This window comes from Peromyscus leucopus, chromosome X (genome assembly GCF_004664715.2).
Source record: "Peromyscus leucopus breed LL Stock chromosome X, UCI_PerLeu_2.1, whole genome shotgun sequence".
NCBI classification, from domain to species: domain Eukaryota; kingdom Metazoa; phylum Chordata; class Mammalia; order Rodentia; family Cricetidae; genus Peromyscus; species Peromyscus leucopus.
The window spans coordinates 22,928,433-23,000,521 of record NC_051083.1 but is presented as its reverse complement, the minus strand read 5'-3'; the positions used below and the strand labels follow the sequence as shown (position 1 = coordinate 23,000,521).

The 72,089-nt window shown below is 39.2% G+C and overlaps 4 protein-coding genes across 4 annotated transcripts; 1 reads left to right on the top strand and 3 right to left on the bottom strand.

Moving 5' to 3' along the window:
* Window positions 1-7,489: 7,489 nt before the first annotated feature.
* On the bottom strand, window positions 7,490-11,289 carry LOC114688288 (RE1-silencing transcription factor-like; the record flags this gene model as incomplete). Its single annotated transcript, XM_028862905.1, is given in 2 exon segments — window positions 7,490-9,081; window positions 11,070-11,289. Coding segments are annotated over 2 exon segments (1,812 nt in total), but the record flags the coding sequence as incomplete, so codon positions are not given.
* Window positions 11,290-18,523: 7,234 nt separating this feature from the next.
* LOC114688290 lies at window positions 18,524-19,266 on the bottom strand. The gene is given in 2 exon segments (XM_028862907.1): window positions 18,524-18,822; window positions 18,825-19,266. Coding segments are annotated over 2 exon segments (741 nt in total).
* Window positions 19,267-35,512: 16,246 nt separating this feature from the next.
* On the top strand, window positions 35,513-38,317 carry LOC114688289. The gene is made up of 3 exons (XM_028862906.2): window positions 35,513-35,646; window positions 35,954-36,063; window positions 37,534-38,317. Exons 2-3 carry the CDS (start codon window positions 36,035-36,037, stop codon window positions 38,204-38,206), a joined length of 702 nt encoding a protein of 233 aa, XP_028718739.2. The 5' UTR covers window positions 35,513-35,646; window positions 35,954-36,034; the 3' UTR covers window positions 38,207-38,317.
* A 14,335-nt stretch (window positions 38,318-52,652) lies between these two features.
* LOC114688287 lies at window positions 52,653-55,461 on the bottom strand. Its single transcript, XM_028862903.2, has 3 exons — window positions 55,328-55,461; window positions 54,911-55,020; window positions 52,653-53,436 (listed from the first exon to the last, which is right to left on the bottom strand). The coding sequence occupies exons 2-3, from the start codon at window positions 54,937-54,939 to the stop codon at window positions 52,764-52,766; spliced, it is 702 nt and encodes a 233-aa protein (XP_028718736.2). The 5' UTR covers window positions 54,940-55,020; window positions 55,328-55,461; the 3' UTR covers window positions 52,653-52,763.
* Window positions 55,462-72,089: the final 16,628 nt, after the last annotated feature.

The window sequence follows — 72,089 nt, the reverse complement described above, 5'->3', positions numbered from 1 at the left end:
ATTTGTGGCTATTGTAAAGGGTGATATTTCTCTGATTTCTTTCTCAGCCCATTTGACATTTGTATATAGGAAAGGTACTGATTTTTTTTTGAGTTAATCTTGTATCCTGCTATTTTGCTGAAGGTGTTTATAAGCTCTATGAGCTCCTTGGTTAAATTTTTGTGGTCACTTATGTACATTATCATGTCATCTGCAAATTTGGAAAGCTTTACTTCTTACTTTCCAATTTCTATCCCCTTGATCTCCTTATGTCGTCTTATTGCTCTGGCTAGAACTTCAAGTACTCCATTGAATACGTAAGTGGAGAGAGCACTGCCTTGTCTTTTTCCTGATTTTAGTGGAATCGCTTTGAGTTTCTCTCTATTTAATTTGATGTTGGCTGTTGGCTTGCTGTAAATTGCCTTTATTATGTTTAGGTATGTTCCCTGTATTCCTGATTGCTCCAAGACCTTTATCATGAAGGGGTATTGGATTTTTTCAAAGGCCTTTACAGCATTTAGTGAGATGATCATGTTGTTTTGTTTCTTTCAGTTTGTTTATATCATAGATTACATTTACAGCTTTTCGTATGTTGAACCATCCTTGCATCACTGGGATGAAGCCTACGTGATCATAGTGGATAATTGTTTTGATGTGTTCTTGGAGTCTGTTTGCCAATATTTTATTGAGTATTTTTGCATCAATGTTCATGAGGGAGATCGGTCTGTAGTTCTATTTCTTTGTTGCATCTTTGTTTGGCTTGGGAATCAGGGTAATTGTAGCCTCATAGAAAGAATTTGGAAATGTTCCTTCTGTTTCTATTGTGTGGAACAATTTAAAGAGTATTGGCATTATCTCTTCTTTGAAGATCTTGTAGAATTCTGCATTGAAACCATGTAGTCCTGGGTTTTTTTCGTTGGGAGACTTTTAATGACTGATTCTATTTCCTTAGTTGTTATTGGTCTATTTAAATAGTTTGTCTGGTCTTGATTTAACCTAGGTATGTAGTACCTATCCAGAAAATTATCCATTTCTTTTAGATTTTCCAGTTTAGTGGAGTAGAGGTTTTTGAAGTATGACCTAATGATTCTCTGGATTTCCTCGATGTTAGTTGTTATGTCTCCCTTTTCATTTTTGATTTTGCTAATTTGCATGCTCTTTCTCTGTGTTGGTTAGTTTGGATAAGGGCTTGTCTATCTTGTTGATTTTCCTCAAAGAACCAACTTTTGTTTCATTGGTTCTTTGTATTATGCTCTTTGTTTCTAGTTTATTGATTTTAGCTCTCAATTGGATTATTTCCTGGCATCAGTTCCTCCTAGGTGACTTTGCTTCTTCTAATTCTAGGTGTTTCAGGTGTGCTGGTAAGTCACTAGTGTTAGATTTCTCCAACTTCTTTATGTGGCATTTAGTGCTATGACTTTTCCTCTTAGCACCGCTTTCATTGTGTCCCTAACTTTGGGTATGTGGTGTATTCATTTTCATTGATCTCTAGGAAATCTTTAATTTCTTTCTTTTTTTTTTCTTCCTTGACCCATTGGTGATTCTGTTGAGCATAATTCAGTTTTCATGAGATTGGAGGCTTTCTGTAATTTTTGTTGTTGTTGAAATCTAACTTTAAATCATTTTGGTCTGATAGAAAACAGGAGGTTATTCCAATTTTTTTGTATCTGTTGAGATTTGCTTTGTGACTGAGTATGTGGTCGATTTTAGGCTCCATGGGGTGCTGAGAAGACAGTATATTCTTCTTTGTTAGGATGGAATGTTCTGCAGATATCCATTAAGTCCACTTGAGTCATAACATCAGTTAAGTCCCTTATTTCTTTGTTAACTTTCAATTTTTCAGATCAGTCCAGTGGTGAGAGTAAGGTGTCGAAGTCTCCCACTATTAATGCATAGGGTTTTATGTGTGATTTAAGCTTTAGTAACTTTTTTTTTACATATGTGGATACCCTTGTGTTTGGGGCATAAATGTTCAGATTTGAAACTTCATCTTGGTGGACCTTTCCTGTGATGAGTATATTATGTTCTTTTTTATCTCTTTTCATTGATTTTAGTTTGAAGTATATTTTTGCTGGATATTAGGAAGGCTACACCATCTTGCTTCTTAAGACCATTTGATTGGTTATTTGCTAGACTGGTCACTAGAGTAGACAGGTCCAGGAACCCTTTGGACCACTGCCAGCAGACCAAGATGGGGTCAACCTTGTGGATTCCTGAGAGCCTCCCCAGCACCCTGCCTCTTCCTATTCCCATGATGTCCTCATCTATCATGGTATCTTCCTCCCTGCTCTCCCACTCTGTCCCTGTTCCAGCTTGACCCTCCCATTGCCTTATGTTCTCACCCCCACACCTCGCCCTTTGCTACTTCCCCACACCCAGAACGCTCATGTAGATCACATCCAATTCTCCTTCACAGGGTCATCCATGTGTCCCTTGTGAGGTCTTTTCCTGTTAGCTAGCCTCTCTGAAGTTGTGGGTTGCAATCTGGCCAGCCCTTTCCTCACATTTAGTATCCACATATGAGTGAGTACATACTGTGCTTATCTTTCTGAGTCTGGGTTACCTCACTCAATGATATTTTCTAGTTCCATCTATTTGCCTGCAAATTTCATGATACATTGTTTTTTTTACTGCTGAGTAGTACTCCATTGTATATATGTGCCATAATATCTTTATCCATTCTTCAGTTGATGGGCATCTAGGTTGTTTCCAGGTTCTTGCTATTATGAATAATGCTGATATGAACATAGTTGAGCATGTGTCCTTGTGGTATGATTGAGCATTCCTTGGGTACATGCCCAAGAGTGGTATAATTGGGTCTTTAGGAAGACTTATTCCCAGTTTTCTGAGAAACCATCATACTGATTTCCAGTGGTTGCATAACCTACGTGTCATCCTAGAGCCTTTGTCTAGTGACTGATGGAGGCAGATTCAGATATCCACGGCCAGGCACCAGGCTGAGCCCAGGGAATCCAGCTCATGAGGGAGAGGAAAGATATTGCAGGCAAGGGACCTGGACATCATGATGGGAGGACATGCAGAGATGACTGGCCACACCAGTGGAAACCCATGAAGTGTGGACTGGTGGCTGTGGAGGCCCCGTGGGACTTGACTAGACCCTCTGGATATGGAAGATGGTTGTTTGGCTTGAACTGTTTGGGGGGACCCAGGCAGGGAGATTGGGACTTGTCCCTGGTCTATGGGCAGGCTTCTGGAACCCGGTGCCTGTGGTGAGACACTTTGCACAGCCTTGGTGCAGTGGGAAGGGCCTGGACCTGCCTAGGCTCAGTGTGCTGGGCTCTGCTGACTCCCCATAGGAGACCTCGATTTAGGGGATATGAGGATGCGAGGTGCCTTGGGAAAGAGGACTGGGGGATGTGGATAGCTTGTGGGGTGAGTAGAAAATATCTTAATAAAAAATGAAAGAAAAAACGACCATTTGATTGGAAAGACTTTTCCCACCCTTTTATTCTGAGGTAGTGTCTAAATTTGAAATTGAGGTGTGTTTATGGTATGCAGCAGAAAGATGAGTCCTGCTTTCATATCCATTCTGTCAGCCTGTGTCTTTTTATGGGTGAATTAAGTCCATTGATATTAAGGGATATTAATGACCAATGATTGTTAGTTCCTGTTATCTTTTGGTGGTAGTGTGTGTGTGTGCACTTCTCTTCTTTGGGGTTTACTGCTATGGTGTTATCTATTGGCTGTTTTTTCATGGATTTATCTGACTTCCTTCAGTTGGAATTTTCCTTCTAGTGATTTTTGTAGGGCTGCATTTGTCGATAGTAATTGTTTAAATCTGGTTTTGTCTTGGAATGTCTTGTTCACTCTGTCTATGATAATTGCAAGTTTTGCTGGGTACATCAGTCTAGGCTGGCATCCATGGTCTCTTAGTGTCTGTATTACATCTGTCCAGGTCCATCTTGCTTTCTGAATCGTTTGCTTTTATTAGTCACTTGGCCTTTTTCCTTTGCTGCTCTTATTATTCTTTCTTTATTCTGTAGGTTTAGTAGTTTAATTACTATGTGGCGAGGGGACTTTTTGGGGGGTCTGTTCTGTTTGTTGTTCTATAGGCTTATTGTATATTCATAGGTATTTCCTTCTTTAATTTGGGAAAGTTTTCTTCTGTGATCTTGTGGAATATATTTTCTGTGCCTTTGAGTTGGTATTCTTCTCCTTCCTCTATCCTTATTATTCTTAGCTTTGGTGTTTTCATGGTATCACAGATTTCTTGGACTTTTTGTGTTATGACTTTTTTGGCTTTGGTATTTTCTTTGACTGATGAATCCATTTCCTCTATTATATCCTCTAAACCAGAGATCCTCTCTTCCATCTCTTGTATTCTGTTGGTTATGCTTGCATCTGTGTTTCCTGTTCATTTACTCAAATTTTCTATTTCCAGCTTTCCCTCTGTTTGTGTCTTCTTCATTGTTTCTATTTCCCTTTTCAGGTCTTGAACTGTTTCGCTCACCTGTGTAAATGCTTTTTCATGGCTTTCTTTAAGGGATTTATTGATTTCTTCCAATTTTTATTTGTCTTTTCCTCTATTTCTTCATAGATTTCTTCCAATTTTTTGTTTGTCTTTTTCTCAATTTCTTTACTGATTTCTTCTTCTTTTTTTTTGTTTGTCTTTTCCTCAATTTCATTTTTCATTTTTTTCTTGAAAGGCCTTTATCATCTTCATGATGCTATTTTTTTTTAGCCCCAGCCATCTTCATTTATACATAAAAAACAAGCATGCTTTTCCATAATAACAAACATGTTTTTTCCATCCTCCATTAACCCCCAGCAAAAACAAATATGTCAAATGTGTTTTTCCCAACTTTAACATCAAAACATCTTTAAACCCAAAACAACAGTTATCATTTTGCTGGCTTGGCCAAATATCGAGTTGGGTACATCCTGTCTTTACAAAACTAAAAGGTAATTGACATAGGCACACATTTTCGAGAACAACAATATCATTCAAAACATATTTACAGAAATAGGGGTGATCTGCCTCCGATCCTGTCAGCTCTGAATCAGAACAGCTCCCAGGCTCTTTCAGACAGCTGGCTTCCCCAGACAAGAAACCTGAGAAGCATCAGCTCCCAAAGAATTTTAGGGGAAAATATTGGAGAAAAATTGGGTTTCCAGGAATGATCACATCTATTCCATGCAAGACTGACAAAATGACACTAAATCCACCAAGAGAATCATCAATATCATGAGAGAGAAGAGAGAATGCAGGCCGCATGGTCCCAGCAGTATCCTGCAGTATCCTGAAGTCCACTGGTCCTTGCCGAGTAAGACTGTCCCTGTGGGCTTTTACCTGATCTGGACCTGTTGGACAAGCACTCATATACTGGTCCAAAACTAGACCGCAGGGCTCCCAACAGAGAATCATTGGTCTGAGGGCATATAATCAACCCAATATGGCAGGAATTTAACAAAGTTGGTCATATTGCTACCACAGTCAAGAAGCAAGGGTAGATGAATGCTAACACCCATCTGCTTTCTCCTTTTTTCCTTTTTATTTATCCTTGGACCTTAGGCCATAGGATGGTGCCACCCAATTTCAGAGCTGGTCTCAGTTCAACTTCTCTGGAAATGTCCTTACAGATATGCCCCAAACAGTATCTCATAGGTTATTCCAAACTTGGTTAACTTGACAATGAAAATGAACCCTCACAGCCCCTATTATCCAACATGACAGATTTCTACTCAACTGCCACTTGCATGTTCAAGAGATACTTTTGAGTCATATTACATTTGCCCTCATCATTACTCCTTCCACATTAAAAGCCTTTCTTCTGAGTTCAGTGCCACCCTTTTTTTCTCCTACTGTCTTCTGGCCACAGCTGGGTTTCTTTCTTTTTCTTTTTCTTTTTTCTTTTGAAAAAGAAAATATAACTTAAGATATTTGAAAAAACAAGGTGAATACAGGTTCAAAAATAATTAAGATACATTTTCCTAAGGCTACCTAGAATTAGGCTTTAAAGAATTCTACCATTTCAAGTTTACCACTAGTTACTAGATACCAATTTACAAACAAGATATTCACTTTTTTTGTTCCTTTATCAAGAGAAAAATCTACCTTCAGACTATGAGGGTGGTGATGGGGAGGGACTAAAAAACAAGATTCAAACAATCCCATGCAAATATCACATTTTTCAAATGGAAGAACTCCAAACTGCACTGGAAGTTCCAATCACTAAGACACTTTCCATTGAAATGATTTAAGTACAACTACATGGCACCAAGGTTTAGGCCTAATATAGGCCTGACAAACGAGTCCTTGTTTTCTGGAAGAAAGGCCTCAAAAGTCCCACTCAGTTCCACATAACAATACTTCAAAGATCAATAAGGTTTTCATTTCCTTAATATTTTTGTTTTTGACTTCTAATCTTAAAGACTAGATTAAAACTTAGCTCATTTCCCAGAAGGCATTGCTTCCCTTTGCTCTATGAAAGAGTCCACCAAGACCTCTTCCTCAAAACCATCTAGCCCCCAGCCTCCAGCCTGTGCTTGTGATGCATCTTTCTCAACATCCTGAAAAGGTAATATAGGTAAAATATGCTCATAAACATTAAAAACTAGTTGTTAGAAAGACGTAACTAGCTTTAAAATTTAAGTTTTAAAACATAAATACTTGCAGCTTGATCTGCACTGACAATGATTGTCGGAGCCTAGAATTCAACATTTACAAATTCTCATTCACACATCACAAAACACACTATTATCACACAACTTGTGTCTTGCGAGAATCTTCTGCTTTTTAAATCTTTGGCCTCCCAGTCAATCCCAAGTTCAACCACCTTTAACTAAAACTTCACTCAGAGTTTCACCAAGCTTTTCACCCACACATTAATGCTTGTCGTATCTTTCATGAACTGTCAAAATCTGAAGCCTGTAAACCATGTGCAACATCTTAAGCCAGTAAAGCACCAAAATAAAAAAAAAATTTAAAAATCCCACCAAAAATCACTTTTCATAATGATTAACATAGAAGCACAAATATATCGACCATAAGTCAGGAAGCAATTACCTGGACAGATACAATGTCCACTGTTGAAAGAATTTTTCTTCAATTTAAATGTCTTTCTCATCTCTAAAGAAACCTTAAAGTGCTAACTTTACTTATATAAAGCAAGCAAATTCTTCAAGTAATTTGCTACGCCAATTTTTATCAGCCTAAACAAGGAACTAAAAATAGCAAGTGAAGTGAAAAGGGCAGAACACCCGACCGGTTCCACACAGGTAGACACCCGGGAGAATGTCACCTACCATCCCGCCTTTCTTCACTGCACTGCACAAGCTAACAGATTAAGTATCTGTTTTCTTACATTAACTCCCTAGAATTTGCTAAGGTTTTTGCAAGTCACTAGGTAACACATACAGTCCTACGGAAATAATGTCACTTAAAAATCAGCACACTAATTAAAGCGAGCTTGTGTGTGTCTACTGCCTTAAACTAAAAGTGAGGCATCACTTACAAACTGTGACCAGCCGCCCTCTACCGACCGGCTCACTACTCCTGCCCCTCGGCTGCTTTTTCAAGGAAGTATACATTAACCAGATGGCGATTGAGGTGCTTGCTGTAATCCTTTTCCTTTCTGAAAGACCGATCACGGAAAATACAAACAAACTCTCCCTCGGTTATTTTAACTGCCAACCCCTCCTTCCCACTTTTTGAACTTGCTTCTTGTGGCACTGGCTGAGCCCCATGCAGCCCAGAATCATCACTTCCCTCAGACATATTATCACTCAGGTCACTTCCATCATGGCTGTGGATGCCTTCGTCTTCATCAATGTCTGGTGACTCGTTTTCAGCCAAAGTGATAGGAGACGAGGCCATTACGGTTGGTGATGGGACCGGAGGCAATGGTGACGCAGGTTCGGGTGCTGAGGCTTTCACAGGGACACTGTCTGGGTTCTGCTCAGTGTCCACTTCCATTTCACAAAGCCCAGCTGAACCAGTCTGACACTTAGCATGTAACGTTTCACCACCTGACCCATTTGAGTTTTGTTCCGAGGATAAGACACTGGTAGATTCCTTGGGAGCAGCAAGCATAGCTAGACTCTTGCCAGCTTCCTCTGTTCCCACTTTCTTGATAGGGGCCATTTTATTTCCTTCCCCATCAGAGCCAATTTCTTGGTCCTTGGGTGTCTCGTCTCTTCTTGAGTTTCCCTTTGGAAGATCCTGTGTGCGCCTGCTTCCCTTCAGAAGCTGGCTATCTCTAACAGGTACTAAGCCAACTTCAATAAGGACTTGCTCCTGCCGCACCACGTCACTCCACATGCCCGACTTCTCCTTGGTACTCTCTTTTCGGGGAGAAGACCTTTTGGTGACTGGTTTCACTTGAAGAGGTGGCTCCATGACAGCAGGAGGCTCCTTCTGAACAGATCCCATGTGAGGAGGCCCTGTCTGAGCAACCTCCACCTGAGCATGGTCCAAAGGACAAAGCAGCCTCTTCTGACAATGTCCCCGCTGAGACTCCATGGGAGGAGGCGGCCCCATCTAATCAGGCTCCATGGGAGGAGGCGGCTCCCTCTGAGCAGGCTCCATGGGAGGAGGCGGCTCCCTCTGAGCAGGCTCCATGGGAGGAGGAGGCTCCATCTGATCAGGCTCCATGGGAGGAGGCTGTTCCATCTGAGTAAGCTCCATGGGAAGAGGCTGCTCCATCTTTGGAGGCTCCCTGGGATGAGGCAGGTCCCTCTGAGGAAGCTCCAGGGGAGAAAGCAGCTCCCTCTGAGCAGGCTCCAGGGGAGAAGGCAACTCCATCTGAGCAGGCCCAGTCTGAGCAATATCCATGGGAGAAGGAAGCCCGGGCTGAGTAGAGCCTGTAGGGGTGACCACCACCTGAGTGGGCGCAGGACTGGAAGAGACCTCCTCCTGAGCCAGCTCCATGGAAGGAGGCTCTGCCGGAGCTGTCTCCTTCTGCATCTTCTGAGCAGGTATGCTGCCTTTCTTACTTGATTTACCTTTTTGAGGTTTCTTCTTTGCACCTTTTTTAATGGAATTATTTTGCTTTTTATTGTCCCCCTTAGTCTCCTCCGTCTTGCTGTCATCCTTTGGCACCTCGGTACTATTTTTGGATTTGCGTTCCATCTTTTTTTTTTATTGTTGAAATTTTTTTTATTATTTTACAACACCATTCAGTTCAACATAATAGCCACAGATTTCCCTGTTCTCCCCCTCTCGCCCCCCCTCTCCCCAGCCCACCCCCCATTCCCACCTCCTCCAGATCAAGGTCTCCCCGGAGGACCGGGGTCGACCTGGTAGACTCAGTCCAGGCAGGTCCATTCCCCCCCCTCCCAGACCGAGCCAAGTGTCCCTGCATAAGTCCCAGGATTCAAACAGCCAACTCATGCAACGAGCCCAGGATCCTGCACCAATGCACAGCTGCCTCCCAAACAGATCAAGCCAAATGACTGTCTCACGCATTCAGGGGGCCTGATCCAGTTGGGGGCCCCTCAGCCTTTGGTTCATAGATCCTGTGCTTCCATTCATTTGGTTATTTGTCCCGGTGCTTTATCCAACCTTGGCTTCAACAATTCTCGCTCATATAAACCCTCTTCTTTCTCACTAATTAGACTCCCAGTGCTCCACCAGGGGCCCAGCCGTGGATGTCTGCATTCAGATTCCTCAGTCCTTGGATGGGGTTTATGGCACAACTATCAGGATGTCTGGCCATCCCATCACCAGAGTAGGTCAGATCCTGCCACCTGGCGACCATTGCCAGCAGTCTTTTGCAGGGATATCTTTGTGGATCTCCGTGGGCCTCCCTAGTTGTCTGCTTCCTCCCCTTCTCACCTTCTCATGTGGTCTTCATTTACCAAGGTCTCCTATTCCTTCTTCTCCCTCTCTTTTCTTGATCCAGCTAGGATCTCCCACTCTCTTTCCCTCTACCGTCGCCCTTCATTGTTCCCACTCATGACCAGGCTGTTCATGTAGATCTCATCCATTTCTCCGTGTGTTTTTTTGGGGTCCCATTTTCCAGGTAGCCTCACTGGTGATGTGAGTTGCAGTCCAGTCATCCTTGTTCCACATCTAGCATCTTCCTATGAGTGAGTACATACCATATTTGTCTTTCTGAGTCTGGGTTACCTCACTCAGGATGATTTTTTCTAGATCCATCCATTTGCCTGCAAACCGTATGATGTCATTGTTTTTCTCTGCTGAGTAATATTCCATTGTGTATATGTGCCACAATTTATTTATCCATTCTTCAGTTGAAGGGCATCTAGGTTGTTTCCAGGTTTTGGCTATTACAAACAATGCTGGTATGAACATAGCTGAGCAAGTAAGTGCTCTTGTGGTATGATTGAGCATTTCTTGGGTATATGCCCAGGAGTGGTATAGCTGAATCTTGGGGGAGATTGATTCCCAATTTTCTAAGAAAGCTCCATATTGATTTCCAAAGTGGTTGTACAAGCTTGCATTCCCACCAGCAGTGGAGGAGAGTTCCCCTAGTTCCACATCCTCTCCAGGATAAAGAAATTAAAGACTTCCTAGAGATCAATGAAAATGAAGACACTACATACCCAAACTTATGGGACACTATGAAAGCAGTGTTAAGAGGGAAATTCATAGCACTAAATGCCCACATAAAGAAGTTGGAGAAATCCCACACTAGTGAATTAACAGCACATCTGAAAGCTCTAGAACAAGAAGAAGCAAAGTCTCCCAGGAAGAATAGACGCCAGGAAATTATCAAAGTGAGAGGTGAAAATAATAAATTAGAAACTAAGAGAATAATACAAAAAATTAATGAAACAAAGAGTTGGTTCTTTGAGAAAATCAACAAGATAGACAAGCCCCTGTCCAAACTAACCAAAAGACGGAGAGAGAGAATCCAAATCAACAAAATCAGAAATGAAAAGGGGGACATAACAACAGACATTGAGGAAATCCAGAGAATTATAAGGTCATATTTCAAAAACCTCTACTCCACAAAACTGGAAAACCTAAAAGAAATGGACATTTTTCTGGATAGATACCACATAACTAAGTTAAATCAAGACCAGATAAACTATTTAAATAGTCCAATAACCCCTAAGGAAATAGAAACAGTCATTAAAGTTTTCCATCATTTTTTTTTTCTTTTTTGTCACTGGTTCCTCGTTCACAGGCTCATCTGACGGATGGGCTTCAGCATTTACCTTTCTTTTGTTCTTCTTGGCTTTACTGACTTTTTCTTTATTATTTCCTGTATGTACATCTATGTGTTTCGTCTCTGCTGCCTTAGTCTCCGTCACAGATTTCTGAGTTCTGGTAGTTACCTGGACCACTGAGGCATTGCCACAAGACTTCTTCTCTTTTGAAACATCCTTTTTCTCTAGATATTAGGATAGCTACACCAGCTTGTTTCTTAGGTCCATTTGCTTGGAAAGCCTTTTCCTGTAGTGTCTGTCTTTGAAGTTAAATTGTGTTTCTTGTATGCAACAGATGGATGGATCCTGTTTTCTTATCCATTCTGTTAGCCTGTGTCTTTTTATAGGTGAGTTGAGACCATTGATATTGATGAATATTAATGACCAGTGATTGTTAATTCCTGTTATTTTCTGTGGTTGTGTTGTGTTGTCCTTCTTTGGTGTATATTGGTGTGGGATTATCTATTGCCTGAGTTTTCATGGATGTGTTTAGCTTCTTTGGGTTGAATTTTCCCTTCTAGTGCTTTCTGTAGGGCTGGGTTTGTGGACAGTATTGATTAAATCTGGTTTTATCCTGGAATATTTTGTTTACTCCGCCTATGGTGATTGAGAGTTTTGCTGGGTATAATAGTCTGGGTTGGCATTCGTGGTCTCTTAGTGTCTGCATGAGATTTGTCCATGATCTTCTAGCTTTCATAGTCTCTATTGAGTAGTCTGGTGTTATTCTGATGGGTTTACCTTTATATGTTACTTGGTCTTTTTCCTTTGCGGCTCTTAATATTTTTTCTTTGTTCTGTGTGTTTAGTGTTTTGTTTATTATGTGGCGAGAGGACTTTTTTTTTTTTTTTTGGATCCAGCCTATTCGGTGTTCTGTAAGCTTCTTGTATCTTCATAGGTATTTCTTTCTTTAGGTTAAGCAAGTTTTCTTCTATGATTTTGTTGAATATATTTTCTGTGCCTTGGAGTTGGTATTCTTCTCCTTCTTCTATCCCTATTATTCTTAGGTTTGGTCTTTTCATGGTGTCCCAAATTTCCTGGACGTTTTGTGTTACGTCTTTTTTGTCTTTAGTGTTTTCTTTGACTGAAAAATCTATTTTCTCTATGGTGTCTTCAGTGTCAGAGATTCTCTGTTCCATCTCTTGCAATTGGTTGGTTATGCTTGTTTCTGCAGTTCCTGTTCATTTAGTCAGGATTTCTATTTCCAGCATTCCCTCAGCATGTGTTTTCTTTATTGTCTCAAATTCATTTTTCAGATCTTGGAATGTTTCTTTCATCTGTTTAATTGCTTTTTCTTGGCTTGATTTGTTTTCTTCCCATTTTTGTTCGTTTTTTCTTCCATTTCTTTAAGGAAGTTTTTTATTTCCTCTTTAATGGAGTTTTTCATTTCCTCTTTAGTGGAGTTTTTCATTTCCTCTTTAAGGGAAGTTTTTATTTCCTTTGTAAGGGAGTTTTTCATTTCCTCTTTAAGGAAAGTTTTTATTTCCTCTTTAAGTTAGTTTTTCATTTCCTCTTTAAGGAAAGTTTTTATTTCCTCTTTAAGTTAGTTTTTCATTTCCTCTTTAAGGGAAGTTTTTATTTCCTCTTTGAGGGAGTTTTTTATTTCCTCTTTAAGGAAAGTTTTTATTTCCTCTTTAAGGTAGTTTTTCAATTCCTCTTTAAGGAAAGTTTTTATTTCCTCATTGAGGGAATGTTTTATTTCTTCTTTAAGGGCCTCTATCATCTTCTTACAGTCATTTTTAGGGTTGATTTCTTCTGTTTCTTCTGTCATGGTATGTTTAGTTCTTGCAGGTGTAGAATCACTAGGTTCTGATGTTGCCATATAGGTCTTTATGTTGTTACCTGTATTTTTGCACTGGTGTCTACTCATCTCTTCCTCTGTGCAGTGCAGGTGGTGTCTGTGTCTGAGAGTGCCTCTCTTGTTCTACTTTTTAGTCTTGGTTTAGTAGGGGTTCTTGGTTAAATTGGTGCTATCAGGCTGTTTCTTCAGGGACAGCTGATTTCAGTCGGTGAATTATATACTTATGATTCTGGTGATCTGGTTTGGTGGCTGGGTAGCACCTTCTTCTGTGTTCCCAGGTCACATTTTGTTCATTTATCAACTACTCAGCTGATTTTGTTTCTTCAGACTTCAAACTGTAGGCATCTGAATCCTCTCCCAGATGGGTTTCAGCTGAGCAGGGTAGTCTCACCAACACCTCCAAGTTGTTGGTTTTCACAGGATCAGCAGTTGGGCCCCGGGTTGTTCCTAGACGGAGTGTCCAGACTCGCCCTGGTTCCAACGCACAGAGATAGCCTCTTCCCCAGGTGTTGGGACTAGGAGCATCCCCGTTCCAAGCTTCGTCTGCCCCTCTCCATCCCCGGGCCTGTCCACCCCTGTGGCCCGCTCCCACAGGCCCACCTGCGTCTGCTTGTCTCTGCTGCTGAGCCTGTATGTCCCTGTCAGCTGCCGCTGGTTCTATCTGCCTCTGCGGGTGGCCAACGGGCCTGTATGTCTCTGCCGGCTGCCACCGCGGGCCTACCTACCTCTGCTTGTCACTGCTGCTGGGCCCATCCACCTCTGTGAACTGCCACCAGGCCTGTATGTTTCTGCCGGTTGCCGGTTGCCGCTTGGCCTGTATGTCCCCATTGGTCGCCGCCACTGGGCCCTTCCCTATCCGCGGGTCGCTGCCGCAGACCCACCTGCGTCTGCCTGTCTTCGTCGTGTGGCCTTTCTATTTCTGTGGGCCGCTGCTGGGCCTGAAAGTCTCTGTCGGCCGCCACCGCCGGGCCTGTACACCTCAGTCTGCTTATCTCCGCCGCAGGGCCTGTCCACCTCTGTGGGCCGCTGCTGGGCCTGAATTGCATATTCTTGTAATAAACATTAAACATTGTTTTTTCTCAATACCATTGGCTCCAGAGGACAGAGAGTGTTTCACATTGACTACCTAGGAGCCCAATGTTCAAAAACCTGCTTCTGTTATCACTGGAAGATGTTACTGCAGGGTATGAAAAACAGTCCAATCATCTGTCAGTTGTATCTTCAACAGGTCTTAGCTAGGGTCCCCAGTGAGGTATTAATAATCCACTATATGGATGATATCCTGTTGGCCCGCCAAAGTAGACAGAGACTTCAGGAGTTATTGTCCTAGCTCCTTGAGGACATAGAAGCTCTTCACCTCAAGATGGCCCCAGTAAAGATACAATGACTACCACCATTTGCCTTCTTATGTTACCAAATTAGCCAATCCATCCAACCCCTCAATGCCTCTATTATAATGCAAGAGTCCTTACTCTCTCACATACCTCCAGAAACTCTATGGCACCATTACTTGGCTCAAACATTTTCTCCCAATTCTCGATGAAGACATGAGACAACTGTTCTCTTTCCTTGAGGGGCATTCCTTCCTCTCTGCAAAAATACAGTTGATGGAGGGAACCAGGAATCTCTTAAAGAGGGCTAGTGAACTTGTCTATAATGCCTCCCTGTGGAGACATGACCCAAATGTTCCCCCTGATAGCCCTGGTATTTTGGACTAAAGGCTGTGTACTGGGAGCACTGTGGCAATCAGATCCTTTAATCTGGATACATCTATCACTTTCTGAGCTATCCTGTATCACCTTGAAGTTTGATATTGCCTTTGAGATAGGCACTAAAACAAGCACAACTGCTAAGAGAATCATAGGCTGTGAACCAGACAAGATTGTCCTCATCTTCTCCGTCCAAAATACTCAGCCCTTATGGGCAGACTCTCTTCCCTTCCAGAAAATTATGATGGGTTTTCCAGAGACCTTGGATAACCATTTTCCCCAAGATCAATGTTTGTCAGCCTTGCCACTCCTCGACTTACCATTAAGCTCATATGCTAATTCCTTGAATGTCCCTCTTCCTAAAATGGCTATAGCCTTCACAGATGCCAATAGAATGACCTTTGTCCTAATAATCATAATGCCTGATAGCAAAGAAATTACTCATACCTAACTCAACCCAGGCTCTGTTCAAATAGGAAAACTTCTGGCCGTCCTTAAAGTACTGGAGTTGAGCCAATCAGTGACCATAAACATTTTTTCAGACAGCCAGTACATGGCACAGACATGCAAGCTGTTGTCCTTTGCTAAAATATAAAACCTTAGAAATCCCATCTCCACGACTATGAAAGCAATACAAGACATGCTAGAGAATAGGAGGCATCTCCAGTATATAACCTATATCCTATCTCATTTGGGGCTACCAGAAATGCTTGCTTCAGGTGATAGGATTGACAAGGTCTTCATGACAGTAAACTTGCCCCTGTTGGAACAAGCTAGACTGCTCCATCAACAATTTCACCTGTCTCCTCATAACCTGTACAGGCTGTTGCCTGATTTTTCAGTAGCACAATGCAAACCCAATGCCTGGACTTGCACAATCTGTGTCCCACTAACACCCCTGGGACCACTAAATAGAGCAGAAGTTAACCCCAGGGACCTAATAGTAAGACAAATTGCTAAACGATCTTATTAACAATAACAACAACAACAAAACCCAGAGCCAGATATTGGAGTGAAAACTGAAAGATCAAAGCAATAGGATGAGCCACGGCCAACCTTACCTTACCGACTCCTCAGCCTCAAAAGAGACCTATTTATTGTATAGTCATGCCTATATGCCTTTCTGTCCTTGCCATCTCACCTCCTCTCTCAGCCCAGCTACAACACTTCCTCATTCTGCCCTGCTCCACCACTTCCTGTCTGTCTATACAGACCTCCAGATGTTTAGATTTAACTAGTGTTAGAATTAAAGGTGTGTGCCACCATGCCAGGCTCTGTTCCCAGTGTGGCCTTTAACTCACAGTGATCCAGATGGACCTTTGCCTCCTGAATTCTAGGACAAAAGGTGTGTGCTACCATTGCCTGACTTCTATGTTTTTGTAATGTCCTCCACAAGATAAATTATTCTACAAATTTAAGTTCAGCCATATTCAGGTTTTTATGACACAGGTACTATGCAGCCAGCTCTTTGCAAGCATAGAATATGAATGATCCCGGGCCTCTTTCACCTTACATTCTTTGATCCTCTTTGAATACTCATAAGCAGCTCCCAACTCTCCACATCCTTCTAGAATTGCACACTCCCCATGGAATGGCCAATTAAAATCTTTTTTTTAGAACATTTGAGTGCATTTCTAAGGCATAGGTCCAAATATTTCCACATTACCCAAGTACTGATTCCAAATGTTTAAAAAGTTCATGGTTAGGTTAATAACATTAACTTGAACAATTCTATTCCAAGGACTACTTTTCTACTTTACTTTCCAGTCTCATGGTTGTGACAAATATCTGACAAGATAAAAGAAAGGAAAGAGTAGATATTTAAACATTATTTTCTCACAGTTTGAGGGTACTGTAACAGCAGAGAGTGTATGGTGTAAGAAGTATGAGGCTTCCATTCACTCCTTGCCTGTCACCAGGGAGCAGACTGCTATGAATGATTCTGATCTTCTTCTTCTTTTTTAATGCAGTCTGAGTCCACTGCTCATGGAATGATGCCACCCATATTTATCATAAATCATCCACCTCACTTATTCTAGCCTAAATATTCTCACATACATGTTTAGAAGTCTTTTTTTCTATGATTTTATATCCTGTCATCTGCCACACATTGCTCATAATCAAAACATTTCCTGACATCTGATCTTGCTTCTGTGCTCAGTTGAATCTGGGTATATTTAGTTTATAATAGTTACTTTCTGTCAGGAACAAGCATATCTCTGTTACTTTCAATCCCAGTGGCTTCCAGTTTAAAATTCCTTGCCACATATCTATAGATGTAACTCGATCACCTTCACCTGTCACTCTACTCTCTGTCCTGTGTGGGTTTAATTTCCAGCACATACATAATTTGTCTACTCGAATTAATGAAATTCATATACTCCTAGAAGGGTACTGCTTACCAAGTCCCCTTATAACATCACCACAAGCCATGGCACAAATGTTCTTGTACAACCACACACCCACAAAAAATTTAATGTAATAAAAATGACATATTTGGACCATAAATTGTCAAGAAGAGGATTAGGAATGGTTAATATTGAATGTTGAGTGAACAGGAACTAAAATCAAGAAATACAGAAGCCTATGGTAATGTCTCAAAGAGGTTAAGATGAATGATTAATTGGGCTGGGAAGAACCATCTGAAATAGAGTAGCATCATTCCTTGGACTGAGGTTCCTGGTTGTATAACCAGGAGACAACTATGGGAGCATCTACAGTGCTCTAACTACTCTCCCTGCTCCCTAACTACTAATGCAATGTAGCAAGCAACTTGGGACTCTTGCCCCCATGATCTCTCAGTCATGATGTGTATTTCCTCAAGTTAAGAGCCAATATAAACTTTCCTTCCTTTACTTGCTCATGTTATGTATTTTGTCAGAGAAATGAATCAGGTATGTGATATGGTGGGCGGTAGTGCTGGAGATGGAAGATCTAGGTCAGTTGTTCTAAAACTTCCTAAATATGTGACTCTCTAATACTCTTCTCCATGTTGCAGTGACCCCAACCATAAAATTATTTTCATTACTACTTCATAACTGCAATTTTCTATTTTTATTAATCATAATGTAAATATCTGTGTTTTCCAATGATCTTAGGCAATCCCTGTGAAAGGGTCATTCAAGCCTGAAATGGGGATGCAAACCACAGGTTGAGAACCACTGATGTAGATCCACTGAGACAAAGTATTCACACAGTATAACACACACTCAGAAAGCTGACCTGATAAAGAATAGGGACTAATGTTGGCAGGAAGAAAACCAGGATTTTTTTAAGGTCCCAAGGGATGGCTGATAGATTAGAATGGTCCTATGCTACCACCACAAGGACCATCAGTGCACACTGAAAATGCCTGGGAATGTGTGGCATTTATTCACAATGGGGGAAATAGGAGATGGCTACTGCCTTCTAATAGAGACAACAGATGGCACTGGCATACTCAGTGAACAGCATTGCCTTCTTTCTCCAAGAGAGCATCCCACACTACCAGCAGTGCCAAGGTTAAAACATCCTGCTCTGCCTTTCAGAGATATGAATACTTAAGTGTCTCCACACAAGAATGTGGTTTCTTTTTTTGTGTTGAGGTGTGTGTTTACTTGCAAACCGTATTCCTCATGGGATTCACTAGGTTTACAGAGGACACATGCCTTTATACTATACTCTTTCTTGCTATTGCTTGTTGTCACAGTCAAATGGGTTCAGGACCTGCAGTTTAGAATGTGAAAACATTTAAAGAATGGAATGTGTTTAACAGCAACGAAGGAATAAAACTTAGACACACTCCCAGAAATCAAGTTGATATTTTATATAGAATGAATTGGTGGTTACACAGTACTGTATACAAAAGGGCAATTTCTTCAAGGATTCTCCTGGCAGATGTAAAAATGCCAGAGCCCTCACTTCAGACCTTTTGCTCAGCCAGGTTGGAAGCACACCAGTCCTTCACCTGACTCTGTACTGTCAAAGAGATCATCTCACAGAGAAACAAAATCATGCCAAAGAGTGACATCGTGGCAGTCAGGACACCCATTGGGAACACCTTTGTGCAGTGTTTCTTTATAATGTCCTCCTTTTTAACGGGAAAGTCGGCTGGAAAGTCAAGAGTGGTTTGCCCATACATGTCTAACAGGTGGTTCAAGGTCACAGTAACAAGCATTAAAAGGCTGCTCACAGCCAAAATTATGGCAGACATCTTGTAGTAAACAGCTGGATCTCAAGGATTGGGTCTTCCATACAGCTGAGGTTAATGGCCACTGAAGTAAAAATCAGGACTAGGATTTTCATCAAAATGGCCCACACTATCAGGACTTGTAAATACTGAAATTCAGATGACTTGTTCCAGGTTGAATTGATAGGGGTGTGAACCAACATCCTGGTTACAGACCCAGAGATGTTAAAGTCCTGAGTGTAATAAGCTTCCCAGAGTCCAATTGACACAAATTGCACAAGTTTGTTGTTAAACTCCCATAGGCGCCAGCATTGGCTGCTTGCAAGGATGATTTCAAATACCAAATCTGTTGTACTGCAAATCAAGCCACTGAACTGGAAGATGTACTCCTTCATGTTGGCAAATCTGAAGAAGGCATCAAAGAAGAATAGAGTCAGTGAGAATACAAGGGAAGGCAGGAAAATAGAAGGCGTCATGGCTTAGAGAGCACTGAGCTCTCATACCTTGTCCCTGTTGTCACCTAGACATGTTTCAGTGGTCTATGTACAGGCTATTGTTCTTCAATAATAATAAAAGTAATATTTGTTGACTAGGAATTTCAATGCTTAGAACTGATAATTAGAAGAGAGTTTGCAATGTCATATGTAATGTCATGCTTATTTTACCTGTATTTGCAATTTGTCAATATTTAACACCATAAAGAGAGGAAAAAGCAGAGGAATGCTCAAATTTATTGTCATTTCTAAAATATAGTACTATAACATTTCATGACTAGCACAAACTAAAATCATCTATGAAAGAACCAAAGAAAATGAAAATAATTTATATAGTAAACTCATTTATGTAAAAATAATAACACACTTGACATAAATTTTTGTGTACATATATGTTTATAAAAAGAGGTCTAGCGGGGCAGGGGTGGCACACTCCTTTAATCCCAGCACTCAGGAGGCAGAGCCAGGCAGATCTCTGTGAGTTTGAGGCCAGCCTGAGCTACCAACTGAGTTCCAGAAAAGGCACAAAGCTACATAGAGAAACCCTGTCTCAAAAAACCAAAAAAAGAGGTCTATACATAAATGATACACCTCAGAAATGATAGTGTACAATGCTATTCCTCTTTGTGCATTTTGGGGAAATATACACTTCTATAAAAAAAGCTATACATATTTTATAATTGAAACCAGAAAGACTATGCCCATCAACAGATAGGGCTCAGTGGTAAAGTGATTATCTAACAGGCACAAAACCCTGAATTCTTCTTTAGTATCTGTAACCAAAATCTATGTGTAAAATTGTCCAGAGAGTGAGTCAGAGGAATAGGGGAAATCGATAATTAACACATAAAATCATATAAATCCATAAAAGTGGATATTTCCAAATATAGCCCATCTCTTACTTAAAATTTCATCTTTAGATAATTACCTTCATTTCAGTGAAACAAAAAGAAACCTGATATATTTTCTGTGAGCAAATATCTTCTTTCACAGAAAATTTACACTCTGTATTGTAACTTTGAACTACTTTGCACCTTTTCTCAATTCCAATCATAGGATGAAAAGGAGAAAAATTACACACTGAGAGGTAGTACTAGATCATTTAGCATAAAGGAAGGAGGTGAGTCATTTACTCACTAGGCATGTAGATAACGTCACTGCTAACTGTGCATGCAGAAGGTTAAAGGCGCCTACTCAGTGGATCTCCTTGCCAGGAAACCTTCTCTAAACAGCTACCCCCTGCTCTAAAGTCTCTGTAGAATGTGCTTCCTGACTGAGTGAAGGCAGTAGCTGTTCTAATAGGGAAGTTTCATCAGCAAGATGAGTTCACAATTCATGGTGGCTTGGGTAACACCCTGCCCACATCATCTTCCTTTCCAAGGCAGGCTGGAGGCAATGGACTCCAAGAACAGTGTGCTTTGAAGCAGTGCTGAAAACGCAATGAAGATTGCTGGTGTTCCAAGAAAAAAAAATGAGCTAGCTTGACAGTATCTGTGGTGTTTGAAACACTTGGAGTAGATGCATGTGATTCATAAAGACCATATTTGAAAGCCCCCATATATAACATAAAGTTTTTATACCTTTGTGTATTATGGACAAGAAGATTCATTTAGAAGGTGGCAGAATCACAGTAAATGCCCATATATGCAGTCAGAGAAAGAGTGGAAAAACCTTCAGAAAAAAGAAATTCTATTAGGAAGACATTTGAGCTCAGAGCAATGTCTCTCCAACCTGTTGATCCCACAATCCTTTCCATTCACTCCTGTCCTTGGCTTAAAAAGAACCTCATATAAATACTTAAGGAGTATTCGTACATCTCACTCTCTAAGGATACCCATGTAATCCTTTCCCCCATTTTGTAGGTAAGGAAACAACAGAGAGAGGTTAATTCATATACTCAACATCAGTGAGTTACACAATTAAAACCTGCAGAGCTTTAGTAATATTTCTTTTACATATGTGTGTTCCCTTGTGTTTGGGGCATAAATGTTCAGAATTGAAACTTCATCTTGGTGGACCTTTCCTGTGATGAGTATGTAATGTCCTTTTTTTTAATCTCTTTTCACTGATTTTAGTTTGAAGTGTACTTTGCTGGATATTAGGATTGATTGCTACACCAGTTTGCTTCTTAAGACTATTTGATTGGAATGATTTTTCCCAGCCTTTTATTCTTTGGTAGTTTCTATCTTTGAAATTGAGGTGTGTTTCTTGTACGCTTGGGGTTTACTGCTGTGGTGTTATCTATTGCCTGTGTTTTCGTGGGTGTATCTGATTTCCTTAGGTTGTAATTTTCCTTCTAGTACTTTCTGTAGGACTGGATTTGTGGATAGGAATTTTTTAAATCTGATTTTGTCTTGGAATGTCTTCCTCACTCCGTCAATGGTGATTGTAAATTTTACTGGATATATCATTCTAGGCTGGCATCCATGGTCTCTTAGTGTCTGCATACATCTGTCCAGGTCCTTCTGGCTTTCAAGGACTCCATTAAGGAACTGGGAGTTATTCTGATGGGTTTGCCTTTATAAGTCACTTGGCCTTTTTCCTTTGCTGCTCTTAATATTCTTTCTTTATTCTGTAGGTTTAGTTGTTTAATTATTATGTGGTGAGGGGAATTTTGGGAAGGTCTAGTCTGGTGTTTTATAGGCTTCTTGTATCATCATAGGTATTTTCTCGTTAATTTGGGAAAGTTTTCTTCTTTGATCTTGTTGAATATATTTTCTGTGCCATTGAGTTGATATTCTTCTCCTTTAAGTGAGCAGTCTTTGCAATCAAATGTCTATCTGCAGTTAAAAATCCTGAAGACAAAACAATCCAGATTCTTTGTGTGATATCCATCTTTATGTGGCTTATTTTTATATTACTTTTACTTTTTCTTTATAAAACTATCCATTTCTTTATATAACTCTTTATATTACTTTTTTCTCTATTCCAGTCCTTCATATATTTTTATATACATTGTAAACCATTTAGAGGTTTATCCCATCTGAGTCTCTCTTATTGTGGATCTATTGCTTTAAACTATAGCATTCTTGGCCCACCTCAGCTCTCCAACATGGTGGAACTATGTTTACCACCAGATTTGGGGGAACCATTCATACCACCAGCCTCTTGGAGGCAGTAAGTCTGTGCGTCTATTAAAGCAGCATGTAGTCCAGAAATCTTTTATTTTGTACTAGGAAAATCTATATCCTCCATGCAGCATATGCATGGCTTGAAATCTGTGATGCTACAGGTGAAGGCTACTTGCCACAAACCCACCATAGAGTAGCTCAAGCATGCAGGCTGCTGCTAACTTGAGAGAGACAACTAGGAATCTATTTTTAAGCTTTCTCAGGTTTTAGGTGGAAACTCTTGCCCCACATTCTGGCGCCATATGTAGCTGAATTTTTCCTGTGTGCACTCAGCTCCTGCAGCTGCTCAGACCCAAGTAAACACACAGAGACTTATATTACTTATAAACTGTATGGCCATGGCAGGCTTCTTGCGATCTAGTTCTTATATCTTAAATTAACCCATTTCTATTAATCTATAAGTTGCCACGTGGCTTGTGGCTTACACGTACTTTTACATCTTGCTTCCTCTGTGCTGGCTGGTGACTCCTGACTCAGCTTTCCTCTTCGCAGAATTCTCTTATCTGCTTATCTCACCAATACTATACTTCCTGTCTGGCTACTGGCCAATCAATGTTCAATTTATCAATCAAATCAGAGCAACACATTCACAGCATACAGAGTGATATCCACAGCAGTCTAAATTTCTGGGGATCTCATTATGCAAATTCTTTCATGAACTGTGTTTTCTGGATTAGGAGTGTGAGTGTGGAGATATCAGGCAATAGCTTATTCTGGAGGAACATCCAAAAAGCCAATGCAGGTGCTTGAAAACAAGAGCTGGGAGTATGGAGATGGCACTAAGTGTATGATGTTCTGAGGACTACACCAGAGAGAGAGGATATAAATTCTGCAAATAGCTATCTAGCCCTGGAACTGGGGAGACATCAGGTACATCATTGCTTACACTGTATACATCTGGAAAAGCCAGTGCAGACCCTATGTGAGATGAGATATGCTGGATAGGTATAGAAATGGTGCTGGTGGCTAAAGTTTGGTAAATACCATCCAGACAACCAGTGATTGATCTTTGCTCCCAGAGATAGGCTTTGGAGTGTGGAGGTGTGGCAGGACTACTTGAATGTGAAGGAAGTCAGCAGGGAAAGCTGGAGCAGGAGTTTTCACATTTGACATAGGCCTAGGGCTATGGAAAGGACTCTGTCAGAATATCTGGCAGAAGAAGGGTAGGTTTGGGAGCAACAAACCATGAATGACACTGGAGGTGCACTGGCAAGCCAACATCTGAGAAGCATCATCATGCAAATCTAATCAATAATTACACATCTAAAGCTATTCTTAGGAGTGTCAAGATGGCACAGCTGAAGAGGCTTCTAGGGGAACTCAAAATTTAGGAAGTGATATCAACAGTCAATGAAGTATTTTACAAACACTTTGAAATATATCTAAAAGCCTTATTTTCACTTAGCCAACATGTATCATTTTAAAAAATGAGAACGATACTAAACATTAAAATGGCAAATTGTTACAAATAAACAGAAATATTTAAAAATTAATAAATACTAAACTAAAATGTAAGACTTTTCACAGGACTGTAAAGGATGCTATGCTAACTTCTTATAACAATAAATGGTTCCAAATAGTGCTGCTATGAACATAATTGAGTATGTGTCCTTGTGGTATGATTAAGCATTCCTTGGGTATATGCCCAAGAGTGGTATAGCTGGGTCTCGAGAGAGATTGTTTGCCAATTTTCTGATAAATGTGCCATACTGATTTCCAAAGTGGCTGTACAAGTTTGCATTCCTACCAACAGTGCAGGGGTGTTCCTCTTTCTCCATATCCTTTCCAAAATAAGCCCTATTCAGTGTTTTTGATATTAACCATTGTGACAGGTATAAGATGGTATCTCAGAGTCGTTTTGATTTGCATCTCTTGATGACTAAGGATGCTGAGCAATTCCTTAAATGTCTATCAGTCCTTTGAAATTCTTCCTTTGAGAATTCTCTGTTTAGCTTTATAGCCCATTATTAATTGTACTGTTAGGTATTCTGATGTCAAATTTCTTGTATATATTCTGAATATCAGACCTGTGTCAGATATGGGGGTTGGTGAACATCTTTTCTGTTTCTGTAGGCTGTTGTTTTGTCTTATTAACTGTATCTTTTGACCTACAAAAGCTTCACAGGTTCAAGAGGTCCCATTTATTAATTGTTTCTCTGTGTCTTTGCTACTGGCATTATATTTAGGAAGTGATCTCTGGTGCCAATGTGTTCAAGACTACTTCCTACTTTCTCTTCTATCAGGATCAGAGTAACTGGATTTATGCTGAGGTCTTTGATCCACTTGGAGTTAAGTTTTGTGCATGGTGACAGATATGGATCTGTTTGCAATCATTCTCAGAACATTGGGAATCAATCTACCTAAAGACCAGTGATACCACTTTTGAGCATTTACCCAAATGATGCTCAGTCTTTCAATGAGAATACCTGCTCATGTATGTTCACAGCAATATTATTTGTAAGAGCCAGAACCTGGAAACAATGATTTCAATTTTTCAACTGAAAAATGGATAAAGAAAATGTGGTTCATATACACAATGGAGTACTACTCAGGAGAGAAACAACAATGGCATCATGAGGTTGGCCGGCAAATGGATAGAACTAGAAAATATCATCCTGAGTGAGGTAACCCAGAGTCGGAATGGCAGACAAGGTATGTACTCACTCATAAATGGATACTAGATATAAAGCAAAGGATAACCAGACTTCAACCCATAGCTCCATGGAGGCTAGCTAGTAAGAAGGATGCTAGGAAGGAAGTATGGGTCACCCAGTGATGAAGAAATGGATGAGATCTACATATGCAAACTGGGGGTAAGGGGGGTAATGGAGGACAAGGGATGGAATGGGATATGAGAACTTAGGGGAGAGGGAGGTTCCAACGCTAATGGGAAGAGAGTGGGAGAGCAAGGAAAGAGATACCATGATAAATGAAGACCCCCATGGGAATAGGGAGAGGCACAGTCCTAGGGAGAGTCCCAGGAATCCTCAAGGATGATCCCTCCATAGACTACTGGCAATATTCAAGAGGGTGCCTGAGCTGGCCTACTCCTGTTGACTGGATGGCTGAATAACTTAACCATCATTATGGAGCCCTCATCCAGTGACTGATGGAAGCAGATGCAGAGATCTATGGCCGGCTGGCAGGTGGAGATCCAGGAGTCCAATCCATGAAATAGAGAGGGGATGTTATGAGCAAGAGATATAGAGACAATATTTAGAAAAAGTACAGAGACAACTAGCAAAACTAGTGGAAACATATGAACTGTTCACCAATACCTGAGGAGCCCCCATGGTACTGGACTAGACCCTGTGGATAAGCAAAACAGTGGTTTAGCTTGAACTGTTTATGGGATCCCCCAGGCAGTGGGATTGGGACTGGTCCCTAGTACATGAGTTGGCTTTTTGGAGCCTAGAGTCTATGGTGAGATACTTTGTGCAGCCTTGGTGCAGAGACTTAGACCTGCCTCAACTGATTGTACCAGGCTCTGCTGACTACCCGTGTGAGACCTTGCCTTGGGGAGGTGGGATTCAGGGGTGGGCTGTGGGGGAAGCCTAGTTGGTGGGAAGAGGGAAGAGAGGGAAATCTGTGGTTGGTATGTAAAATGAATAGAAAAATCTCATAATAAAAAACAACAGAGGAATAAGCATAATTCAAAAAGTAGAGAAAGGAAAACAAAATGCAAAAAAAAAAAAACAAAATCCAAAACAATTAATGTTTCCATTGCTTTTGAAAAAAGTTAATAATAGCAGTGAAAAATAGCTGTGCTAGGCAGGTATTAATTTCCAAAGTTGTAGAAAGCTTTGAAAAATTATTAATCCATTTTTGAGAAACTGTTACACCCTTGAGGCATCATAATCCATGCTTTTAATCTCTCCATGCAAAAGACATGCAGATATCTGTGAGTTTGTGGCCAGTCTCACATACATAGAGAAGTTCAGTCCAATGTATACTGTGAGACTATGATTAAGATATCTTGATGTCTGAGAGTAACAGAGTTTGAAGTAAAACACAGAATGATAAAAGGAGGATATTTTTCAATTCAAAACAAAATACCCTGTAGTTTCACATACATACAATCTGTTATTACTGACAATGCATAATTTGTGTCTATATCTAAGATGATTTCAGAGGGTAAGATGGCCCAAAAAATCTCTATTGAAGACATTTTGCTCAAATTAAAATATCTGTTCTTCTACCACACAAATATATTTTTCCCTTTTTCAAATAACTGTGTATGCTATGCACATCAGGCATTGTAGTACTTATTTATAAATGATTTCAAAAGTAAACTTTTCTTTTAAAGATTATTCACATACAAAGTGAAGTTAAACACACTGGTCCTTTATGGCTAAGTATGGCTAGGAAGTTGTCTTCCTTGCTCATAATCCACCATTCAGCCTTAGTAGCCATGGAAACCTAAGAATTTTTAAAGAGAGTTAATTCTCTGTCAACTGGCAGTCACTAACATTTGGTCTTCCTAGAAGCGAAAAAGAGGCAAGTATTTTACATTCCAAGGTGGTTTTATTATTCACATTTTATTTCACAGGACACAAAATGCCAGAAAGGGCATTTACATGAGAGTAAGTGTGTGTAAATGCTCAGGAATATCATAAGTGTCAAGAAGCCCCATGTGGGACTGCAGGTAATCATTGAGCTGCCCTGCAGGTTTTATTTGTGTAGCTCTCTGATGTTGAGTATGTGAGTTAGCCCCTCTCTGTTGTTCCCTTACCTACAAAATGGGGAAAATGATTGAATGGGAATCCTTAGAGAGTCAGTAATATCAGATGTATGAACACTCCTGAAGTGTTTAAATGAGGTTATAATTAAGCCAAGGACAGGAGGTGAATGGAATTTTCCTTCTCTTGCATTCTGTAGGGCTGGGTTAGTGAGTAGGTAGTGTTTAAATCTGGTTTTGTCTTGGAATGCCTTGTTCACTCCATCTATGGTGATTGAAAGTACTAGTCTGGGCTGGCATCCATGGTCTCTTAGTGTGTGTGTTACATCTGACCAGGTCCTTCTGCCTTTCACAGTGTCCATTGACAATTGGGTGTTATTCCGAAGGGTTTGCCTGATGTTTTTGAGTTAATCTTGTATCCTGCCACCTTACTGAAGGAGTTTATCAGCTGTAGGAGTTCCCTGGTAGAATTTTTGGGTCAATTATGTATACTATCATATCATCTGCAAATAATGAAAGTTTGACTTCTTCCTTTCCAATTTGTATCCACTTGATCTCCATTTGTTGTCTTATTGCTCTAGCTAGAACATCAAGTTTTCTATTGAATAAGTATGGGGAGAGTGGACAGCCTTGTCTTGTTCCTGATTTTACTGGAATCGCTTTGAGTTTCTCTCCATTTTATTTGATGTTGGCTGTCGGCTTGCTGTAAATTGCCTTTATTATGTCTAGGTATGTTCCTTGTATTCCTGATCTCTCTAGATCCTTTATCATGAAGGGGTGTTGGATTTTATCAAAGGCTTTTTCAGCATCCAATGAGATGATCATGTGGTTTTTTCCTTTCAGTTTGTTTATATGGTGTACTACATTGACTGATTTTCCTATGTTGGACCATCCTTGCATCCCTAGGATGAAGCCTACTTGTTTATGGTAAATAATTTTTTTGATGTGTTCCTGGATTCACTTAGCCAGTATTTTATTGAGTATTTTTGCATCAATGTTCATGAGGGAGATTGGTCTGTAACTCTCTTTTTTTGTTGCATCTTTGTGTGGTTTGGGTATCACGTAACGATAGCCTCATAAAAAGAATTTGGTAATACCCCTTCTGTTTCTATGTTGTAGAAAAATTTGAAGAGTATTGGTATTAGCTCTTCTTTGAAAATCTGGTAGAATTCTGCGCTGAAACCATTTGGTTCTGAGCTTTTTTGGTTAGGAGAATTTTAATGACCATTTCTATTTCCTTGGGGAATATTGGTCTATTTAAACAGTTTTATCTGGTCTTGATTTAACTTAGGTATGGGGTACCTATCCAGAAATTCATCCACTTCTTTCAGATTTTCCAATTTTGTGGAGTAGATGTTTTTTGGAGTATAACCTGCTGATTCTATGGATTTCCTCATTGTCAGTTGTTATGTCCCCCTTTTCATTTCTGATTTTGTTAATTTGGATGCTCTCTCTCTCTGCCATTTGGTTAATTTGGATAAGGGCTTATCTATCTTGTTGACTTTCTCAAAGAAACCACTCTTTTCTTATTGATTCTTTGTATTGTTCTTTGTTTCTATTTTATTGATTTCAGCTCTCAATTTAATTATTTCCTGGCGTCTGTTTCTCCTGGGTGAATTTGCTTCTCCTTGTTCTAGAGCTTTCAGTTGTGCTGTTAATTCACTAGTGTGAGATTTCTCCAACTTCTTAATGTGGACATTTAGAGCCATGAATCTTCCTCTTAGCACTGTTTTCATGGTGTTCCATGAGTTTGGATATGTTGTTCATTATTTTCATCGAATTCTAGGAAATCTTTAATTTCTTTCTTTATTTCTTCTTTGACCCATTGTTGATTCATTTGGGCATTATTCAGTTTGCATGAGATTGTAGGCTTTCTGTAATTTTTGTTGTTATTCAGGTATAACTTTAAGCCATGGTGGCATGATAAGACACAGGAGGTTATTTCAATTTTTTTTGTATCGGTTGAGATTTGCTTTGTGACCAAGCATATGGTCGATTTTGGAGAAGGTTCAATGGGGTGCTGAAAAGAAGGTATATTCTTTTTTCTCAGGGTGGAATATCCTGTAGATAATTATTAAGTCTAATTGAGTCATAATGTCTGTTTTTTTCCCTTATTTCTCTGTTAAGTTTCTGTCTGGCAGACCTGTCCATTGGTGAGAATGGGGCGTTGAAGTTTCCTACTACTATTGTATGGGGTTTGATGTGGGATTTAATCTTTAGTAATGCTTCTCTTAGGAATGTCAGTTCCCTTTTATTTGGGGTATTAAATATTCAGAATTGAGACTTCATCTTTTCGGCTCTTCCCTGTGATAAATATATATAGTGTCCTTCCTCATCTCTTTTAGTTGATTTTAATTGGGAGTCTATTTTATTAGCTATTAGGATAGTTGCACCAGCTTGCTTCTTAAATCCATTTGATTGGAATGTCTTTTCCCAGCCTTTTATTCTGATGTGTGTCTATCTTTGAAGTTGAGGTGTGTTTCTTGTATGCAGCAAATGGATGGATCTTGTTTTCATATCCATTCTTGTTAGCCTGTGTCTTTTTAATAGGTGGATTGAGACCATTGATATTGATGGATATTAATGACCAGTTATTGTTAATTCCCATTATTTTTTGGTGGTAGTGTTGTATGTTTCCCTTCTTTGGTATTTTTTGGTATGGGTCTATCTATTGCCTGTGTTTTCATGGTTGTATCTAACTTCCTTAGGTTGGATTTTTCCTTCCAGTGCTTTCTGTAGGGCTGGATTTGAGGAGACATATTGTTTAAATCTGGTGTATCATGGAATATTTTGTTTACTCTGTCTATGTTGATTGAGAGTTTTGCTGGGTATAATAGTCTGGGTTGGCATCCATGGTCTCTTAGTATCTGCATAACATTTGACCAGGACCTTATGGCTTTTATAGTCTCCATTGAGAAGTCAGGTGTTATTCTGATGGGTCTGCCTTTATATGTTACTTGGCCTTTTTCGTTGTAGCTCTTAATATTTTTTGTTTATTCTGTATGTTTAGTGGTTAGATTATTAAGTGGCCAGGGACTTTTTTTTTATGGACCCAGTCTGTTTTGTGTTCGGTAACCTCTTGTATTTTTATAGGCATTTCCTTCTTTAGTTTGGGAAAGTTTTCTTGTATGATTTTGTTGAATATATTTTCTGTGCCTTTGAGTTGGTGTTCTCCTTCTTCTGTTCCTATTATTCTTAGGTTTGGTATTTTCATGGTGTCATAAATTTCCTGGACATTTTGGGTCATGACTTCATTTGATTTAGTGTTTTCTTTGACAAGTGAATGTATTTCTTCTAATGTATCTTCAATGCCAGAGATCTGCTCTTCCATCTCTTGTATTCTGTTGGTTATACTTGCATCATCAGTTCCTGTTCATTTACTCAGATTTTCCACTTCCAGCATTACCTAAGTTTGTGTATTCTTTATTGACTCCATTTCAGTTTTGAAATCTTGAACTGTTTCCCTCACTTGTTTAAGTGCTATCTCTTGGCTTTCAAGGTATTTACTGATTTCTTCCCATTTTTTTGTTTGATTTTCCTAGATTTCATTAAGGGAATTTTTCATTTCCTCTTTTAAGATCTCTAATATCTTCTTGAAGTCATTTTCATGGTAGATATTTTCTGTTTTTTCTGTGTTGGGATGTTTAGGTCTTGCCGATGTAAGTTCTCATGGAGCCATATTTGTTTTTATGTTGTTGAATGTATTTTTGCCCTGGTGTCTACCCATCTCTTTCTCCACTTGGTAAAATTGGTGTCTGTGTCTGGGGGAGTCCCTCTTGGTCTGATTGATACTCTTGATCCAGTAGGAGCTCTTGGTCTAGTCAATCCTGATGGACTTCTTGTCTTAGACTGCAGCTCTTAGTCCAACTGGCCCTAGTGGGCTCTGTCTCAGGGAGTAGCTGCAGTCTTACCATGTGGTAGATGGTGGTAGTCTGACCTGTCTGAGGATGTGTGCCTGCCAACTGGACTCTTAGTCCAGTTGGGTGCTGGCAGGCTCTGTCTCAGGGAACAGTTGCAATCTCAGAAGGTGAGTGGATTTGTGGAAAGTGGGGCTTGGGTTACAGGGTCTGATGGGGCATTGTGGTGGTCTGTCCTGTGTGCAGGAGGTCTGCCTGCCAACTGGCCTGAAACTGGAACTGCAATGGGTTGGAGTGTAGGGGCGCAGGGTTGTGCCCTTGGGCCCAAAGCCTAGGGGGTGGTGTGTTCGGGTATGAGGATAAAGACTCACCTCTTAGTCCAGTCAGGTGCTGTCAGGCTCTGTCTCAGGGAACAGTTGCAGTCCTTCCTCCATTTCTCTAAGTGAAATTTTCATTTTTTCTTGAAAAGCCTCTAGCATCTTCATGAAGCTCTTTTTATAGATGCTGTCTTCTGCTTCTTCTACATTGCGATGTTCAGGTCTTGGTGTTGGAGAATGGCTAGATTCTGGTGATGCTGTAATGCTCTTTATGTTGTTGTATGTATTTTTATATTGACATCTGCCTATCTCTTCCTCTAATAGGTATAAGAAGTCCCTGTTTCATAGCAAGTTGCTATTGGTCCACTCTGTGCTTATTGTGTCTGTGTCGAGGGGGCTCCTCTAGGTCCAAACTTAGCTATTGGTCTAATTGGAGCTGGGAGATCCTGTATCTCAGGGAACTTCTCTTGGCTCAACCTAAGCTAGTTGATTCTGCGACTCACGGAACTGCTTTTGGTCTTATCAGGGCTCTTGGTCCAGTCAGAGCTGACAGATTCTTTGTCTCAGGAAGCCTCTCTTGGTACAGTGAGAGGTGGCAGATTCTATGTCTCAGAAAACCACTCTTGGTCTAATGAGGGCTGGCTGATTCCCTGTCTCAGGAATTATTCTTGGTCCAATGAGAGCTGGCAGTTTGGTTTCTTTGACTCAGGAAGTTACTGGGGTCTCAGGCAGATGGGTTTTGGGGCAGGGCATGTAGACTGCGAGAACTGATTGGAGGTTTTTGTGGTGAGGCCTTCCCAGAGGAGTTTGAAAAATGATCAATTCCATTCTTTGAGAAACTGTTACAATCTTGTGGCATTGTAATATATGCTTTTAATCTCTGCACTTAAAAGGCATGCAGATATCTGTAAGTTTGAAGCCAGTTTCATATACATGGTGAATTCAGTCCAAAGTTATACTGTGAGAGTACGATTCAAACCAACCAAGCAACTAACCAAGCAACCAAACAACTAACTAAACCAACCGACCAAACAACCAACCAACCAACCAACCAATTCATTATATACATAACAATTACTACAGCCCTGTGTTTACTATAAAATAGTAACAAAACAATTTATTCTATGGTTTATGAGGAAGAAAAACAGATTAATTTCCCTTAGTAGCAATAATGCTAATTTGAGATAGATTACACTTGTTTCCTACATTCTGAAAACATTTAAATATAATGTCTTTTGGCTTAATTTCCTTTAAGGCTGCCAAGGATTGTAAGCTGTAGGTAATGGTCAATATGGACACTTTAGCTGAAGTTCATGGCTTACATTCCATTTCTATAATTCACTTCATATGAAAGGGTGCTATTTTTTATGGACAATCTGAAATTCATGATGACATATTTTGGGTAATTTAAAAAATATTCCTTTTTTATAAGAAGGAGCAGATAAGATGGTTTTCCATACTTTACTCATCTTTCCTCCTGAAAAAGAATAGTCTTGGGTGGCAATAAAATCCAAGCATTTGGGAAAAAAATGCCTAAATAACAGCATTACAGATATCCATGTAAACTTTCAACATTGTGAGGGTAAGGTATGCCTTCAGAGCTATAATCCAAGTGGGTGCAGTTTTAATGTAACATTGAGTCTAAAACATGACTGGGAATGAGGAGAAAACTAAGGACAGTAGGAACATATGCTTACTAACTGGTTCAGACTCTGGACTAGTTTCCTTCAGTTGTCTCTAAAATTTTTCTAAAACATTTCATATTTAAAATAAAAGTCCTAGTTAAAATAAATTCCTCCAATTTTCAATTCATGGATTCTTTCTGTTAGTTTTGTCCTTAATGATAACACAGTAAATATAAGCCACCACATTATTACCTTTACCTTCAGCTGTGACTTACCTATCAGCAGGTGTGTTCTAAGTAGTATTTTTTTACACCCCCTTATATTGAGAGCCACTGGTAGCAAAAGTCCATGGGTGTATGAAGCAGTGACAATTAGAGTTCAGAAGGTTAACCTATCAGAACTAAGGGTTCTGTTAGAAGAAACAATCATGCAAGGCTGGTCTATATCACGGCAATCATTAATCCTGTCTGTTGGAGGTAAACCCTCATTTGAGGTTTCATCTTTCAAAGAAACTCTACTGTGTTTCAAGTTGATCAAGAGTAGAGAGCACAATCATCATTGGGGTTTATAGCAGAGGTCTCAAACAAAAGCATGTTGTGCATGTCATCAAAATTCTTCTTTTGTTTATTTTCATGAGACCTGGTTTCAGAGTACCTCTGGCTTTCTGGGAGCTCACTATGTAGACAAGTCACACCTAGAACTCACAGAGATTGGGCTGCCTCTCTTTCCCGTTGCCGAGATTAAAGTTATGGTTCACCACACCCAGATGATCAGCTGACATTTGGGCCAAGCTCCTGAGAATCTGGATGATGCTTTTCAGGTCACATTTACTTCCAGCGGAATCTGTGGTATATCATTTGCTGGCAAATGCTGTTTGAATTCTTCTATCTAAGATGGCAGGCTGTGGAATCTTCCCTGTTGGTCACATACATAAAAACAACAACATGCACATTTATACAGTAGGACTATGCCATGCTTTTTATGAAACATTCTTGTCTTCCCATTTCCTGTAACAGGATGTTTATGCACTTCCCATTGAGCTCCACAGCTCACTCTAAGAAATTCACCCTGATTTTGGTATCAGTGTGTTCTGGAAGCTGCCATGTAGCAAAAAATGTAGGTTTTTTTCATTGGTTATTATACCACAAATACATTATGGAGTACAAAGAGATCAGGTTTAAAAAGAAAGCCAAACTTTCCTTCTCGTTTTAACACTCCTTTGCACACTTGGGCTAATTTTACTATATGCTTACAAGATGGTATGTTCTCAAGATGTGACCATAGAAAGAAATACCACTGTGTAAATTTACATAGCTTTATATCAGTTTGTAAGAATTTAAGAGTTACCTGGAAAGAAGAAGCTCAATTAAGGGATTCTCTCCATCAAATTGCCTATAGTCAAGTCTATAGGACATTTTCTTGGTTAGTGATTTTCTTGATTAGTATCTTATTTAGGATGTCCTGGCAGAAGGCAGGCAGTACAAAACCTGGGCCTCTGGTAATGGATGACATAAAAATGCAAATTGAGCAAGCTATGGGGTCAACTCAGTAAGAAGTGTTTTTCCATGGCTCCTGCTTGATTCATTTTCTGTCTTTGGTTTCTGGCTTGAGTGCTTGCCCTAATCCGTTGAGATGATGCACTGTGATGTGGCAATGTGAGCCACATGAACCATTTCCTCTCCACTTGAATTTACTCACGGTGCTTTTAGCATAGCAGTAGAAACCCTAACAAGTATCATCAAAGTAAGTTTGAAGTAAAACACAGAAAGATAAAAGGAGGATATTTTTCTATTCAAAACAAAATACCTCATGGTTTTATATACATATAATCTGTTATTACTGACAATATTTACTTTGTGCCTCTATCTAAGATGTTTCTACAAGGTAAGGTGGTCTCAAAGTCTCTAATGAAGACAGTTTGCCTAAAGTGAAACTTATCTTCCACCTCACAGACACTGGAGGGCAAGGAATGGGGGATGAGGATGTAGATAGAGTTTTCCTGTCTGGCCCACAGTCAGGACAAATCTTTGTCACCTGCCAGTCCCACAGCCGCTCAGACCCAACCAAGTAAACACAGAGACTTATATTGCTTACCCACTGTAAGGCTGTGGCAGGCTTCTTGCTAACTGTTCTTATAGCTTAAATTAACCCATTTCCATAAATCTATACCTTGCCACGTGGCTGTGGCTTACCAGTGTCTTCACATTCTGCTTGTCCTGGCTGCGGCTGGCAGTGACTCCTTCTGCCTTCCTGTTCTTTCTTTTCTCCTCTCTGTTAGTCCCACCTATACTTCCTGCCTAGGCACTGGTCAATCAGTATTTTAATTATTGACCAATCAGAGCAACATATTTGCCATACAGACCATCCCATAGCATGAGGCCTTAGTTTTTTTTTCAAATAACTATCTCTACTATGTCCACCAGGCATTGTAGTATTTATTTGATGCATGATTTCAAAAAGGAAAATCCTCTTTTAAAGACTATTCACATACAAAGGGAAGTTAAGCACACTGGTCCTTTATGGCCAAATATGGCTAGGAAGTTGTGTTCTTTGCTCATAATCCACCATTCAGCCTTAGTAGCCATGGAAACAAGAATTTTTAAAGGGAGTAAATTCTCTGTCAACTGGCAGTCACTCACATTTAGTCTTACTAGAAGAGAAAAAGAGGCAAGTATTTGATATTCCCAGGTGGTTTTAATAATCACATTCAATTTCACGGAACAGAGAATGCCAGAAAGGGCCATTGACATGTCGGTAAGTGTCTAGAAGCCCCCTGTGGGACTGCAGGTAATCATTGAGCTGCCCTGTGGGTTTTAGTTGTGTAGGTCCCTGATGTTGAGTTTATGAATTGACCTCTCTCTGTTGTTTCCTTACTTACAAAATGGGGGAAATGATTAGATGGGTGTCCTTAGTAAGATGTATGCATATTCCTGAAGTGTTTAAATGAGATTCTTCTTAAGCCAAGGACAGGAGTGAATGGAAAGGATTGTGGGATCAACAGGTTAGAGAGACATTGCTCTGAGCTGAAATGTCTGCCTAATAGAATTTCTTTTTTCTGAAGGTTTTTCCACTCTTTCTCTGACTGCTTATATGGGCATTTACTGTTACTGGGAAGAACGACTGTGATCCTGCCACCTTCTAAATGAATCTTCTTGTCCATAATACACAAAGGTATAAAAACTTTATGTTATATATGGGAGCTTTCAAATATGGTCTTTATGAATCACGCGCATCTACTCCACGTGTTTCAAACACCCGAAGAAACAGATACTGCCAAGCTAGCTCATTTTTTTTTTCTGGAACACCAGCAATCTTCATTGTGTTCTCAGTACTGCTTCAAAGCACACTGTTCTTGGAGTCCATTGCCTCCAGCCTGCCTTGGAAAGGAAGATGATGTAGGCAGGGTGTTACCCAAGCCACCATGAATTGTGAACTCATCTTGCTGATGAAACTTCCCTATTAGAACAGCTACTGCCTTCACTCAGTCAGGAAGCACATTCTACAGAGACTTTAGAGCAGGGGGTAGCTGTTAGGGAAAGTTTCCTGGCAAGGAGATCCAGTGTGTAGGCCCCTTCAACCTTCTGCATGCACAGTTAGCAGTGATGTTATCCACATGCCTAGTGAGTAAATGACTCACCTCCTTCCTTCATCCTAAGATTGGAATTGAGAAAAGTTGCAAAGAAGTTTGTTTAAAGTTACAATATAGAGTGTAAATTTTCTGTGAAAGAAGATATTTGCTAACAAAAATATGTCAGGATTCTTTTTGTTTCACTGAAATGAAGCTAATTATCTAAAGATGAAATTTTAAGTAAGAGATGTGCTAAAATTAGAAAAATCCACTTTTATGGATTTCTAAGATTTTATGTGTTAATTATCCATTTCCCCTATTCCTGTGACTCACTCTCTGGACAATTTTACACATAGATTTTGGTTTACAGATACTAAAGAAGAATTCAGGGTTTGTGTGTATTAGATAATCACTTTACCACTGAACTCTATCCCCAGCTATATTACAGATAGATGTTGATGGGCATACGCTTTCTGGTTTCAATTATAAAATTTGTATAGCTTTCTTTAGAGAAGTGTACATTTCTGTAAAATTCACAAAGAGGAATGGCATTGTACACTATCATTTATGAGGTCTATCATGTATAGATCTCTTTTTATACACATATATGTATACACAAATTTATGTCAAGTGTGTTATTTTTACATAAATGATTTTACTATGTGAATTATTTTCATTTTCTTTCACAGATGATTTCAGTTTGTAACAATCATGAAATGTTATAGTACTATATTTTCGAAATTTTTTAATTTGAGCATTCCTCTGCTTTTTCCTTTCTTCATGGTATTAAAATATTTACAAATTGCAATTACAGGTAAAATAAGCATGACATTACACATGATATTGCAAACTCTCTTCTCATTGTCAGTTCTAAGCATTGAAATTCCTAGTCAACAAATATTATTATCTACTCTGTGAAGAATAATAATCTGTACAAAGACCACTGAAACATCTCTATGTGACAATAGGGACAAGGTATGAGAGCTCAGTGCTCTCTAAGCCATGACTCCTTCTGTTTTCCTGCCTTCCCTTGTATTCTCACTGACTCTATTCTTCTTTGATGCCTTCTTCAGATTTGCCAACATGAAGGAGTACATCTTCAAGTTCAGTGGCCTGATTTGCAGTACATCAGCTTTGGTATTGGATATCATCCTTGCAAACAGCCAATGCTGGCGCCTGTGGGAGTTTAACAACAAGCTTGTGCAATTTGTGTCAATTGGACTCTGGGAAGCTTATTACACTCAGGACTTTAACATCTCTGGGTCTATGACCAGGATGTTGGTTCACACCCCTATCAATGAAACCTGGAACAAGTCATCTGAATTTCAGTATTTACAAGTCCTGATAGCGTGGGCCATTTTGATGAAAATCCTAGTCCTGATTTTTACTTCAGTGGCCATTAAGATCAGCTGTATGGAAGGCCCATTCATTGAGATCCAGCTGTTTTGCTACAAGATGTCTGCCATAATTTTGGCTGTGAGCAGCCTTTTCACGCTTATCACTGTGACCTTGAACCACCTGTTAGACATGTATGGGCAAACCACTCTTGACTTTCCAGCCGACTTTCCCGTTAAAAAGGAGGACATTATAAAGAAACACTGCACAAAGGTGTTCCCAATGGGTATCCTGACTGCCATGATGTCACTCTTTGGCATGATTTTGTTTCTCTGTGAGATGATCGCTTTGAAAGTACAGAGTCAGGTGAAGGGCCAGTGTGCTTCCAACCTGGCTGAGCAAAAGGTCTGAAGTGAGGGCTCTGGCATTTTAACATCTACCAGGAGAATCCTTGAAGAAATTGCCCATTTGTACACAGTACTGTGTAATCACCAATTCATTCTATATAAAATATCAACTTGATTTCTGGGAGTGTGTCTAAGTTTTATTCCTTCCTTACTGTCAAACGCATTCCATTCGTTAAGTGTTTTCACATTCTAAACTGCAGGTTGTGATCCCATTCCACAGCGCCAACAAGCAATAGCAAGAAAGAGTACAGTATAAAGGCATGTGTCCTCAGTAAACCTAGTAAATCCCATGAGAAATACGGTTTGCAAGTAAACAGACACCTCAACACACACACACAAAAAAAGAAACCACATTCTTGTGTGGACACACTTAAGTATTCATATCTCTGAAAGGTAGAGCAGGAAGTTTTAGCCTTGGCACTGCCGGGAGTGTGGGATGCTGCTCTCTTGGAGAAAGAAGGCAATGCTGTTCACTGAGTATGCTAGTGCCATCTGTCGTCTGTCTCTATTAGAAGGCAGTAGTCATCTCCTATTTTCCCAGTTGTGAATAAATGCTCCAAATACCCAGACATTTCCAGTGTGCTCTGATGGTCCATGTGGTGGGTAGCATAGGACCATGCTAATCTATCAGCCATCCTTCAGGACCTTAAAAAAATCCTGATTTTCTTTCTGGGAACATTACTCCCTATTCTTTATCAGGTCAGCTTTCTGAGTGTGTGTTAGACTGTGTGAATACTTTCTCTCAATGGATCTATATCAATGGTTCTCAACCTGTGGTTTGTAGCCCCTTTTCAGGCTTGAATGACCCTTTCACAGGGATTGCCTAAGATCATTGGAAAACACAGATATTTACATTATGATTAATAAAAATAGAAAATTGCAGTTATGAAGTAGTAATGAAAACAATTTCATGGTTGGGGGTCACTAAAACATGGGAAAGGGTATTAGAGGGCCACAGCATTAGGATGTTTGAGAACAACTGATCTAGATCTTCCATCTCCTTCACCACCACCCACCATATCACATACCTGATTCATTTCTCTGACAAAATACATAACATGAGCAATAAAGGAAGAAAAGTTTATACTGGCTCTTAATTTGAGGAAATACACATCATGACTGAGAGATCATGGGGGCAAGAGTCCCAAGTTGCTTGCTACATTGCATTAGTAGTTAGGGAGCAGGGAGAGTAGTTAGGGCACTGCAGATGCTCCCCTAGCTCCCTCCTTGTTATGCAGCCAGGAACCTCAGTCCAAGGAATGATGCTACTCTATTTCAGATGGTTCTTCCCAGCCCAATTAATCATTCATCTTAACCTCTTTGAGACATTACCATAGGCTTCTGTATTTCTTGATTTTAGTTCCTGTTCACTCAACATTCAATATTAACCATTCCTAATTCTCTTCTTGACAATTTATGGTCCAAATATATCATTTTTATTACATTAATTTTTTTTGTGGGTGTGTGGTTGTACAAGAACATTTGTGCCATGGCTTGTGGTGATGTTATAGGGGACTTGGTAAGCAGTACCCTTCTAGGAGTATATGAATTTCATTAATTTGAGTGGACAAATTATGCATGTGCTGGAAATTTAACCCACACAGGACAGAGAGTAGAGTGACAGGTGAAGATGGTAGAGTTACATCTATAGATATGTGACAAGGAATTTTAAACTGGAAGCCACTGGGACTGAAAGTAACAGAGATATGCTTGTTCCTGACAGAAAGTAACTATTATAAACTCAATATACCCAGACTCAACTGAGCACAGAAGCAAGATCAGATGTCAGGAACTGTTTTGATTATGAGCAATGTGTGGCTGATGACAGGATATAGAATCATAGAACAAAAAGACTTCTAAACATGTATGTGAGAATATTTAGGCTAGGATAAGTGAGGTGGATGATTTATGATAAATATGGGTGGCATCATTCCAAGAGCAGTGGACTCAGACTGCATTAAAAAAGAAGACCAGAATCATTCATAGCTCTCTGTTCCCTGGTGATAGGCACAGAGTGACCAGAAGCCTCATACTTCCTACACCATACACTCTTTGCTGTTACAGTACCCTCAAACTGTGAGAAAATAATATTCAAATATCCACTCTTTCCTGTCTTTCATCATGTCAGATATTTGTCACAACCATGAGACTGGAAAGTAAAGTAGAAAAGTGGTCCTTGGAATAGAATTGTTCAAGTTAATGTTATTAACCTAACCATGAACTTATTAAACTTTTGGAATCAGTACTTGGGTAATGTGGAAATATTTGGACCTATGCCTTAGAAATGCACTCAAATGTTCTAAAAAAAAAGATTTTAATTGGCCATTCCATGGGGAGTGTGCAATTCTAGAAGGATGTGGAGAGTTGGGAGCTGCTTATGAGTATTCAAAGAGGATCAAGGAATGTAAGGTGAAAGGGTCCAGGGGTCATTCATATTCTATGCTGGCACAGAGCTGGCTGCATTGTACCTGTGTCCTAAAAAACCTGAATATGGCTGAACTTAAATTTGTAGAATAATTTGTCTTGTGCAGGACATTACAAAGCAGGATCGCCTTCAGGTTGTGGCACAGGAAATGATCAGGACTCTTACACAGGTTTATAATACAAAACAAATCAGCAATTGGGACTAAAACCACAGTCTTTTGAAAACAGGGAGCCCTAATTGAAACCCTGTTTGAAAGGTCCTTTGCAGCTGGGATTCACCGACCTGGGGATGTACCTCCCTGTGGTCAGCACACAGAGGCTGCAGTAGAGAAAAGCAACAAGGAACTCATTACCCTCACTTATGGTTACTCTAAAGCCTGCAGAGGGGTTTGTGGTGTTTCTTGCCTGTATTCCTCTTCTCATAAGTACAAAGCTCAGAACTATCACAATGTGGCTTTTTATGATTTTTCTTAAATGACATGATCACTTCGGGTTGTAATTGTTTTCATAGATTCACACTATGATAGATGGTACCTCACCAGCACAACACAGTTATCAACTGGCTGTTCCAGATCCTATATTTACACAGACAAGTGTGTCCTAATGCAGCCTTCTTGACTGGCATGAAGAGTTTGCTTTCCAACCAAGGGCTCCCATCTTTCTGATCAATACCTGGAAACATCATGTCTTCTCAGCTAGAATTAGCCAGAACTCCATTTGCACACAGTCTGATGCCATCCCATGTTAATCTCTGAGAAAGGGCAATGTAGGGAAGTTGAAGGAAATTGTTTATTCTAAAAAATTATGCCTGTCTCCTTTAAAAAAGAATGCTCATTTCTCACACCAACTAGGAGATTGGGACTGATAAAATTTGCTAACAGGCAGGAAGCAGAGGCAACAGAAACTGTTCAAGGAACACTTGCTTAGGACCAATCATGAAGGAGAGGGACTCTGGAGGTGGCATTGCCTATCAAAATGATCTGACCTCAGCTTCAGAGCAGATTCCCAGCTAGAGTGCACCTCCCATCCCCTTGTGCACTAGTTCACAACCTGTGGTTTGAGACCTCTTTGACAACCCTCTATCTCCAAAAATATTGACAATACAATTCTTTAAATTAACAATGTTACAGTGATGAAGTAGCCCTGAAAACATTTTATGGTTAGGGGTCACTACAACATGAGGAACTCTATTAGAGGGGTGCAGCATTAGAAAGTTTGAGAACCACTAGTCTAGAGGATACTGTTTGACTGTTTTAATAAAGTTTGTGGAGTTTTGCTTCTTTTTCTTTCCCTATGCCCAGAGACTATCTGTTTCTCTGTCAATTTGCAACTGTTAGGGACTCTCACAATTGTTCACTCATGTGGGGAGTTGTTTTTGTGTCTTTCTCAGATCCATACCTTTTACTTTCTATCAGAATCCTTCACATCTCTGTCAGTGTCACTTTTGGCAGGCAGCTACTGCATGCTTTTCCTACCTGAGGTCTGGAATCGTCCTGCTCTGTCTAGTACCCTTCTCTACTCAATTGTTATTTCCCTTTCCTGTCTTTCTGAGTTTTCTTTCCAGGACCTAAGTTCTTAACCCCAATGAAACTGGATGATACCTTCAAGCTTTGACCCCTCACTCAAGACCCATATAACACACCTAAAAGTTGACTCTTGACCTCCATATGTCTGCAGTTGCACATGGTCCCATGTTAGAAAATAACACATAAACACTCCAAACACTTGCACACAAGTAAATGAATGTAATAATGTAATATTATGAAGTGAAATTGGCAAGAAGTGGGCTTAAGACGCTTAATACTGAATGATGAAAAGACAAGAGCTAGAGTCAAGAAGAGGATAAGAGCTTCTGGTTAATGTCAAAGATTTTCTAGATTCAGTGTGAGAAGGTCAGCCCTAAATGTAGATAGCATCATTCTATGGACTATGAACCCAGACTGCATGTAAAGAAGAAAGCTGAGCACCAGCAGTCATTGCTCGCTGCTTCCTAACTGCTGATATACTACTTACTACAAGCAACTTCGTGCTCTTATCCTCACACTTCTTGGGCATCATGGCATGTTCTCTCACACTGACAGCCAAAATAAACCTGTCCTTCCTGAGTTCCTTATGTCAGGACTTTTGTCCCAGAGATGAATCAAGTATCTAACATGGTGGATCTTGGTTATGAGGGTGGAAGAGCAAGATACACTGAGAGAAAAATATCCATGTGAAATAATACACGTAGAAGCTGACCATGTGGAAGAATTGGAACTGAAGTTCCCAGGAAGCAAGTCAGGGCTCTAATAAAGATCCTCCATTGGACACTGATAGACCAGAACTTCCTGATTGTGGACACTTGATATGGAAAGACCAGATTCTCTCTAAGTATCAAAAGGCTCTAGAAAACATCCAAAATCTTTGTTCAAAATCTTTATAAAATATTCAGTGTCTCATAACTATTGGTTTCAGTAAAATTAAAAAAATTAAAGCAAGTTGAATACTTTCCTTTCCCAAATGGAGGTCATTAGGATACAGTTGCAATAAAATCAAAGCAAAACAAATAGCTGAATGCCCTGAATCTGGTAGATACATAGCAAAACATCTTTTAATCTATGCCTATAACCTCCTGGAGAAAGTAAAAACAAATAATTATAACTAAAATTAATCTTCTGTATTTACTGACTGAGACACTTCTAGGTTGAAGGCCTTCTATGCCTTCTCCACAGATAATCATCCCAGTACCTTTTTTTAATGAAAAATGATTTTATGTCAGAAGATAAACAAGAGTAGTTTTATTTGTAATAAGTTATCCTTTGGGTGTCTTTAGGGGTCATGGTGTCTAGGATCTTATACTGGTTTTAGCTCTCCTCTTTCCTTGTCACATTGTCATGGCAGGAACTTTGCAGGACCTTTTTCAGACAGACATGCTTGGGCCTGAGGTGGGAAGGTCAACTCCCATTTCCAGAGCCATCTTCTCTCTGAGACTAATTAGCATTGGACAATTCACTAACATTTCCAATGTCCAAAGGCATTTGCTTCTCTATAAATCAGAATTCCAAAATGTATTAGAGACAGGGAACTGGCTGCTGATTATGGTGACAACTGACTGAACTCAAAGTGCATTTCTTCCTTATCTCCTCCTTGTGACTTTCCTGCCTAGAATTATATACAGGATTATTTGTATGATCAGGCATTGATAAAGGAGGCAGACAAGAGTTTGACAACTTTTCCTTCCCTCTGACAATGCTTCAAGGGAATGGATCATTTTTAACTCAATAAGTCAAAATAATATCCGTTCAAAGTTATTAAATCAATTAATTCTGGAGAAATAATCAGAAGAGGAAATCAAGGATGTGATAGGGAAAGATGCTCAGCCTTTTCACAAGAAAGTCTCATCTCACAGACAAAATCTAGGACATCAGCATCTAATTGGCATGTCTTGGTTAATTCAGAGTCATCCTTGAGGTAGATGGCACACAAGACACCTCTAACATCTTTCCTTTCCCTTTTTTCTATTTTGGTTTCTTTGTCAAAATTTATGTGATCATATATGTGCAGATTAATATCAGGGACCTAAGTTCATTTCCATTGGTCCACATGTTGATTTTTTTTTTTTTTTTTTTTTTTTTTGGTTTTTCAAGACAGAGTCTCTCTGTGTAGCTTTGCGCCTTTCCTGGAACTCACTTGGTAGCCCAGGCTGGCCTTGAACTCACAGAGATCTGCCTGCCTCTGCCTCCCGAGTGCTGGGATTAAAGGCGTGTGCCACCACCGCCTGGCAACACATGTTGATTTTTATGCCAGTACCAAGCAGTTTTTACTACTGTAGCTCTATAGTAGAACTTGAAGTCAGGGATCATGATGCATTAAGTGATTGTTTTATTATACAGAATTATTTTGGCTATCCTGGGTTTTTATTTTGTTTGTTTGTTTGTTTTTTTGCTTTTCCATATGAAATTGAGTATTGTTCTTTCTAGGTCTGTGAAGTATCGTGTTTGGATTTTGATGGGGATTGTATTGAATTTGTAGATTGCTTTTTGTTAAGATTGTCATTTTCACTGTTAATCCTGCCTACCCATGAGCATGGGAGATCTTTCCATTTTCTGATGTCTTCAATTTTTTCTTCAGAGATTTAAAGTTCTTGACATAGGTCCTTTGCTTCCTTAGTTAGAGTTACTGCAAGGTATTTTATATTATTTGTGCTATTGAAAAGGGTGATGTTTCTTGGATTTCTTTCTCAGCCTGTTTGTCATTTGTATATAGGAGGGCTACTGGTTTTTTTTTTTCTTTCTTTTTTTTTTTTTTACTTAATCTTGTGTCCTGCCACATTAATGAAGGTGTTTATCAGCTGTATGAAGTCCTTGGTCAAATTTTTGGGGTCACTTATATTTGCTATCATGTCATCTGCAAATAGTGAAAGCTTGACTTCTTCCTTTCCCATTCTCCTTCATCTGCCTACATTGTCTTATTGCTCTGGCTACATCATGTACTATATTGAATACATATGGAGAGTGCAGAAAGGCTTGTTTTGTTCCTGATTTTAGTAGAATCACTTTCAGTTTCTCTCCATTTACTTTGATGTTGGCTGTTGGCTTGCTATAAATTGCCTTTAATATATTTATGTGTGTTCCCTATACTCTTGATCTCTCCAAGACCTTTATCATAAAGGGTTGTTGGATTTTGTCAAAGGCCTATTCAGCCTCTAGTGAGATGATCATGTGTTTTTTTTCTTTCATTTGGTGTATATGGTAGATTACATTGACAGACTTTCATATGTTGACCCACCCTACATTGTTGGGATGAAGCCTACTTGATCATGGTGGATAATTGTTTTGAGGTGTTCTTGGAGTCTGTTTGCCAATATTTTATTGAGTATTTTTGCATCAATGTTCATGAGGGAGATCAGTCTGTAATTCACTTTCATTGTTGTATATTTGTTTGGCTTGGGTATCAGGGTAATTGTAGCCTCCTCAGAGGAGTTTGGTAGCATTCCTTTTGTTTCTATTGTGTGGAACAATTTAAAGAGTATTGGTATTATCTCTTTTTTGAAGATCTGGTAGAATTATGCATTGCAACCATCTCTTCCTGGGCTTTTTTTGGTTGGTAGTCTTTTAATGCCTGATTTTATTTCCTTAGGGATTATTCGTCTATTTAAATCATTTATCTGGTCTTTATTTAATTTGGTATGTGGTACTTATCCAAAAAAATGTCCACTTCTTTCAAATTTTCCAATTTGGTGGTGTACAGGATTTTGAAGTATGACCTGATGATTCTCTGGATTTCCTCAGTGTTAGTTGTTATGTCTCCCTTTTCCTTTCTCATTTTGCTAATTTGGATGCTCTCTCTCTGCCTTTTGGTTCATTTGGGTAAGGGCTTGTGTATCTTGTTGATTTTCTCAAAGAACCAACTCTTTGTTTCTTTGATTCTCTGTATAGTTCTCTTTGTGTCTATTTTATTGATTTCAGCTATCAATTTGATTATTTCCTGGTGTCTATTCTTCCTCTGTGACTTTGCTTCTTCTTATTCTAGAGCTTTCAGGTGTGCTATCAAGTCACTCATGTGAGATTTCTCCAACTTCTTCATGTGGGTGTTTAGTGCTTAGAATTTCCCTCTTAGCACTGCTTTCTCAATGTCCCATAAGTTTTGGTATGTGGTGTATTCATTTTCATTGATCTCCGGGATGCCTTTAATTTCTTTCTTTATTTCTTCCTTAACCCATTTGTGATTCAGTTGAGCACAATTCAATTTTCATGATATTGTAGGTTTTCTGTAATTTTTGTTGTTGTTGAAATCTTACTTTAAACCATGGTGGTATGGTAGAACACAGGATGTTATTCCAATTGTTTTGTATCTTTTGAGATTTGCTTTGTGGCTGAGAATGTGGTCTATATTAGAGAACGTTCCATGGGGTGGTGAGAAGAAGGTATATTCTTTTTTGTTAGGATGGAATGTTTCATAGATATCAATTAAGTCCATTTAAGTCATAACATCAGTTAAGTCCCTTATTTCTTTGTTAATTTTCAATTTGGCAGATCTGTCCAGGGGTGACCGGGGGGTGTTAAAGTCTCTCTCTATTAATGTGTGGAGTTTTATATGAGATTTATGCTTTAGTAATGTTACTTTTACAAATGTGTGTGCCCTTATGTTTGGGACACAAATGTTTAGAATTGAAACTTCATCTTGGTGGATCTTTCCAGTGATGAGTATGTAATGTCCCTTTTGAACTCTTTTCATTTTTTTAGTTTAAAGTTTATTTTGCTTGATATTAGGATGGCAACATCAGCTTGCTTCTTAAGACTATTTTATTGAAAAGATTTTTCCCAGCCTTTTGTTCTGAGGTAGTGTCTATCTTTGAAATTGAGGTGTGTTTCTTCTATGCAGCAGGAAGATGGGTCCTGCTCTCAAATCCAATCTGTAAGCCTGTGTTTTTTTTTAAGTGAATTCATTCCATTGATATTAAGGGATATTAGTGACCCAGGAGTTTTCATTTCTGTTATCTTTTGTTGGTAGTGTGTGTGTACTTCTCTTCTTTGGGGTTTACTGCTATGGTGTTATCTATTGCCTGTGTTTTCGTGGTTGTATCTGATTTCCCTAGGCTACTTATAAAGGTAACCCATCAGAATAACTCCCAGGTTCTCAATGGAGACTTTGCAAGACAGAAGGACCTGGACAGATGTATGCAGACACTAGGAGACCATGGATGCTAGCCTAAACTTATATACCCGGCAAAACTTGCAATCATCGTACATGGAATGAACAAGACATTCCAAGACAAAACAAGATTTAAACAATACCTATCCACAAATCCAGCCCTCCAGAAAGCACTAGAAGGAAAATTACAACCTAGGCAAAGTTCCTGCCATGACAATGTGACAAGGAAAGAGGAGAGCTAAAACCAGTATAAGATCCTAGACACCATGACCCCTAAAGACACCCAAAGGATAACTTATTACAAATAAAACTACTCTTGTTTATCTTCTGACATAAAATCATTTTTCATTAAAAAAAGGTACTGGGATGATTATCTGTGGAGAAGGCATAGAAGGCCTTCAACCTAGAAGTGTCTCAGTCAGTAAATACAGAAGATTAATTTTAGTTATAATTATTTGTTTTTACTTTCTCCAGGAGGTTATAGGCATAGATTAAAAGATGTTTTGCTATGTATCTACCAGATTCAGGGCATTCAGCTATTTGTTTTGCTTTGATTTTATTGCAACTGTATCCTAATGACCTCCATTTGGGAAAGGAAAGTATTCAACTTGCTTTAATTTTTTTAATTTTACTGAAACCAATAGTTATGAGACACTGAATATTTTATAAAGATTTTGAACAAAGATTTTGGATGTTTTCTAGAGCCTTTTGATACTTAGAGAGAATCTGGTCTTTCCATATCAAGTGTCCACAATCAGGAAGTTCTGGTCTATCAGTGTCCAATGGAGGATCTTTATTAGAGCCCTGACTTGCTTCCTGGGAACTTCAGTTCCAATTCTTCCACATGGTCAGCTTCTACGTGTATTATTTCACATGGATATTTTTCTCTCAGTGTATCTTGCTCTTCCACCCTCATAACCAAGATCCACCATGTTAGATACTTGATTCATCTCTGGGACAAAAGTCCTGACATAAGGAACTCAGGAAGGACAGGTTTATTTTGGCTGTCAGTGTGAGAGAACATGCCATGATGCCCAAGAAGTGTGAGGATAAGAGCACGAAGTTGCTTGTAGTAAGTAGTATATCAGCAGTTAGGAAGCAGCGAGCAATGACTGCTGGTGCTCAGCTTTCTTCTTTACATGCAGTCTGGGTTCATAGTCCATAGAATGATGCTATCTACATTTAGGGCTGACCTTCTCACACTGAATCTAGAAAATCTTTGACATTAACCAGAAGCTCTTATCCTCTTCTTGACTCTAGCTCTTGTCTTTTCATCATTCAGTATTAAGCGTCTTAAGCCCACTTCTTGCCAATTTCACTTCATAATATTACATTATTACATTCATTTACTTGTGTGCAAGTGTTTGGAGTGTTTATGTGTTATTTTCTAACATGGGACCATGTGCAACTGCAGACATATGGAGGTCAAGAGTCAACTTTTAGGTGTGTTATATGGGTCTTGAGTGAGGGGTCAAAGCTTGAAGGTATCATCCAGTTTCATTGGGGTTAAGAACTTAGGTCCTGGAAAGAAAACTCAGAAAGACAGGAAAGGGAAATAACAATTGAGTAGAGAAGGGTACTAGACAGAGCAGGACGATTCCAGACCTCAGGTAGGAAAAGCATGCAGTAGCTGCCTGCCAAAAGTGACACTGACAGAGATGTGAAGGATTCTGATAGAAAGTAAAAGGTATGGATCTGAGAAAGACACAAAAACAACTCCCCACATGAGTGAACAATTGTGAGAGTCCCTAACAGTTGCAAATTGACAGAGAAACAGATAGTCTCTGGGCATAGGGAAAGAAAAAGAAGCAAAACTCCACAAACTTTATTAAAACAGTCAAACAGTATCCTCTAGACTAGTGGTTCTCAAACTTTCTAATGCTGCACCCCTCTAATAGAGTTCCTCATGTTGTAGTGACCCCTAACCATAAAATGTTTTCAGGGCTACTTCATCACTGTAACATTGTTAATTTAAAGAATTGTATTGTCAATATTTTTGGAGATAGAGGGTTGTCAAAGAGGTCTCAAACCACAGGTTGTGAACTAGTGCACAAGGGGATGGGAGGTGCACTCTAGCTGGGAATCTGCTCTGAAGCTGAGGTCAGATCATTTTGATAGGCAATGCCACCTCCAGAGTCCCTCTCCTTCATGATTGGTCCTAAGCAAGTGTTCCTTGAACAGTTTCTGTTGCCTCTGCTTCCTGCCTGTTAGCAAATTTTATCAGTCCCAATCTCCTAGTTGGTGTGAGAAATGAGCATTCTTTTTTAAAGGAGACAGGCATAATTTTTTAGAATAAACAATTTCCTTCAACTTCCCTACATTGCCCTTTCTCAGAGATTAACATGGGATGGCATCAGACTGTGTGCAAATGGAGTTCTGGCTAATTCTAGCTGAGAAGACATGATGTTTCCAGGTATTGATCAGAAAGATGGGAGCCCTTGGTTGGAAAGCAAACTCTTCATGCCAGTCAAGAAGGCTGCATTAGGACACACTTGTCTGTGTAAATATAGGATCTAGAACAGCCAGTTGATAACTGTGTTGTGCTGGTGAGGTACCATCTATCATAGTGTGAATCTATGAAAACAATTACAACCCGAAGTGATCATGTCATTTAAGAAAAATCATAAAAAGCCACATTGTGATAGTTCTGAGCTTTGTACTTATGAGAAGAGGAATACAGGCAAGAAACACCACAAACCCCTCTGCAGGCTTTAGAGTAACCATAAGTGAGGGTAATGAGTTCCTTGTTGCTTTTCTCTACTGCAGCCTCTGTGTGCTGACCACAGGGAGGTACATCCCCAGGTCGGTGAATCCCAGCTGCAAAGGACCTTTCAAACAGGGTTTCAATTAGGGCTCCCTGTTTTCAAAAGACTGTGGTTTTAGTCCCAATTGCTGATTTGTTTTGTATTATAAACCTGTGTAAGAGTCCTGATCATTTCCTGTGCCACAACCTGAAGGCGATCCTGCTTTGTAATGTCCTGCACAAGACAAATTATTCTACAAATTTAAGTTCAGCCATATTCAGGTTTTTTAGGACACAGGTACAATGCAGCCAGCTCTGTGCCAGCATAGAATATGAATGACCCCTGGACCCTTTCACCTTACATTCCTTGATCCTCTTTGAATACTCATAAGCAGCTCCCAACTCTCCACATCCTTCTAGAATAGAACACTCCCCATGGAATGGCCAATTAAAATCTTTTTTTTTAGAACATTTGAGTGCATTTCTAAGGCATAGGTCCAAATATTTCCACATTACCCAAGTACTGATTCCAAAAGTTTAATAAGTTCATGGTTAGGTTAATAACATTAACTTGAACAATTCTATTCCAAGGACCACTTTTCTACTTTACTTTCCAGTCTCATGGTTGTGACAAATATCTGACAGGATGAAAGACAGGAAAGAGTGGATATTTGAATATTATTTTCTCACAGTTTGAGGGTACTGTAACAGCAAAGAGTGTATGGTGTAGGAAGTATGAGGCTTCTGGTCACTCTGTGCCTATCACCAGGGAACAGAGAGCTATGAATGATTCTGGTCTTCTTTTTTAATGCAGTCTGAGTCCACTGCTCTTGGAATGATGCCACCCATATTTATCATAAATCATCCACCTCACTTATCCTAGCCTAAATATTCTCACATACATGTTTAGAAGTCTTTTTGTTCTATGATTCTATATCCTGTCATCAGCCACACATTGCTCATAATCAAAACAGTTCCTGACATCTGATCTTGCTTCTGTGCTCAGTTGAGTCTGGGTATATTGAGTTTATAATAGTTACTTTCTGTCAGGAACAAGCATATCTCTGTTACTTTCAATCCCAGTGGCTTCCAGTTTAAAATTCCTTGTCACATATCTATAGATGTAACTCTACCATCTTCACCTGTCACTCTACTCTCTGTCCTGTGTGGGTTAAATTTCCAGCACATGCATAATTTGTCCACTCAAATTAATGAAATTCATATACTCCTAGAAGGGTACTGCTTACCAAGTCCCCTATAACATCACCACAAGCCATGGCACAAATGTTCTTGTACAACCACACACCCACAAAAAAAATTAATGTAATAAAAATGATATATTTGGACCATAAATTGTCAAGAAGAGAATTAGGAATGGTTAATATTGAATGTTGAGTGAACAGGAACTAAAATCAAGAAATACAGAAGCCTATGGTAATGTCTCAAAGAGGTTAAGATGAATGATTAATTGGGCTGGGAAGAACCATCTGAAATAGAGTAGCATCATTCCTTGGACTGAGGTTCCTGGCTGCATAACAAGGAGGGAGCTAGGGGAGCATCTGCAGTGCCCTAACTACTCTCCCTGCTCCCTAACTACTAATGCAATGTAGCAAGCAACTTGGGACTCTTGCCCCCATGATCTCTCAGTCATGATGTGTATTTCCTCAAATTAAGAGCCAGTATAAACTTTTCTTCCTTTATTGCTCATGTTATGTATTTTGTCAGAGAAATGAATCAGGTATGTGATATGGTGGGTGGTGGTGAAGGAGATGGAAGATCTAGATCAGTTGTTCTCAAACATCCTAATGCTGTGGCCCTCTAATACCCTTTCCCATGTTTTAGTGACCCCCAACCATGAAATTGTTTTCATTACTACTTCATAACTGCAATTTTCTATTTTTATTAATCATAATGTAAATATCTGTGTTTTCCAATGATCTTAGGCAATCCCTGTGAAAGGGTCATTCAAGCCTGAAAAGGGGCTACAAACCACAGGTTGAGAACCATTGATATAGATCCATTGAGAGAAAGTATTCACACAGTCTAACACACACTCAGAAAGCTGACCTGATAAAGAATAGGGAGTAATGTTCCCAGAAAGAAAATCAGGATTTTTTTTAAGGTCCTGAAGGATGGCTGATAGATTAGCATGGTCCTATGCTACCCACCACATGGACCATCAGAGCACACTGGAAATGTCTGGGTATTTGGAGCATTTATTCACAACTGGGAAAATAGGAGATGACTACTGCCTTCTAATAGAGACAGACGACAGATGGCACTAGCATACTCAGTGAACAGCATTGCCTTCTTTCTCCAAGAGAGCAGCATCCCACACTCCCGGCAGTGCCAAGGCTAAAACTTCCTGCTCTACCTTTCAGAGATATGAATACTTAAGTGTGTCCACACAAGAATGTGGTTTCTTTTTTTGTGTGTGTGTTGAGGTGTCTGTTTACTTGCAAACCGTATTTCTCATGGGATTTACTAGGTTTACTGAGGACACATGCCTTTATACTGTACTCTTTCTTGCTATTGCTTGTTGGCGCTGTGGAATGGGATCACAACCTGCAGTTTAGAATGTGAAAACACTTAACGAATGGAATGCGTTTGACAGTAAGGAAGGAATAAAACTTAGACACACTCCCAGAAATCAAGTTGATATTTTATATAGAATGAATTGGTGATTACACAGTACTGTGTACAAATGGGCAATTTCTTCAAGGATTCTCCTGGTAGATGTTAAAATGCCAGAGCCCTCACTTCAGACCTTTTGCTCAGCCAGGTTGGAAGCACACTGGCCCTTCACCTGACTCTGTACTTTCAAAGCGATCATCTCACAGAGAAACAAAATCATGCCAAAGAGTGACATCATGGCAGTCAGGATACCCATTGGGAACACCTTTGTGCAGTGTTTCTTTATAATGTCCTCCTTTTTAACGGGAAAGTCGGCTGGAAAGTCAAGAGTGGTTTGCCCATACATGTCTAACAGGTGGTTCAAGGTCACAGTGATAAGCGTGAAAAGGCTGCTCACAGCCAAAATTATGGCAGACATCTTGTAGCAAAACAGCTGGATCTCAATGAATGGGCCTTCCATACAGCTGATCTTAATGGCCACTGAAGTAAAAATCAGGACTAGGATTTTCATCAAAATGGCCCACGCTATCAGGACTTGTAAATACTGAAATTCAGATGACTTGTTCCAGGTTTCATTGATAGGGGTGTGAACCAACATCCTGGTCATAGACCCAGAGATGTTAAAGTCCTGAGTGTAATAAGCTTCCCAGAGTCCAATTGACACAAATTGCACAAGCTTGTTGTTAAACTCCCACAGGCGCCAGCATTGGCTGTTTGCAAGGATGATATCCAATACCAAAGCTGATGTACTGCAAATCAGGCCACTGAACTTGAAGATGTACTCCTTCATGTTGGCAAATCTGAAGAAGGCATCAAAGAAGAATAGAGTCAGTGAGAATACAAGGGAAGGCAGGAAAACAGAAGGAGTCATGGCTTAGAGAGCACTGAGCTCTCATACCTTGTCCCTATTGTCACATAGAGATGTTTCAGTGGTCTTTGTACAGATTATTATTCTTCACAGAGTAGATAATAATATTTGTTGACTAGGAATTTCAATGCTTAGAACTGACAATGAGAAGAGAGTTTGCAATATCATGTGTAATGTCATGCTTATTTTACCTGTAATTGCAATTTGTAAATATTTTAATACCATGAAGAGAGGAAAAAGCAGAGGAATGCTCAAATTAAAAAATTTCGAAAATATAGTACTATAACATTTCATGATTGTTACAAACTGAAATCATCTGTGAAAGAAAATGAAAATAATTCACATAGTAAAATCATTTATGTAAAAATAACACACTTGACATAAATTTGTGTATACATATATGTGTATAAAAAGAGATCTATACATGATAGACCTCATAAATGATAGTGTACAATGCCATTCCTCTTTGTGAATTTTACAGAAATGTACACTTCTCTAAAGAAAGCTATACAAATTTTATAATTGAAACCAGAAAGCGTATGCCCATCAACATCTATCTGTAATATAGCTGGGGATAGAGTTCAGTGGTAAAGTGATTATCTAATACACACAAACCCTGAATTCTTCTTTAGTATCTGTAAACCAAAATCTATGTGTAAAATTGTCCAGAGAGTGAGTCACAGGAATAGGGGAAATGGATAATTAACACATAAAATCTTAGAAATCCATAAAAGTGGATTTTTCTAATTTTAGCACATCTCTTACTTAAAATTTCATCTTTAGATAATTAGCTTCATTTCAGTGAAACAAAAAGAATCCTGACATATTTTTGTTAGCAAATATCTTCTTTCACAGAAAATTTACACTCTATATTGTAACTTTAAACAAACTTCTTTGCAACTTTTCTCAATTCCAATCTTAGGATGAAGGAAGGAGGTGAGTCATTTACTCACTAGGCATGTGGATAACATCACTGCTAACTGTGCATGCAGAAGGTTGAAGGGGCCTACACACTGGATCTCCTTGCCAGGAAACTTTCCCTAACAGCTACCCCCTGCTCTAAAGTCTCTGTAGAATGTGCTTCCTGACTGAGTGAAGGCAGTAGCTGTTCTAATAGGGAAGTTTCATCAGCAAGATGAGTTCACAATTCATGGTGGCTTGGGTAACACCCTGCCTACATCATCTTCCTTTCCAAGGCAGGCTGGAGGCAATGGACTCCAAGAACAGTGTGCTTTGAAGCAGTACTGAGAACACAATGAAGATTGCTGGTGTTCCAGAAAAAAAAAAAAAATGAGCTAGCTTGGCAGTATCTGTTTCTTCGGGTGTTTGAAACACGTGGAGTAGATGCGCGTGATTCATAAAGACCATATTTGAAAGCTCCCATATATAACATAAAGTTTTTATACCTTTGTGTATTATGGACAAGAAGATTCATTTAGAAGGTGGCAGGATCACAGTCGTTCTTCCCAGTAACAGTAAATGCCCATATAAGCAGTCAGAGAAAGAGTGGAAAAACCTTCAGAAAAAAGAAATTCTATTAGGCAGACATTTCAGCTCAGAGCAATGTCTCTCTAACCTGTTGATCCCACAATCCTTTCCATTCACTCCTGTCCTTGGCTTAAGAAGAATCTCATTTAAACACTTCAGGAATATGCATACATCTTACTAAGGACACCCATCTAATCATTTCCCCCATTTTGTAAGTAAGGAAACAACAGAGAGAGGTCAATTCATAAACTCAACATCAGGGACCTACACAACTAAAACCCACAGGGCAGCTCAATGATTACCTGCAGTCCCACAGGGGGCTTCTAGACACTTACCGACATGTCAATGGCCCTTTCTGGCATTCTCTGTTCCGTGAAATTGAATGTGATTATTAAAACCACCTGGGAATATCAAATACTTGCCTCTTTTTCTCTTCTAGTAAGACTAAATGTGAGTGACTGCCAGTTGACAGAGAATTTACTCCCTTTAAAAATTCTTGTTTCCATGGCTACTAAGGCTGAATGGTGGATTATGAGCAAAGAACACAACTTCCTAGCCATATTTGGCCATAAAGGACCAGTGTGCTTAACTTCCCTTTGTATGTGAATAGTCTTTAAAAGAGGATTTTCCTTTTTGAAATCATGCATCAAATAAATACTACAATGCCTGGTGGACATAGTAGAGATAGTTATTTGAAAAAAAAACTAAGCCCTCATGCTATGGGATGGTCTGTATGGCAAATATGTTGCTCTGATTGGTCAATAATTAAAATACTGATTGACCAGTGCCTAGGCAGGAAGTATAGGTGGGACTAACAGAGAGGAGAAAAGAAAGAACAGGAAGGCAGAAGGAGTCACTGCCAGCCGCAGCCAGGACAAGCAGAATGTGAAGACACTGGTAAGCCACAGCCACGTGGCAAGGTATAGATTTATGGAAATGGGTTAATTTAAGCTATAAGAACAGTTAGCAAGAAGCCTGCCACAGCCTTACAGTGGGTAAGCAATATAAGTCTCTGTGTTTACTTGGTTGGGTCTGAGCGGCTGTGGGACTGGCAGGTGACAAAGATTTGTCCTGACTGTGGGCCAGACAGGAAAACTCTATCTACATCCTCATCCCCCATTCCTTGCCCTCCAGTGTCTGTGAGGTGGAAGATAAGTTTCACTTTAGGCAAACTGTCTTCATTAGAGACTTTGAGACCACCTTACCTTGTAGAAACATCTTAGATAGAGGCACAAAGTAAATATTGTCAGTAATAACAGATTATATGTATATAAAACCATGAGGTATTTTGTTTTGAATAGAAAAATATCCTCCTTTTATCTTTCTGTGTTTTACTTCAAACTTACTTTGATGATACTTGTTAGGGTTTCTACTGCTATGCTAAAAGCACCGTGAGTAAATTCAAGTGGAGAGGAAATGGTTCATGTGGCTCACATTGCCACATCACAGTGCATCATCTCAACGGATTAGGGCAAGCACTCAAGCCAGAAACCAAAGACAGAAAATGAATCAAGCAGGAGCCATGGAAAAACACTTCTTACTGAGTTGACCCCCATAGCTTGCTCAATTTGCATTTTTATGTCATCCATTACCAGAGGCCCAGGTTTTGTACTGCCTGCCTTCTGCCAGGACATCCTAAATAAGATACTAATCAAGAAAATCACTAACCAAGAAAATGTCCTATAGACTTGACTATAGGCAATTTGATGGAGAGAATCCCTTAATTGAGCTTCTTCTTTCCAGGTAACTCTTAAATTCTTACAAACTGATATAAAGCTATGTAAATTTACACAGTGGTATTTCTTTCTATGGTCACATCTTGAGAACATACCATCTTGTAAGCATATAGTAAAATTAGCCCAAGTGTGCAAAGGAGTGTTAAAACGAGAAGGAAAGTTTGGCTTTCTTTTTAAACCTGATCTCTTTGTACTCCATAATGTATTTGTGGTATAATAACCAATGAAAAAAACCTACATTTTTTGCTACATGGCAGCTTCCAGAACACACTGATACCAAAATCAGGGTGAATTTCTTAGAGTGAGCTGTGGAGCTCAATGGGAAGTGCATAAACATCCTGTTACAGGAAATGGGAAGACAAGAATGTTTCATAAAAAGCATGGCATAGTCCTACTGTATAAATGTGCATGTTGTTGTTTTTATGTATGTGACCAACAGGGAAGATTCCACAGCCTGCCATCTTAGATAGAAGAATTCAAACAGCATTTGCCAGCAAATGATATACCACAGATTCCGCTGGAAGTAAATGTGACCTGAAAAGCATCATCCAGATTCTCAGGAGCTTGGCCCAAATGTCAGCTGATCATCTGGGTGTGGTGAACCATAACTTTAATCTCGGCAACGGGAAAGAGAGGCAGCCCAATCTCTGTGAGTTCTAGGTGTGACTTGTCTACATAGTGAGCTCCCAGAAAGCCAGAGGTACTCTGAAACCAGGTCTCATGAAAATAAACAAAAGAAGAATTTTGATGACATGCACAACATGCTTTTGTTTGAGACCTCTGCTATAAACCCCAATGATGATTGTGCTCTCTACTCTTGATCAACTTGAAACACAGTAGAGTTTCTTTGAAAGATGAAACCTCAAATGAGGGTTTACCTCCAACAGACAGGATTAATGATTGCCGTGATATAGACCAGCCTTGCATGATTGTTTCTTCTAACAGAACCCTTAGTTCTGATAGGTTAACCTTCTGAACTCTAATTGTCACTGCTTCATACACCCATGGACTTTTGCTACCAGTGGCTCTCAATATAAGGGGGTGTAAAAAAATACTACTTAGAACACACCTGCTGATAGGTAAGTCACAGCTGAAGGTAAAGGTAATAATGTGGTGGCTTATATTTACTGTGTTATCATTAAGGACAAAACTAACAGAAAGAATCCATGAATTGAAAATTGGAGGAATTTATTTTAACTAGGACTTTTATTTTAAATATGAAATGTTTTAGAAAAATTTTAGAGACAACTGAAGGAAACTAGTCCAGAGTCTGAACCAGTTAGTAAGCATATGTTCCTACTGTCCTTAGTTTTCTCCTCATTCCCAGTCATGTTTTAGACTCAATGTTACATTAAAACTGCACCCACTTGGATTATAGCTCTGAAGGCATACCTTACCCTCACAATGTTGAAAGTTTACATGGATATCTGTAATGCTGTTATTTAGGCATTTTTTTTCCCAAATGCTTGGATTTTATTGCCACCCAAGACTATTCTTTTTCAGGAGGAAAGATGAGTAAAGTATGGAAAACCATCTTATCTGCTCCTTCTTATAAAAAAGGAATATTTTTTAAATTACCCAAAATATGTCATCATGAATTTCAGATTGTCCATAAAAAATAGCACCCTTTCATATGAAGTGAATTATAGAAATGGAATGTAAGCCATGAACTTCAGCTAAAGTGTCCATATTGACCATTACCTACAGCTTACAATCCTTGGCAGCCTTAAAGGAAATTAAGCCAAAAGACATTATATTTAAATGTTTTCAGAATGTAGGAAACAAGTGTAATCTATCTCAAATTAGCATTATTGCTACTAAGGGAAATTAATCTGTTTTTCTTCCTCATAAACCATAGAATAAATTGTTTTGTTACTATTTTATAGTAAACACAGGGCTGTAGTAATTGTTATGTATATAATGAATTGGTTGGTTGGTTGGTTGGTTGTTTGGTCGGTTGGTTTAGTTAGTTGTTTGGTTGCTTGGTTAGTTGCTTGGTTGGTTTGAATCGTACTCTCACAGTATAACTTTGGACTGAATTCACCATGTATATGAAACTGGCTTCAAACTTACAGATATCTGCATGCCTTTTAAGTGCAGAGATTAAAAGCATATATTACAATGCCACAAGATTGTAACAGTTTCTCAAAGAATGGAATTGATCATTTTTCAAACTCCTCTGGGAAGGCCTCACCACAAAAACCTCCAATCAGTTCTCGCAGTCTACATGCCCTGCCCCAAAACCCATCTGCCTGAGACCCCAGTAACTTCCTGAGTCAAAGAAACCAAACTGCCAGCTCTCATTGGACCAAGAATAATTCCTGAGACAGGGAATCAGCCAGCCCTCATTAGACCAAGAGTGGTTTTCTGAGACATAGAATCTGCCACCTCTCACTGTACCAAGAGAGGCTTCCTGAGACAAAGAATCTGTCAGCTCTGACTGGACCAAGAGCCCTGATAAGACCAAAAGCAGTTCCGTGAGTCGCAGAATCAACTAGCTTAGGTTGAGCCAAGAGAAGTTCCCTGAGATACAGGATCTCCCAGCTCCAATTAGACCAATAGCTAAGTTTGGACCTAGAGGAGCCCCCTCGACACAGACACAATAAGCACAGAGTGGACCAATAGCAACTTGCTATGAAACAGGGACTTCTTATACCTATTAGAGGAAGAGATAGGCAGATGTCAATATAAAAATACATACAACAACATAAAGAGCATTACAGCATCACCAGAATCTAGCCATTCTCCAACACCAAGACCTGAACATCGCAATGTAGAAGAAGCAGAAGACAGCAACTATAAAAAGAGCTTCATGAAGATGCTAGAGGCTTTTCAAGAAAAAATGAAAATTTCACTTAGAGAAATGGAGGAAGGACTGCAACTGTTCCCTGAGACAGAGCCTGACAGCACCTGACTGGACTAAGAGGTGAGTCTTTATCCTCATACCCGAACACACCACCCCCTAGGCTTTGGGCCCAGGGGCACAACCCTGCGCCCCTACACTCCAACCCATTGCAGTTCCAGTTTCAGGCCAGTTGGCAGGCAGACCTCCTGCACACAGGACAGACCACCACAATGCCCCATCAGACCCTGTAACCCAAGCCCCACTTTCCACAAATCCACTCACCTTCTGAGATTGCAACTGTTCCCTGAGACAGAGCCTGCCAGCACCCAACTGGACTAAGAGTCCAGTTGGCAGGCACACATCCTCAGACAGGTCAGACTACCACCATCTACCACATGGTAAGACTGCAGCTACTCCCTGAGACAGAGCCCACTAGGGCCAGTTGGACTAAGAGCTGCAGTCTAAGACAAGAAGTCCATCAGGATTGACTAGACCAAGAGCTCCTACTGGATCAAGAGTATCAATCAGACCAAGAGGGACTCCCCCAGACACAGACACCAATTTCACCAAGTGGAGAAAGAGATGGGTAGACACCAGGGCAAAAATACATTCAACAACATAAAAACAAATATGGCTCCATGAGAACTTACATCAGCAAGACCTAAACATCCCAACACAGAAAAAACAGAAAATATCTACCATGAAAATGACTTCAAGAAGATATTAGAGATCTTAAAAGAGGAAATGAAAAATTCCCTTAATGAAATCTAGGAAAATCAAACAAAAAAATGGAAGAAATCAGTAAATACCTTGTAAGCCAAGAGATAGCACTTAAACAAGTGAGGGAAACAGTTCAAGATTTCAAAACTGAAATGGAGTCAATAAAGAATACACAAACTTAGGTAATGCTGGAAGTGGAAAATCTGAGTAAATGAACAGGAACTGATGATGCAAGTATAACCAACAGAATACAAGAGATGGAAGAGCAGATCTCTGGCATTGAAGATACATTAGAAGAAATACATTCACTTGTCAAAGAAAACACTAAATCAAATGAAGTCATGACCCAAAATGTCCAGGAAATTTATGACACCATGAAAATACCAAACCTAAGAATAATAGGAACAGAAGAAGGAGAACACCAACTCAAAGGCACAGAAAATATATTCAACAAAATCATACAAGAAAACTTTCCCAAACTAAAGAAGGAAATGCCTATAAAAATACAAGAGGTTACCGAACACAAAACAGACTGGGTCCATAAAAAAAAAGTCCCTGGCCACTTAATAATCTAACCACTAAACATACAGAATAAACAAAAAATATTAAGAGCTACAACGAAAAAGGCCAAGTAACATATAAAGGCAGACCCATCAGAATAACACCTGACTTCTCAATGGAGACTATAAAAGCCATAAGGTCCTGGTCAAATGTTATGCAGATACTAAGAGACCATGGATGCCAACCCAGACTATTATACCCAGCAAAACTCTCAATCAACATAGACAGAGTAAACAAAATATTCCATGATACACCAGATTTAAACAATATGTCTCCTCAAATCCAGCCCTACAGAAAGCACTGGAAGGAAAAATCCAACCTAAGGAAGTTAGATACAACCATGAAAACACAGGCAATAGATAGACCCATACCAAAAAATACCAAAGAAGGGAAACATACAACACTACCACCAAAAAATAATGGGAATTAACAATAACTGGTCATTAATATCCATCAATATCAATGGTCTCAATCCACCTATTAAAAAGACACAGGCTAACAAGAATGGATATGAAAACAAGATCCATCCATTTGCTGCATACAAGAAACACACCTCAACTTCAAAGATAGACACACATCAGAATAAAAGGCTGGGAAAAGACATTCCAATCAAATGGATTTAAGAAGCAAGCTGGTGCAACTATCCTAATAGCTAATAAAATAGACTCCCAATTAAAATCAACTAAAAGAGATGAGGAAGGACACTATATATTTATCACAGGGAAGAGCCGAAAAGATGAAGTCTCAATTCTGAATATTTAATACCCCAAATAAAAGGGAACTGACATTCCTAAGAGAAGCATTACTAAAGATTAAATCCCACATCAAACCCCATACAATAGTAGTAGGAAACTTCAACGCCCCATTCTCACCAATGGACAGGTCTGCCAGACAGAAACTTAACAGAGAAATAAGGGAAAAAAACAGACATTATGACTCAATTAGACTTAATAATTATCTACAGGATATTCCACCCTGAGAAAAAAGAATATACCTTCTTTTCAGCACCCCATTGAACCTTCTCCAAAATCGACCATATGCTTGGTCACAAAGCAAATCTCAACCGATACAAAAAAAATTGAAATAACCTCCTGTGTCTTATCATGCCACCATGGCTTAAAGTTATACCTGAATAACAACAAAAATTACAGAAAGCCTACAATCTCATGCAAACTGAATAATGCCCAAATGAATCAACAATGGGTCAAAGAAGAAATAAAGAAAGAAATTAAAGATTTCCTAGAATTCGATGAAAATAATGAACAACATATCCAAACTCATGGAACACCATGAAAACAGTGCTAAGAGGAAGATTCATGGCTCTAAATGTCCACATTAAGAAGTTGGAGAAATCTCACACTAGTGAATTAACAGCACAACTGAAAGCTCTAGAACAAGGAGAAGCAAATTCACCCAGGAGAAACAGACGCCAGGAAATAATTAAATTGAGAGCTGAAATCAATAAAATAGAAACAAAGAACAATACAAAGAATCAATAAGAAAAGAGTGGTTTCTTTGAGAAAGTCAACAAGATAGATAAGCCCTTATCCAAATTAACCAAATGGCAGAGAGAGAGAGCATCCAAATTAACAAAATCAGAAATGAAAAGGGGGACATAACAACTGACAATGAGGAAATCCATAGAATCAGCAGGTTATACTCCAAAAAACATCTACTCCACAAAATTGGAAAATCTGAAAGAAGTGGATGAATTTCTGGATAGGTACCCCATACCTAAGTTAAATCAAGACCAGATAAAACTGTTTAAATAGACCAATATTCCCCAAGGAAATAGAAATGGTCATTAAAATTCTCCTAACCAAAAAAGCTCAGAACCAAATGGTTTCAGCGCAGAATTCTACCAGATTTTCAAAGAAGAGCTAATACCAATACTCTTCAAATTTTTCTACAACATAGAAACAGAAGGGGTATTACCAAATTCTTTTTATGAGGCTATCGTTACGTGATACCCAAACCACACAAAGATGCAACAAAAAAAGAGAGTTACAGACCAATCTCCCTCATGAACATTGATGCAAAAATACTCAATAAAATACTGGCTAAGTGAATCCAGGAACACATCAAAAAAATTATTTACCATAAACAAGTAGGCTTCATCCTAGGGATGCAAGGATGGTCCAACATAGGAAAATCAGTCAATGTAGTACACCATATAAACAAACTGAAAGGAAAAAACCACATGATCATCTCATTGGATGCTGAAAAAGCCTTTGATAAAATCCAACACCCCTTCATGATAAAGGATCTAGAGAGATCAGGAATACAAGGAACATACCTAGACATAATAAAGGCAATTTACAGCAAGCCGACAGCCAACATCAAATAAAATGGAGAGAAACTCAAAGCGATTCCAGTAAAATCAGGAACAAGACAAGGCTGTCCACTCTCCCCATACTTATTCAATAGAAAACTTGATGTTCTAGCTAGAGCAATAAGACAACAAATGGAGATCAAGTGGATACAAATTGGAAAGGAAGAAGTCAAACTTTCATTATTTGCAGATGATATGATAGTATACATAATTGACCCAAAAATTCTACCAGGGAACTCCTACAGCTGATAAACTCCTTCAGTAAGGTGGCAGGATACAAGATTAACTCAAAAACATCAGGCAAACCCTTCGGAATAACACCCAATTGTCAATGGACACTGTGAAAGGCAGAAGGACCTGGTCAGATGTAACACACACACTAAGAGACCATGGATGCCAGCCCAGACTAGTACTTTCAATCACCATAGATGGAGTGAACAAGGCATTCCAAGACAAAACCAGATTTAAACACTACCTACTCACTAACCCAGCCCTACAGAATGCAAGAGAAGGAAAATTCCATTCACCTCCTGTCCTTGGCTTAATTATAACCTCATTTAAACACTTCAGGAGTGTTCATACATCTGATATTACTGACTCTCTAAGGATTCCCATTCAATCATTTTCCCCATTTTGTAGGTAAGGGAACAACAGAGAGGGGCTAACTCACATACTCAACATCAGAGAGCTACACAAATAAAACCTGCAGGGCAGCTCAATGATTACCTGCAGTCCCACATGGGCTTCTTGACACTTATGATATTCCTGAGCATTTACACACACTTACTCTCATGTAAATGCCCTTTCTGGCATTTTGTGTCCTGTGAAATAAAATGTGAATAATAAAACCACCTTGGAATGTAAAATACTTGCCTCTTTTTCGCTTCTAGGAAGACCAAATGTTAGTGACTGCCAGTTGACAGAGAATTAACTCTCTTTAAAAATTCTTAGGTTTCCATGGCTACTAAGGCTGAATGGTGGATTATGAGCAAGGAAGACAACTTCCTAGCCATACTTAGCCATAAAGGACCAGTGTGTTTAACTTCACTTTGTATGTGAATAATCTTTAAAAGAAAAGTTTACTTTTGAAATCATTTATAAATAAGTACTACAATGCCTGATGTGCATAGCATACACAGTTATTTGAAAAAGGGAAAAATATATTTGTGTGGTAGAAGAACAGATATTTTAATTTGAGCAAAATGTCTTCAATAGAGATTTTTTGGGCCATCTTACCCTCTGAAATCATCTTAGATATAGACACAAATTATGCATTGTCAGTAATAACAGATTGTATGTATGTGAAACTACAGGGTATTTTGTTTTGAATTGAAAAATATCCTCCTTTTATCATTCTGTGTTTTACTTCAAACTCTGTTACTCTCAGACATCAAGATATCTTAATCATAGTCTCACAGTATACATTGGACTGAACTTCTCTATGTATGTGAGACTGGCCACAAACTCACAGATATCTGCATGTCTTTTGCATGGAGAGATTAAAAGCATGGATTATGATGCCTCAAGGGTGTAACAGTTTCTCAAAAATGGATTAATAATTTTTCAAAGCTTTCTACAACTTTGGAAATTAATACCTGCCTAGCACAGCTATTTTTCACTGCTATTATTAACTTTTTTCAAAAGCAATGGAAACATTAATTGTTTTGGATTTTGTTTTTTTTTGCATTTTGTTTTCCTTTCTCTACTTTTTGAATTATGCTTATTCCTCTGTTGTTTTTTATTATGAGATTTTTCTATTCATTTTACATACCAACCACAGATTTCCCTCTCTTCCCTCTTCCCACCAACTAGGCTTCCCCCACAGCCCACCCCTGAATCCCACCTCCCCAAGGCAAGGTCTCACATGGGTAGTCAGCAGAGCCTGGTACAATCAGTTGAGGCAGGTCTAAGTCTCTGCACCAAGGCTGCACAAAGTATCTCACCATAGACTCTAGGCTCCAAAAAGCCAACTCATGTACTAGGGACCAGTCCCAATCCCACTGCCTGGGGGATCCCATAAACAGTTCAAGCTAAACCACTGTTTTGCTTATCCACAGGGTCTAGTCCAGTACCATGGGGGCTCCTCAGGTATTGGTGAACAGTTCATATGTTTCCACTAGTTTTGCTAGTTGTCTCTGTACTTTTTCTAAATATTGTCTCTATATCTCTTGCTCATAACATCCCCTCTCTATTTCATGGATTGGACTCCTGGATCTCCACCTGCCAGCCGGTCATAGATCTCTGCATCTGTTTCCATCAGTCACTGGATGAGGGTTCCATAATGATGGTTAAGGTATTCAGCCATCCAATCAACAGAGTAGGCCAGCTCAGGCACCCTCTTGAATATTGCCAGTAGTCTATGGAGGGATCATCCTTGAGGATTCCTGGGACTCTCCCTAGGACTGTGCCTCTCCCTATTCCCATGGGGGTCTTCATTTATCATGGTATCTCTTTCCTTGCTCTCCTACTCTGTTCCTATTCCAGTTGGAACCTCCCTCTCCCCTAAGTTCTCATATCCCATTCCATCCCTTGTCCTCCATTACCCTCCTTACCCCCAGTTTTCATATGTAGAACTCATCCATTTCTTCATCACCGGGTGACCCATACTTCCTTCCTAGCATCCTTCTTACTAGCTAGCCTCCATGGAGCTATGGGTTGAAGTCTGGTTATCCTTTGCTTTATATCTAGTATCCATCTATGAGTGAGTACATACCTTGTCTGCCATTCTGACTCTGGGTTACCTCACTCAGGATGATATTTTCTAGTTCTATCCATTTGCCGGCTAACCTCACGATGCCATTGTTTTTTCTCTCCTGAGTAGTACTCCATTGTGTATATGAACCACATTTTCTTTATCCATTTTTCAGTTGAAAAATTGAAATCATTGTTTCCAGGTTCTGGCTCTTACAAATAATACTGCTGTGAACATACATGAGCAGGTATCCTCATTGAAAGACTGAGCATCATTTGGGTAAATGCTCAAAAGTGGTATCACTGGTCTTTAGGTAGAATGATTCCCAATGTTCTGAGAATGTTTGCCAACAGATCCATATCTGTCACCATGCACACCCGAAGCTGGTGGTAAACAAAGTTCCATCATGTTGGAAAGCTGAGGTGGGCTGAGAATGCTACAGCTTAAAGCAATATATCCACAATAATAGAGATTCAGTTGGGATAAACCTCTAAATGGTTTACAATGTGTATAAAAATGTATGAAGGCCTGGAAGAGAGAAAAAAGTAATATATACAGCTATATAAAGAAATAGATAGTTTTAAAAAATAAAATCTTCAAAGAGAAAGTAAAAGTAATATAAAAAATAAGCCACATAAAGATGAATATCACACAGAGAATCTGGAATGTGTTGTCTTCAGGATTTTTAACTGCAGAAAGACATTTGATTGTAAAGGCTGCTCACTTAAAGGAGAATAATAATAACTCAACGGCACAGAAAATATATTCAACAAGATCATAGAAGAAAACTTTCCCAACTTAATGAAGGAAATACCTATGAAGATACAAGAAGCCTATAGAACACCAAACAGAGTAGATCCCGCCAAAAAATTCCCCTCACCACATAATAATTAAAAAACTAAACCTACAGAATAAAGAAAGAATATTAAGAGCAGCAAAGGAAAAAGGCCAAGTGACTAATAAAGGCAAACCCATCAGAATAACTCCCAGTTTCTTAATGGAGTGTTTGAATGCCAGAAGGACCTGGACAGACACTAAGAGACCATGGATGCCTGCCTAGACTGATATACCCGGTAAAATTTACAATCACCATTGACAGAGTGAAGAAGACATTCCAAGACAAAATCATATTTAAAAAATACCTATCCACAAATACAGCCCTATAAAGCCCTAGAAGGAAAATTCCAACCTAAGGAAGTCAGATACACCCACGAAAACACAAGCAATAGATAACACCACAGCAGTAAACCCCAAAGAAGAGAAGTACACACACACTACTGTAGCTAGAGGTTTCCTGCCTGGCCCAGTCAGGACAAATCTTTATCACCCGCCAGTCCCACAGCCGCTCAGACCCAACCAAGTAAACACAGACTTATATTGCATACAAACTGTATGGCCGTGGCAGGCTTCTTGCTAACTGTTCTTATAGCTTAAATTAATCCATTTCCATAAATCTATACCTTGCCACGTGGCTGGTGGCTTAGCGGCATCTTCACATGCTGCTGGTCATAGCGGTGGCTGGCAGTGTCTCTCCGCCTCAGCCTTCAGCTTCCCAGAATTCTCCTCTCTCCTTGTCCCACCTACTTCCTGCCTGGCCACTAGCCAATCAGTGTTTTATTTATTGACCAATCAGAGCCATTTGACATACACACCACCCCCCAGCACACTACCACCAAAAGGTAGCAGGAATGAACAATCACTGATCATTAATATCCCTTAATATCAATGGGCTTAATTTACCTATAAAAAGACACAGGCTAACAGAATGGATACAAAAGCAGGACCCATCTTTCTGCTGCATACAAAAAACACACCTCAATTTCAAAGATAGACACTACCTAAGAATAAAAGGCTGGGAAAAGTCTTTCCAATCAAATGGTCTTAAGAAGCAAGCTGGTGTAGCCATCCTAATATCCAGCAAAATAGACTTCAAACTAAAATCAATGAAAAGAGATCAAAAAGGACATTACATACTCATCACAGGAAAGGTCCACCAAGATGAAGTTTCAATTCTAAACATTTATGCCCCAAACACAAGGGCACACACATATGTAAAAGAAGCATAGCTAAAGCTTAAATCACACATAAAACCTCACACATTAATAGAGGGAGACTTTAACACCCCACCCACTCTTGCCACTGGACAGGTTAGCCAAATTGAAAATTAACAGAGAAATAAGAGACTTAACTGATGTTATGACTTAAATGGACTTAATCGATATCTACAGAACATTTTATCCTAACAAAAGAGAATATACCTTCTTCAACATCCCATGGAACGTTCTCTAAAATCGACCACATATTCAGCCACAAAGCAATCTCAAAGGATACAAAAATATTGGAATAACCTCCTGTAGTCTATCAGACCACCATGGTTTAAGTTAGATTTCAACAACAACAAAAATTACAGAAAACCTACAATCTCATGGAAACTGAATTGTGCTCAACTGAATCACAAATGGGTAAAGGAAGAAATAAAGAAAGAAATTAAAGACTTCCTGGAGATCAATGAAAATGAACATACCACATACTCAAACTTATGGGACACTAAGAAATCAGTGCCAAGAGGGAAATTCATAGCACTAAATGCCCACATAAAGTAGTTGGAGAAATCTCACACTAGTGACTTAACAGCACACCTGAAAGCTCTAGAACAAAAAGAAGCAAAGTCACTGAGGAAGAATAGACACCAGGAAATAATCAAATTGAGAGCAGAAATCAATAAAATAGAAACAAAAAGAAAAATACAAAGAATCAATGAAACAAAGAGTTGGTTCTTTGAGAAAATCAACAAGATACACAGCCCTTCCCAAACGAACCAAACGGCAGAGAGAAAGAGAACATCCAAGTTAGCAAAATGAGAAATGAAAATGGATATATAACAACTAACACTGAGGAAATCCAGAGAATCATCAGGTCATACTTCAAAAACCTGTACTCCACCAAATTGGAAATTTTGAAAGAAATTGACATTTTTCTGAATAGGTACCACTTACCAAATTAAATAAAGACCAGAAATTGATTTGAATAGACCAATAACCCCTAAGGAAATAAAATCAGTCATTAAGTCTTCTAAACAAAAAAAAGGCCAATGCCAGATGGTTTCAATGCAGAATTCTACCAAATCTTAAAAGAAGAGATAATACCAATACTCTTTAAATTTTTCCACACAATAGAAACAGAAGGAGTGTTACCAAACTCCTTCTATGAAGCTACAATTACCCTGATTCCCAAGCCAAACAAAGATGCAACAAAAGAAGAGAATTACAGACCAATCTCCCTCATGAACATTGATGCAAAAATACTCAATAAAATGTTGGCAAACAGACTCCAAGAACACTTCAAAACAATTATCCACCATTATCAAGTAGGCTTCATCCCAGAGATGTAACAGGGATTCAGCATATGAAAATATGTCAATGTAATCCACCATATAAACAAACTGAAAGAAAAAAAGCCACATGATCATCTCACTAGAGGCTGAAAAAGCCTTTGACAAAAATCCAAGAACCCTTCATGATAAAGGTCTTGGAGAAATCAGGAATCCATATCTGTCAACATGCACAAAACTTAAGTCCAAGTGGATCAAAGACCTCAACATAAATCCAGTTACTCTGAACCTGATGGAAGAGAAAGTAGGAAGCAGTCTTGAACATATTGGCACTGGAGATCTCTTCCTAAATATAACACTAGCAGCACAGACACTGAGAGAAACAATCAATCAATGGGACCTCTTGAAACTCTGAAGCTTTTGTAGGGCAAAGGACACAGTCAATAAGACAAAACGGCAGCCTACAGAATGGGAAAATATCTTCACCAACCCAACGTCTGACAGAGGGCTGATATCCAGAATATATAAAGAACTCAAGAAGCTAGACATCAAAATATCTAATAGTCAAATTAAAAATGTGCTATAAAGCTAAAAACAGAATTCAAAACAGAAGAATTCAAATGGCTGAAAAACATTTAAGGGATTGCTCAACTTCCTTAGTCATCAGGGAAATGTAAATCAAAACAACTCTGATACTACCTAACACCTGTCATAATGGTTAAGATCAAAACCACTGAAGACAGCTTAAGTTGGAGAAGATGTGGAGCAAGGGGAACACCTCTACACTGTTGGTGGGAATGAAAACTTGTACAGCCACTTTGGAAATCAATATGGTGCTTTCTCAAAAAAAAAAATCAGAAATCAATCTTCCTCAAGACCCAGGTATACCACTCTTGGGCATATACCCAAGGAATGTTCAATTATACCACAAGTCCATATGCTCAGCTATGATCATCACAGCTTTATTTTTAATGTCAGAACCCGGAAACAACCAAGATGCCCTTCAACTGAAGAATGTATAAATAAAATATGGTACATATACACAATTGAGTACTACTTAGCCGAGAAAAACAATGACATCATGAGGTTTGCAGGCAAATGAATATAACTAGAAAATATCATCGTGAGTGAGGCAACCCAGACTCAGAAAGACAAACATGGTATGTACTCACTCATAAGTGGATACTAGATGTAAAGCAAAGAATAACCAGACTGCAACCCACAGCTCCAGGAGTAGTGGGCAGCCATTCCTGCTTTTGTCTGGACATTCCAATCCCCATTGAGGCTGGGTAACTATCCCGCCTACAAGGTGGGGCCAAGAGAGGGTCCTGAAGACCAGAGATCAGGATGCACCACCCTCTCTTGCCTCCTGGACCCTGGACGCAAGAGGTCCACTGAACATAGTTCTCCAGAGAACACTGCCAGACTGCGCTATGTCTTCTCCAGACCCTGTAGCCTATCCCTTCATTACCCCACAAAATAAACCTCTCGTTTAACTACGTGGACTGGCCTGAATAATTTCACCAATATCTGGCGTTTTCAAGATTCTAATTCTCTCCATGCTTACTCTTGATTTCTTGGAATCCTTTCTTACATGTTATGTCCTCTTTAAATCCAAACTTTCCATTTTGATAAAAAATAAGTTTTTCAGCCGGGCGGTGGTGGCTCACGCCTTTAATCCCAGCACTTGGGAGGCAGAGCCAGGCGGATCTCTGTGAGTTCGAGGCCAGCCTGGACTACCAAGTGAGTTCCAGGAAAAGGTGCAAAGCTACACAGAGAAACCCTGTCTTGAAAAACAAAAACAAAAAACAAAAAAATAAGTTTTTCCAATACCAATCTCTGAAGTCTCCAGAAGGAAGATGGGGCCCCAACAACAACAACTCAACCCAATCCAGAATGATGCCATCGTAATCATCATCTTACTACACTTCTTGCTAAAATTTCAGACAATTTTACCCATTACTCCAAGACTTGCTGTGGAATCTACAGTTAGTCTAACTGAGATTCAACTATCTGAGCTTTCTCACAATACCCAACAGAGATACCATCACCTGCAAAGCAGCAGGAAGCAGTTCTAAGAAAACGACACCCCTTCTCCCTAAGGTTTCATATTTCTCAGGGTTATGGACGATGGTTATAGGGTTGGGGGTGGAAGAAAATATTAAACTCAGTATTCTCCTAAAAACGGGGGGGGGGGAAGAAATGGAATGGATGGGTATAAGATATTATGGTAGATTATTGTATATACTAGTAAACAAATTTAGTAAAATAGCAGCCTTAGATAATTTGCACTGTAATTTGCACTGTTATGGATTCTTATATATTGATAGAAATGTAAACTATTTTTATATTCCTGTTTAAGATAATTTGTATATTGATAAAAATAAAGAACTATATTTGTTATAATGTACATATATTTCTACTCTTAGTTGAAATATTTGTATATTGATACAAATGTAAATTTATATCTGTCATACTTTATGTATGTTCTACTTCTGTTTAGGATATTGTGTATACTGATATATATTTAAGATTATTGTCATATTGCATATTGAACTATATAATCCTACCTCTCTTATAATTATCTTGTGTATTGTCACAATTTTGAAGTCTTTACCATAACTTTGCTTATGGAGTGTATACCTTGTTTATATGAAGCCTTAGTCTTTAGGTTATTTCAGTAGATAAGGCTTATAGAATTATAGTCGCCTATGCTTGTCATTTCTATAGTTATGTTAGTTAGGTTATCCAGATTTACAGATATATAGGTCAGATGGACAGGTAATCTTCAAACACTTCATAGACCTAGAGAATATGGCATGTAAATAACTTAGAATTCTGTTGACATGAGAAACAATTGCTCCTGGCAACACCAATTTG

What these genes read in the sequence shown, in the direction of transcription:
- LOC114688289 (XM_028862906.2), top strand. Translation starts at nt 36,035, where the DNA reads ATGAATCTTCTTGTCCATAATACACAAAG. An exon ending in CTTGTCCATAATACACAAAG is followed by an intron (nt 36,064 to 37,533) that starts GTATAAAAACTT and finishes TGCCTTCTTCAG; the next exon opens with ATTTGCCAACATGAAGGAGT.
- LOC114688287 (XM_028862903.2), bottom strand. Translation starts at nt 54,939, where the DNA reads ATGAATCTTCTTGTCCATAATACACAAAG. An exon ending in CTTGTCCATAATACACAAAG is followed by an intron (nt 53,437 to 54,910) that starts GTATAAAAACTT and finishes TGCCTTCTTCAG; the next exon opens with ATTTGCCAACATGAAGGAGT.